This window comes from Haliotis rubra, unplaced genomic scaffold, assembly GCF_003918875.1.
Source record: "Haliotis rubra isolate DU_JTF1 unplaced genomic scaffold, ASM391887v1 Scf29, whole genome shotgun sequence".
Classification (NCBI taxonomy): Eukaryota; Metazoa; Mollusca; class Gastropoda; order Lepetellida; family Haliotidae; genus Haliotis; species Haliotis rubra.
The window spans coordinates 810,282-882,370 of NW_025766957.1; the positions used below are offsets into that span (position 1 = coordinate 810,282).

The window sequence follows — 72,089 nt, forward strand, 5'->3', positions numbered from 1 at the left end:
CTATTATCATGTGCTACTTTAGAATTTCCTGCTTTATGTATCGTTCCATAGCGTCCTTTAAATACAGTTCAAAGGGTGTTTCTTTTAACTGCGTATGTTGATAAACGGTAAAAAACACATTGACTAGCGAAATGCCAATCTGTTTTACACAGTGCTATGAAAACATTATGGCAAGTAGGAAAAAGTGGGGATGAATCGTTTCTATGCACGTGTACGTTCCTTGCGTGACATTTTGACATTTTGTTTGTGAATTACATGAAACTGGATACTCAAAAACCTCTCATGGTTATTTGTTCTCTATGCACGTGGTAATACGGATGTGCCGCTCGTCGCCATTTTCTGAACATCCAAGATGAAAGCCAAATCTTTCGTTTGCACTTCTCACTAAAATGTCAATTAAAAACAAATGTGGTCAGTTAGGCTATCGATATTACTGTATGTTTCTCATCTCCGCAGTTAACTTCAGGAAGGATAGATTGAGGGAGTGATGATGATGATGACGATGATGATGATGATGAGTGAGTTTAGTTTTACGCCGCTTGTAGCAATATTCCAGCAATATGGCAGCTGACTGTAAATAATCGAGTCTGGACCAGACAATCCAATGATCAACAGCATGAGCATCGATCTAGGCAACTGGGATACGATGACGTGTGTCAACCAAGTCAACGAGTCTGACCACCCTATCCCGGCGGGGGACACCATATGATGATGATGATGATAATGATAATGATAATTGCTTTTGGTTGAATATCTCAACATGGACAGCACGTTCCCCCATTTGAAATTTGAGCTGTCCAAAAGCGCCTTTGCTCCTCATAAACTCGTCTTTGCTATAACATCGTTATAGCAACATGTATTCCAGGCGTAAAAGCCGATGGATCCGGGGTGAGAGCTTTGAAATATAAACGAAACAAATACCTAACTGAAAAAAACAATAGCCACCGTTTCTTCTCTTCATCAAAATAGCCTCCGGCAAAATACATCACTGATTTTAAAAAAACCAAAACATTAGGGAGTGAAATTCGTTATTACTTTTCAGAAAATAATTTAGAAGTATGTATTTCTGAAAGCGAATATGAACGAAAACGTCTTATTCTGAACGTATAATCTTTGACCGGCGACACGAGAAACACGTAAAACATTACCCGTGGCCTTAAGCTAGGGCGTGTGGAACTACTTCGACTGCACGTCGTGTAATCTGCCCGACATGTGACATCGACGCTCGACTCAAGTCCCCGCTCAAATTGAAAACCGAAAACAAAAACACCGCTCGAATTCGTTACACTGAAATGACGCGAACCATCTGGTTCCAAATGGCGCTATATCAAACATGTCTGCAATAACATGCCCGCATTGGAAGTGGACAAATGCTCTTGGAGTTTTTTATGTGGCCTGTAAAATGTTTTTCCAGGTGGTATCGTTCTCGTGTGTTACAATTTCGATCCATTGATAAACTCGGGCTCCAAACGGAGATGGAAGGAAGGTCCTTCCTCTCCATGCTGGGAACATTAAGTAAAACAAAGTTATTTTTTCAGTCGTTGCTCTGAATTCTGTGTGATTTTCGCGAATTCAAAGAACACAATCGGCTATTATAGCGGTAACCACATGATTGTGTATCAGGATTCTTGTAAAGATCGAGCTTGTTGCTGTCAAAAGATATGTTTGGATTCTTTGTGGGTTTTATTAGGAGAATAGAATGTTATTTTCTCGGGTTTGAGCCCTTCGTGGTGTCGAGGTGCTATCACGTAATCACGTAAATTACAATTGGGAATTGGATTTCGTTGATTAAATGGACAGTTTAAATATAAATATTTTGGTCAGAATTCCCCATGTAAATAGGATGCGGCGGCCTACTGGTTTAAGCGTTGGCTTGTCGTCCGATTTCCGAAATGGATACAATGTGTAAAGACCATTTCTGGTGTCCCTTACTGTGATATTGCTGGAATATTGCTTAAAGTGTAGCTGTACACAAATCCACTGCATTCTCAGTTCTAGTCACCTAGTCTCATGCGATCAGGGCGCTGGGGAAGCTTAGTGGTTAAAGCGTTCGCTCGTCACGCCGAAGACCCTTGTTCAATTCCCCACATGGGTACAATGTGTGAAGCCCATTTCTGGTGTACCCCGCCGTGATATTGCTGAAATATTGCTAAAAGCGGCGTAAAACCCAACCCACTCACTCACTGTGGGTGATCTGTACCTGCATGCGCAGAACCACTGAACATATGAAAACAACATATCACAATTATGTGGCTATGCACATATATAAATTATAATTAAAATTTGAAAGCTAATTAAAACCTTTAAACTTTGTATGTTATATACAGTCCACATTCTGTGTCATATACAGTAAGATGCTGATAAACATCAAACAAGCTGAGATTTGTGAATAGCATACAAAATGCCGGCGAGGAAATGCATATATATCACAAAAGGTTATTTTAAAACGCGATATATTTAATAAACGGATGTGCATCCTGTTTTTGCTGTAATAAAAGACCAAAACTAAATACACCTCAAAGGAGAAGCATTTTCACATTCAACGAGGGGGAAGAGCGATTAAGTCCTTTCAGAAATTATTTAAAGGTCTTTCAACTGCAACGGTAACAAACTTTGTGTCTGTCTAAATGGCGTCAGTAATTTAATTATGACAACAAAAAACGTTAATAAATTGAAATAATAGCAGAGGAGGAGATGACGACGATGATGATGGTGATGATGATGTTGATGAAGATGATGATGATGAATGCGATGGCAGCGACGGTGATTGTAATATCAACAATTATTTTACTACTACTACTACTACTACTACTACTACTACTACTACTACTACTGGGCGGTGGGGTAGCCTGATGGTTAAAGCGTTCGCTCGTCACGCCGAAGACCCGGGTTCTATTCCCCACATGGGTACAATGTGTGAAGCTCATTTCTGGTGTCCCCCGCCGTGATATTGCTGGAATATTGCTAAAAGCGGCGTAAAACCAAACTCACTCACTCTCTACTACTACAAGAAGAAGAAGAAGAAGAAGAAGAAGAAAAAGAAGAGGAAGAAAACGAAAATGTGGGTTTAGTTGTAGGAAATCCATGCCATCCGCTCATGTAATACGTAAAGAGAAAACCACAAAATGATATAATGAGAAAACCACAAAAGTCAGATCCAATAGAACTGACTTTTTCTTTTAATTAAATCCGACAACAATGAATACAACCGACACATAATAATATCAGAAAAACTAACACAACTACATAACCCTGTCAATTCCCTACTTTTGTTAAAGCGTCTTGTATTTTCATTCCAAGAAGTAAACGTGTGCCACACATTTCTCAAAGTATATGTTTTTGCACATGGGCGACATGCGCCGGACATTTTTCTAATGTTTACCCAAACTTTTGATTTTCTCGTCGAATTTTAGCAGCTTCGGCCACATTTGCTGGTCGTGTGTGCCTAGCTCATTACCTCTTTATATTCTTGGGCGTCGGTTGATACACACACCAAACCTGTTTCCTAGCGAAAATATTGGTTCAGGTATTACACCATTCTGATGGTTCTCGGACATATGGCGTCCTACTGTGGGCTGGTCGACACGGGAAGGTGCGCGCGCAGGCAGGTGGCAGGATGCCTACTCCAAGATGCGGACTGTCTATGTGACATGTACATTTTATAACGTATTGTGAGGGTGTGATTTAATTCAGACAAATATGTCTTAAATATCGATTTTATTAACTTATTAACATTAACCAACTTTTGACAGACGTACTATTTTTGATAAGTTTCGTGGAAGAAGTTTCGGTAAATAAACTGAGACCCAAGTTTATATTCTCGTCATGAAGGTTTCTGTGTGAGTGACCCTTGTTTGGGTTATCTCCCATTTGACAGACACCCATTTGACAGACACCCAATTGACAGACACTGAACTAGAAGGTTAATTAGGGTTACACCTATGGGTATAATGGAACAGTCCACTGTCTAGTGAGTAGAGCAGGGTGAGCCTGAAACAGGTTTGTTATTGAGAAGTTTGATTGTAGGTAAATAGAAATTTGTTGTGTTTAAATGCTAAATGATTTCTCTTCTCAAAATTGTTTTTACTATTAATTACTATCGAATATAAAACAGGTTTGTCACTGAGAGGTTTGATTGTGTTTATTGATAGAAAGGTCCCCTCCCAATAATAGCATATGTACAACAGACGTTAACTGAGAAAACGTTTTGTTGGAGAGATATAGATATGTACATATTTGAAAACATTCTGATTTGCAGTAAATGAGACACCTGCATTGCCATGTAAGATACGATTAATACAAATCAGTGTTCTAATTTTAACAATAGTTTCTAAAGATTGTAACAGTTTATGTCTTTGAGTAGTGTACAATGGACATTCAAGGAAGTAATGAAAAACATTCTCACATCCATGGCCACATTGACATGATGTGTCATATTTTAAATATTTATTCTGAATAAATCGTAATTAAGTGCACTCGTCATATATCTTAATATTGTGTGCAAAACATACAACTTATTTATTCCATATGAATAATATTTAGGTTCACATTTGTCTTTATTTGATTTATATGATACAACAGTGTCGCGATTTCTAATAGCTAAGCTAATGTTTTCAATATGATGATGCCGACTCCCGTTAGACTAGAAGGTTAAACCGAAATGTTTATGAAAATAAACTGTTTTAATATTGCAACAATAAAAATTCAAGTTACTGTCTTTTCGTCCATCTTTCAAAATAAATAATATAGCTTCCTTCAGGTTGTGCCTGTGTTTTTATTTGGACTATTCCATTATAATGTGTAGGTAACAGGTAGTAGATAATCTGTTCACTGAACCGTAAATGTTGTTTGTTTAAGGTGTCTTCGAACTGGCTGTCTGCGTAATGGGAGGACACCCTTGTTTGTATTGACTAATTGAAGACACCAGAGGACTATGATAGATAACAACTTGTATTAAATCCAAGATGGCCGAAGTCGGTAAATAATCAAAGCTATATTAAATTTTGATGAAAGTGGGATATTTTAAGATTGAGAATGCAAACCAGTATTAAGATAAACCAGAAATTAAGTATAAAGTATTTGCCATGACAAGTGCCTTCCTGCATAAATATGGGTGAAAAGTGAGCAGACCCCATCCCCAGAACCACGCACCTTGGTGTGTTTTATGCAGGGGCGGATCTGTAAAATAAATCCCTGAAGAACAATAACCCCCACCCCCCACCCCACACACAAACAAAACAAAACAAAACAACAACACACACACACACACACACACACACACACACACACACACACACACAACACACACAACAACAACAACAACAACAACACACACACCACCCACACACACACACACACACACACACACACACACACACACACACACACACACACACACACACACACACGACCTACCTTCTCAAGAATCGTGGATCCGCCCCTGTTGTGGTGACCAATAACGCCCGTCTGTTCAGGTTAAACATAAATGTGGTCAGTTATCAGAAATGCCCAACGCAAGTTCTACTGGACTAGCTATAGGCACCCATATATTTCGCTGCGGTCGGTTACACGAATGCTACATGTGTCGACTGTATCTAACAAGCAGCGCTTAGAACCCTGCACTATGTTTTGTGTACTGTGCCTACTCTGTTTACTGTAGTTGGCTTTCCTATATCTACTGGGCATGTGGCTACAATGCCTACTGTTTTACTGTGCCTGTGTCTTCTATACTGTGTTTACTGTGTACCTACTATACCTATGTCTAATATGCCTACTGTGTAATGTTTACAACATTTAGTACTCTGCTGTTTGTGTCTAATATGCCCACTGTGCAAATGTCTCGTTTGGTTACTGGACCTGTGACTAGTGTGCCTACTGTTTAAATTGTGCATGTGTCTACTATGCCTATCGTGTTTAATGTTCCAATGTCTCTTTTGGTTACTGGACCTGTGACTAGTGTGCCTACTGTTTAAATTGTGCATGTGTCTACTATGCCTATCGTGTTTAATGTTCCAATGTCTCTTTTGGTTACTGGACCTGTGACTAGTGTGCCTACTGTTTAAATTGTGCATGTGTCTACTATGCCTATCGTGTTTAATGTTCCAATGTCTCTTTTGGTTACTGGACCTGTGACTAGTGTGCCTACTGTTTAAATTGTGCATGTGTCTACTATGCCTATCGTGTTTAATGTTCCAATGACTCTTTTGGTTATTGGACCTGTGACTAGTGTGCCTACTGTTTAAATTGTGCATGTGTCTACTATGCCTATCGTGTTTAATGTTCCGATGTCTCTTTCGGTTACTGGACCTGTGACTAGTGTGCCTACTGTTTAAATTGTGCATGTGTCTACTATGCCTATCGTGTTTAATGTTCCAATGTCTCTTTTGGTTACTGGACCTGAGACTAGTGTACCTACTGTTTAGATTGTGCATGTGTCTACTATGCCTAGCGTGTTTAATGTTCCAATGTCTCTTTTGGTTACTGGACCTGAGACTAATGTACCTACTGTTTAGATTGTGCATGTGTCTACTATGCCTAGCGTGTTTAATCAACCTGTAACTCTTTTGAATACTGTACCTGTGGCTACCGTGCCTACTATGTTTACTGTGCATGTGTCTACTGTCAGTGTGGCTACTGACAATTTTCTACATTGTCGAGCCTATGTCTGCTTACCCGTGTCTACTGTGAATATATCTACAACGCTTAGTACCCCACTGTTCGTGTCTACTATGCCTACTGTGTTTACTGGGGCGGTGGGGTAGCCTAGTGGTTAAAGCGTTGGCTCGTCACTCCGAAGACCCGGGTTCGAATCCCCACATGGGTAAAATGTGTGAAGCCCATTCTGGTGTCCCCCGCCGTGATGTTGCTGGAATATTGCTAAAAGCGGCGTAAAACCATACACAGTCAGTCAGTCAGTACTGTGTTTACTGCACATGTGCCTACTGTACCTATGTCTACTGTCTGTGTGACTATATTGCATAATCTTATCGCACCGACGCCTATTTTTCATGTTGTATATTACCTATTGTATCTACTTTCTACAGTGTATTTGTGTCTACCATGCTTACCGTGTACCTACCTACTAGACAGTGATCAATGCGTCAGGTGGGCCTCCTTCCATTATACCTACAGTGCTAAACTCAACGCTATCAATCATATGGTCAAAGCTCAAACTATGAAATATGTACTACATTAATTTCACTCTACCGACTTAATCCTCCATGCACTCATAGTCAATTAAGACACATAACGCGCTTCCACCAGATATGCAACAAATTAACTGGAAATGTATAATAGGTAAACGTGCTTACTGGAACTTGAAATGAAGTGTTTTCGAAAGATACAAAAAAATGAACTACAGACGATACAATGAAAGATCTTCAGTGTAAACTATTTCAAGGGTAACTGCACAGTAATAAATATCTTGAATCCATAATATACATAACCACACAAGTACACGCACGTTAGAATAATCAAACCCAACAATCTGGAGGACCGGAATTGGTCAAAGGGAAATAACTCTCCCAGCGTTTTGTGTTTTTTCCCCTTGGATTTGATAACATAGATTGACGTTTGTGCCTATAAGGATATTACTAGATTAAAAGCATAAGCATCATTCTGATACCAGTTTATTTTTTCCATCTTGGTTTATTCATCCATATAATTTTACTTGAGTCAGTTTTTATCTCGAGTTGGAATTAATGCAAAAAATACTTCGATGAATAACAAAATAGATAATTAAGGTTTTTATCAACTGGAAATTGTATATCATCTATCAAATATGTGTGCAAAATTGATTCAATGGAAAGTATTTATGCGAGTTGGGTTTCCTTATTGGGTATCGAACCTATGAAAACACTGTTGTAAACAATCTGTGATTGTAGAACTGGAGTTACTTCCCTTCGTCGATAGGGGGCCAGTGTATTTCCGGTTGTGTTCGCTGGGGACGTAGAAGGTAAAGAATAGTAATTAAACGACTACATACGTTCAAAGGGCGACGTGTGTATCATTAATCTCGTGTCATTTTGTAAAACACAATCCAGGCTGTTTCTCGGATGATATCTCATGATTCTTAACCCTAGTAATGGGACATTAGTTGATCGTGTCGTAAGACATGTTAATGTCACCAGTTTTCGTTCATTGTTACTTTTGGAAATGTGTATGAGTGTCCCAGCTTACTGTTTGCATGAGCCTCCAGTTTAGTATATTCTAGATACAGAATACGACTCCGTGTTATTGATAGTTTATCACTGCTACAAGACAGATTTGTACAGGTTGGGGATACCTACCGATCGGCCTATAATAGACCGAACGGGATATAATAGGCCGTTCTGCCTATTTTGCTATAGGCCGATCAGCCAATAATTATGATATTTATCAAATAAATTTGAAGTGGTGCTTTTCGGCATGATTATATTAACATCATTCAAGTTTTGATGTCCTAAGGTTTTCATTCAAACCCTTTTAAAGCATTTTCAACACATTATAAAGGAGTTTGGAAATTGCTAATTAAATATGTCTATAATATTTTTGAAAATTTTCACTGAAAATTAATGACATAGATATTCAGTTTTATTTTTCGAAAGGAAAATATATGCAAAATTGTGTTCTTAAATGAAACATCTTTTCCAGAACATGATATAAATTTCCATTTTGTCCAAAAACTTATTTTTTTCTAGCTGAGGAGGTCCATTAACTATTCATCTCTATGAGCATATAAAACCATTTTGTGCGGAAATTGATAGTTTGTGAAATAATAATAATGTTCAAATATAGCCCGATCGGCCTATATAGCAAAATAGGCAGAACGGCCTATAATATCCGTTCGGTCTATTATAGGCCAAACAGTAGGTTTCCCCAACCTGTTGTATTCTGTTTCTTCTGGAATCAGAGCTAAAAAAGTAAAATGTGTTAGTCTTACTATCTTTCACAACACAGTTCCTTTCGTGACATAAAAACTTGTTGTAAAAATCCAATAGTTTGCATCCATTAGACCATGGTTATAATCCTAATCACTCTGTCTGAGAATGTTTTTGTCCATTTCAGATTGTGAATCATGACCCGTCACGCAAGAAACTGTACAGCAGGAACTGTGTACACCTACCATGAGAGGAAGAAGGACACATCCTCATCTGGCTATGGGAGCAAGGAGGTGCGACTCGGGAAGGATTCTGTGAAGGTAATCTTTATTCATTAGATTTCATGATAATGTTACTGAGTAACAGTCATAGTTTTCAGCTAGTTTGTGATTCTCGTGATTCCGTTGAGATTGTAGTCAGTAGTTTTATACAAAAGTGTGCCGATCCGTGAAGGTACAGGTTAGAATATTGGCCTTCAGTAACCCATGCTTGTCGTAAGAGGCGACTAACGGGATTGGGTGGTCAGGCTCTCTGACTTGGTTGACACATGTAATCAGTTCCAAATTGCGCAAATCGATGCTCATGGTGTTGATCACTGGATTGTCTGGTCCAGACTCAATTATTTACAGACTGCCGCCATATAGCTGGAATATTGCTGAGTGTGGCATAAAACTAAACTCACTCACTCACTCAAAAGTGTGCCTCAAAATTTGTACTCATAAAGGAGACATATGGTTTGAATTTTAGGACATGGAAAGACTGCAACATTAGCATGATTAGTGCCTAAAGTATGGCTAAATATGAACCCTACTGTAGGAACAGGGATAGACTAAGGCTTAGTCTCTGAATATATATAATTTTGATAGTAACAAACAAGCCCATTTATATTGAAAAGGAGCCCTAGGGAGACCAGAGATTCAGAGGAACCTGAGGAAATCTAGACTTGCTTTATTTAGGGCTTTAGCACTGCAGAGAGGGCTTGGCAGTAGGGGAAATTAATGTGGTTCAGGGACTGTGAGACAGACTAGAACCGGGACATAGTTTCTGTTTTTGAAGGAGCATGCAATAGGTCCCAGAGCCACCCACAGATGATCATGCTTACATTGTCAGCTAGCAGATGAGTTCACACATCATTAAAATCATTACCATGTTGGCAAGGTGTGCAACCTTGTGTCAAGAAGTCTGTGGTTCAAATCCCAGCTAGATATTTCATTGATAATGTTGATATAATCATGTAATGTCAGGCAAATAAATATAAATGATTACTATCATTCTTTCTATTTGCGTTTCAGGAATTTGACTGCTGCTGTTTGACATTACAACCTTGTAAGAATCCAGTCATAACGTAAGTCATCAAATTGTTTGAATAGCATAAATTTGACACTGGATATTTACCCTTTAATGTTTTTTCATGTTGACCCAGCTAACAACATTTTATGCAGTCAGTCCTGACTGTCAGTATGGTAATTATGATCTGATCATTCCCATTCTAGAACTATGATAAGTTCCAATACAGCATGAACGCAAACCAAATTGTGTTAGTTATGCAGTCTGTTTTTGATCATGTTGATGAGACAGAAGGACATTACCCATTCCTACATCACCATATATTGTGATGGAGATAATCTCAAAAATAAAACTGCATGATCCTAGCACATAGTTTCATCAGTGTTGTGATGTTCCTGAAATGGTATGTACAGTGACAGTATGGTATGTACAGTGGTATGTATATGAAAAGGTTGTTGATTGCGTTTTTGCACAACAGCACAAGTTGAAATGGCAAGTTTAGTACTTGGAGTGAGTTTAGTTTTTTGACAATAATCCAGCAATATCACAACAAAGGACACCAGAAATGGCTCCACACATTGTATGTTATGTAACCATGAGGGGAATCGAGCCCAGGTCTTTGGCATGACGAGCGAACGCTTTAAGAACAAGCCTACCCCACCACCCCATTTCGACCTTGAACAGTGGAAGTGGTATTTCATTCCGTGTTTGGGGAGAGCAGTGCCATGGAGGTAATCATGGAATGAACTACCACTTCCAGGTCGAAAAGGGGTGATTACCTCCATGGTCATTGCTCTCCAAACAACCAACCTTCAGATGAGGAGTAAAGAATTGGGCTTCAGCAGCAACAGCAACTAACAGAATTGGTCAGGCTTGCTTACTTTCATGATGCATGTCATTGAATCCCATTTATGTAGATCTATGCTCATGATGTCAATCACTGGATTGCTGCTCCAGGCTGTTATTTACAGACTGTCGTTATACAGCTGGAACATTGCTTTGTGTGGGTTAAGGAACAAATAAAAACCATTGGTGAATAATAGCAAACCTAAACCCCTGTTTCATTTTCCGCAGGTCAGATGGGTACCTGTATGACAAGGAGGCCATCTTGGAATACATCATCCACCAAAAGAGAGAGATCGCTAGAAAACTGAAGGAATTTGAAAAACAGAAGACAAAGCTTGAGGTGAGTCCATGATGAGAAAACAGGAGAATGAGTAATTGATTCGCCTGCTGAGTCACTGTTCAGGATAATTATATTTCAGATATTTGCATCGAGATAAGTAGATACTTCTGTGTATAATGCAGGTCATTCCTGCATCATCCTTTGATTATCATCAAGACAAGACAAGATTTTTATTAGGTCAAAGACCAATACAATATAAATATATTGAATATTCGCCTGTGCACATGGCAAGGTACGTATATAGAGAGCAATCATATTGTTATTATCATTATTGCCCAAGAGTGAGGATATGTGTGAACGATTTACAAAAATTCAATTGAAACCAGTTCATCAGTTGAAACCAGATACTGGTAACCATGGTAACTAGATTTGTGTAAGCATGGTTGGTAGAGAAACTGTATAAGTAAATGATTTCCTTGGTTGTCTGGAGTTGTATTTATGTAGATTCATTTCAGTCATGAAAAGTAATAGGGATCCAAATTTGAAACCAAATAATAAACATCACTAAACTGTAATCACAATGCCTTGTAGTGAGTGAGTTTAGTTTTACGCCGCTTTTAGCAATATTCCAGCAATATCACGGCGGGGGATACCAGAAATGGGCTTCACACATTATACCTATGTGGGGAATCGAACCCTGGTCTTTGGCATGATGAGCAAATGCTTTATCCACTAGGCTACCCTACCCCTCCACTATGCCTTGTAGTATCAGCCATTGATGACCTCCAACTTTGTGTGCCTGTCCATTCGCTGACAGGGAAGGTTCCTTCGATTTTAAATATTTTTTGTCATGTTGTATCTGGGTTATGATGATGCATGAACTACCTCCGGGTCTCTGTTTGGTAGACGGAGAAGGCAGAGTTGTCCAAGGCTGCAGTGGAAGCAAAGAAGACGGCCTTCGTCCAGAGAGAGACCAACCCTGTTGCTGACAACATGGAACAGAAGAAGCTTGGTAGGGTTCATACACACATGATCATAATGATGCATCACAATACTACTTGAGTCATAGAATTTTCATTTAGAAATTCAATCTTGAATGGTGTATTGAATAAAGTGATGTCAAAGTTCTACAGGTCATGTTTGATTCAAAGATAAAACCTACCGGCTCGAAGCCTACAATGAGAAGCATACAACTTGTAATATTTTACTTGCTCATATTAATGCTTGTATGTGCATGAATTGTCTCCCTTGATTTTAGTGACAGTAAAAATAGAGAAACAATGACATTTGGAGCTAGTCAACATTGTATTTTACAGGGTTGTGCAATACTAGCAATTCATTCCAAAGACAATCAATTCTTCGTACTCATATGATATTATAAATAACGATTAAACTTTTCATAGACAAATGATTTAAAAGTCATCAAAATCGCTTTTCACTTTAGGGATTTTCCACAATTCACCAGTATGGTTTTGGTACACCCACTTCTGTTTGGACCCAGAAATCGGTTGTGACTGAAATTAATGAAGTTATTATTAGTCAAACCGGGTACTTGTGTAAATATATTTCTAACTGTCACAGGCTTAATATACACTATTCGGTTGTAAATTTCTGTGAATATTTTCCTTTTCATGTTCGTGTTGTTCTATCTGAGGAAAATAAAACATTGTCCTTCATATTTGTCTCATCTTAATGATTGCAGCAGTAGAAAAGGATGTTCCAAACAGTTTGTCTAACATGGAGACGGGGAAAGACAAGACACTTCCCAGCTTCTGGATTCCCAACCTCACCCCCAGCGCTCTCCCTACCCAGGTCAAGAAGCCAGTAAGTAGGGGTCACTCTGTCCGGTCCTCATCCCAACACTCTCCCAACCCAGATCAAGAACTGGTAAGGAGAGTCATTCTCCCCTATCCTCACCCCCAGTACTCTCCTAGGTCAAGAAGCCAGTACGTAGGTGGTCACTCTCCCCTGTACTTACCCCAAGGACTCGCCCAGGTCAAGAAGCCAGTACGTAGAGGTCACTCTTGTTTTCAACCCATCACTCATCCCAACCATCCTACAGCTTGTTCAGCTTGACCTGATCAAGTGAATACTAATACATTGCGTAACCGTGTCACAACTGGTTGGGTCTATTATTGTGAAGGGGTGCACTTTTGTTAGTTGATTGTCAACATGTCCACACAGCCGAGACAAGGGTCATCGTTTGATATCTCAGTGTCAAGAAATCGTCAGCAATGTCCTAACTTTCCACAAGAAGCTACAAATGGTTTAATGTTTCTGACTCAGGCTTTTAGGCAACATTTATAACATTCTCTGCTCCCCTATTTAATGAAGTTAACTCGACCTGCTGTTTGTGCCATTTGACCTCCCAGGTCATACATATGTAGAGTAGCTCAGGTCAAGCTGAACAAGCTGTAATAACAAAAACAACTGGGAAATAGGGGTCACTCATTCAGTCCCCACCTACACACCATGCTCAGCCCACTCAGGTCAAGAAACTGTAAACAGACAACCATCTCCCCCTATCCTCACCCCCATCAAATAGCCTGCGTTAAGGAACAAATTGTCCATCCCCACTTCCATGCTTATGCCACCCAGTCCATGTGGCCAGTGAGTAGGGCTACTCTAATCCCTGTCCTAACCTCCAAGACTCAGCCCACCCCAAGGCTGGAGAAATTTTCACTCTGGTAAAGTTCTCTTGTACATCAGATACAGTTTTGAGTGATACAGTCCATGACAACATGGTCCTCAAATACAGAACCTACTGATCAATGCTGGTTCAGATTTAAAACCGAAACCGATTCTCTAGAACTGTTGTTTGATGTTTCCAGGAGGAGAAGGTCCGGTGCCCGATGAGCAAGAAGCCCTTGAGATTGAAGGATCTGATTGATGTGACATTTACTCCAATCAAGGATGGGGATAACAAGACTGCTCTCATATCCAAACAGGTAAATGTCATAGCAAAGCAGATAAACAATGCTTTTAGCCTAACAGGTACATTGTGTTTCTAAGTCAGTCAGGTAAATCATGCTGTCTTAGTCAGACAGGTAAATCATGCTGTCTTAGTCAGACAGGTAAATCATGCTGTCTTAGTCAGACAGGTAAATCATGCTGTCTTAGTCAGACAGGTAAATCATGCTGTCTTAGTCAGTCAGGTAAATCAAGCTGTCTGAGCCAAACAGGTAAATCATGCTGTCTTAGTCAGTCAGGTAAATCATGCTGTCTTAGCCAGATAGGTAAATCATGCTGTCTGAGTCAGACAGGTAAATCTGTCTGAGCCAAACAGGTAAAATCATGCTGTCTTAGTCAGACAGGTAAATCATGCTGTCTTAGTCAGACAGGTAAATCATGCTGTCTTATAGGTAAATCATGATGTCTTAGTCAGACAGGTAAATCATGCTGTCTTAGTCAGACAGGTAAATCATGCTGTCTTAGCCATACAGGTAAATCATGCTGTCTTAGCCAAACAGGTAAATCATGCTGTCTGAGCCAAACAGGTAAATCATGCTGTCTTAGTCAGACATGCTGTCTGGTAAATCATGCTGTCTTAGCCAAACAGGTAAATCATGCTGTCTTAGCCAGTATAGGTAAATCATGCTGTCTGAGCCAAACAGGTAAATCATGCTGTCTTAGTCAGACAGGTAAATCATGCTGTCTTAGTCAGACAGGTAAATCATCAGGTCTTTGTCAAAAATCATGCTGTCTTAGTCAGGCAGGTAAATCATGCTGTTTTAGTCAGTCACGTAAATCATGCTGTCTGTCAGACAGGTAAATCCATTCAGTCAGGTAAATCATGCTGTCTTAGTCAGACAGGTAAATCATGCTGTCCTAACCATATAGGTAAATCATGCTGTCTTAGCCAAACAAGTAAATCATGCTGTCTTAGTCAGACAGGTAAATCGTGCTGTCTCAGTCAGGCAGGTAAATCATGCTGTTTTAGTCTTATCCAAATCATGCAGTCTTATCCAAAAGGTAAATCATTCTGTCTCAGCCAAACAGGTAAATCATGCTGTCTCAGCCAAAACGTAAATCATTCTGTCCGAGCCAAACAGGTAAATCATGCTGTCGGAGCCAAACAGGTAAATCATGCTGTCTTAGCCAAAAGGTAAATCATTCTGTCTGAGCCAAACAAATAAATCATGCTGTCTGAGCCAAACAGGTAAATCATGCTGTCTGAGCCAAACAGGTAAATCATGCTGTCTGAGCCAAACAAGTAAATCATCCTGTCTCAGCCAAACAGGTAAATCATGCTGTCTGAGCCAAACAGGTAAATCATGCTGTCTTAGCCAAAACGTAAATCATTCTCTCTGAGCCAAACAGGTAAATCATGCTGTCTGAGCCAAACAGGTAAGTCATGCTGTCTTAGCCAAAAGGTAAATCATTCTGTCTGAGCCAAACAGGTAAATCATGCTGTCTCAGCCAAACAGGTAAATCATCCTGTCTGAGCCAAACAGGTAAATCATACTGTCTGAGCCAAACAAGTAAATCATGCTGTCTCAGCCATACAGGTAAATCATGCTGTCTGAGCCAAACAGGTAAATCATGCTGTCTGAGGCAAACAGGTAAATCATGCTGTCTTAGTCAGACAGGTAAATCATGCTGTCTTAGTCAGACAGGTAAGACAGGTAAATCATGCTGTCTTAGTCAGGCAGGTAAATCATGCTGTCTTAGTCAGTCAGGTAAATCATGCTGTCTTAGCCAAACAAGTAAACCATTCAGTCTGAGCCAAACAGGTAAATCATGCTGTCTGAGCCAAACAGGTAAATCATCCTGTCTGAGCCAAACAGGTAAATCATCCTGTCTGAGCCAAGCAAGTAAATCATGCTGTCTGAGCCAAACAGGTAAATCATGCTGTCTCAGCCAAACAGGTAAATCATGCTGTCTCAGCCAAACAGGTAAATCATGCTGTCTTAGCCAAAAGGTAAATCATTCTGTCTGAGCCAAACAGGTAAATCATGCAGTCTTAGCCAAAAGGTAAATCATTCTGTCTCAGCCAAACAGGTAAATCATGCTGTCTCAGCCAAACAGGTAAATCATGCTGTCTTAGCCAAAAGGTAAATCATGCTGTCTGAGCCAAACAGGTAAATCATGCTGTCTGAGCCAAACAGGTAAATCATTATGTCTGAGCCAAACAGGTAAATCATTCTGTCTCAGCCATACAGGTAAATCATGGTCTCTTTGAGTTTCCTAGCTGAATGAAAGGGACATATGTAGACATACCGAAATGACAATTAATGCAGGTGATCATGCTTTTTTTTAAATTAAGACTTTTTCTGATTGAGAATGCATAAGATTTGTTCCATAGACATAATCAAGCTGTTTGGATGTGTTTGTGTATTTTCTGTTAAATCTTTGCTGTTGTTGTTTCTAGGCTCGGTATGTGTGTGCAGTCACAAATGACGTTCTTGGAAACTCAGTTCCGTGTGCTGTGTTAAGAACATCGTAAGTAAATTTTGTTTATCGTTGCTCATGATGTTGATCACTGGATTTTGTGGTCCAGACTCGATTATTTACAGACCGATGACATATGGAATATTGCTGAGTGCGGCGTAAAACAACAAGCAAACATATGAATCTTATAATACTCAGTCAATGGTTCATATATGACAAATCTTCCCTGAACCTGTGTATCACGTTCTTGCATTCCATGACTCTGTGCGATGTTGCAGGGGGAGCGTGGTGACAATGGAGTGTTTGGACAAGATCATCAAGAAGGACATGGTGGATCCAACCAATAGCAAGAAGCTGACGGAGAAGGATATCATCCCTCTACAGAGGGTAATACAGAATATATCACATACATGGGGATAAGAGTGGCTAGTGGGGTTATTGTGGTGACTGGGATGAGAGCGGCTAGAGGGTTAATCATGATTACCTGTGTTAGAATGTCTAGTGGGCTGATCATTGTGACTGGGATGAGAGTGGCTAGAGGGTTAATCATGATTACCTGTGTTAGAATGTCTAGTGGGGTGATCATGGTGACTGGGGTGAGAGTGGAGAGAGGGTTAATCATTATTACTTGTCGTGGAATATCTAATTGGTTAATCATGGTTACTTGTGGTAGAATATCTAGTGGGTTGATCATGGTAACTGGGGTGAGAGCGGCAAGAGGGTTAATCATGGTTGCTTGTAGTAGAATATCTAGTGGGAGATATCGTGGTGACTGGGGTGAGAGTGGCAAGAGGGTTAATCATGGTTGCTCGTGGTAGAATATCTAGTGGGGTGATCATGGTGACTGGGGTGAGAGCGGCAAGAGGGTTAATCATGGTTGCTTGTGGTAGAATATCTAGTGGGAGATATCGTGGTGACTGGGGTGAGAGTGGCAAGAGGGTTAATCATGGTTACTTGTGGTAGAATATCTAGTGGGGTGATCATGGTGACTGGGGTGAGAGCGGCAAGAGGGTTAATCATGGTTGCTTGTGGTAGAATATCTAGTGGGAGATATCGTGGTGACTGGGGTGAGAGTGGCAAGAGGGTTAATCATGTTCTAATTGGTTAATCATGGTTACTTGTGGTAGAATATCTAGTCGGGTGATCATGGTGACTGGGGTGAGAGCGGCAAGAGGGTTAATCATGGTTGCTTGTGGTAGAATATCTAGTGGGAGATATCGTGGTGACTGGGGTGAGAGTGGCAAGAGGGTTAATCATGGTTGCTTGTAGAATATCTAGTGGGGTGATCATTGTGACTGGGATGAGAGTAGAGAGAGGGTTAATCATGATTACCTGTGTTAGAATGTCTAGTGGGCTGATCATTGTGACTGGGATGAGAGTGGAGAGGGTAAATCATGATTACTTGTGTTAGAATGTCTAGTAGGCTGATCATTGTGACTGGGATGAGAGTGGCTAGAGGGTTAATCATGATTACCTGTGCTAGAATGTCTAGAGGGCTGATCATTGTGACTGGGATGAGAGTGGCTAGAGGGTTAATCATGATTACTTGTGTTAGAATGTCTAGTGGGCTGATCATTGTGACTGGGATGAGAGTAGAGAGAGGGTTAATCATGATTACCTGTGTTAGAATGTCTAGTGGGCTGATCATTGTGACTGGGATGAGAGTGGAGAGAGGGTAAATCTTGATTACTTGTGTTAGAATGTCTAGTGGGCTGATCATTGTGACTGGGATGAGAGTGGAGAGAGGGTTAATCATGATTACCTGTGTTGATTGTCTAGTGGGCAGATCATTGTGACTGGGATGACTGACTGACTGAGTTAGGTTTTACGCCGCTTTTAGCAATATTCCAGCAACATCACGGCGGGGGACACCAGAAGTGGGCTTCACACATTGTACCCATGTGGGGATTCGAACCCGGGTCTTCGGCGTGACGAGCCAACGCTTTAACCATTAGGCTACCCCACCGCCCCGACTTTGATGAGATTGGCTAGAGGGTTAATCATGATTACTTGTGTTAGAATGTCTAGTGGGCTGATCATTGTGACTGGGATGAGAGTGGCTAGAGGGTTAATCATGATTACTTGTGTTAGAATGTCTAGTGGGCTGATCATTGTGACTGGGATGAGAGTGGAGAGAGGGTTAATCATGATTACTTGTGTTAGAATGTCTAGTGGGGTGATCATTGTGCCTGGGATGAGAGTGGAGAGAGGGTTAATCATGATTACCTGTGTAAGAATGTCTAGTGGGCTGATCATTGTGACTGGGATGAGAGTGGAGAGAGGGTTAATCATGATAACCTGTGTTAGAATGTCTAGTGGTGTGATCATTGTGCCTGGGGTGAGAGTTGAGAGAGGGTTAATCATGATTACTTGTTGTGGAATATCTAGTGGGTTGATCATGGTGACTGGGGTGAGAGTGGCAAGAGGGTTAATCATGGTTACTTGTGGTAGAATATCTAGTGGGGTGATCATGGTGACTAGGGTGAGAGCGGCAAGAGGGCTAATCATGGTTACTTGTGGTAGAATATCTAGTGGGAGATATCGTGGTGACTGGGGTGAGAGTGGCAAGAGGGTTAATCATGGTTACTTGTGGTAGAATATCTAGTGGGAGATATCGTGGTGACTGGGGTGAGAGTGGCAAGAGGGTTAATCATGGTTACTTGTGGTAGAATATCTAGTGGGGTGATCATGGTGACTGGGGTGAGAGCGGCAAGAGGGTTAATCATGGTTGCTTGTGGTAGAATATCTAGTGGGAGATATCGTGGTGACTGGGGTGAGAGTGGCAAGAGGGTTAATCATGGTTACTTGTGGTAGAATATCTAGTGGGGTGATCATGGTGACTGGGGTGAGAGTGGCAAGAGGGTTAATCATGGTTACTTGTGGTAGAATATCTAGTGGGGTGATCGTGAGCGTGGTGACTGGGGTGAGAGTGGCAAGAGGGTTAATCATGGTTACTTGTTGTAGAATATCTAGTGGGGTGATCGTGATCATGGTGACTGGGGTGAGAGTGGCAAGAGGGTTAATCATGGTTACTTGTGGTAGAATATCTAGTGGGAGATATCGTGGTGACTGGGGTGAGAGTGGCAAGAGGGTTAATCATGGTTACTTGTAGTAGAATATCTAGTGGGGTGATCATGGTGACTAGGGTGAGAGTGACAAGAGGGTTAATCATGGTTACTTGTGGTAGAATATCTAGTGGGGTGATCATGGTGACTGGGGTGAGAGCGGCAAGAGGGTTAATCATGGTTACTTGTGGTAGAATATCTAGTGGGGTGATCATGGTAACTGGGGTGAGAGCGGCAAGAGGGTTAATCATGGTTACTTGTGGTAGAATATCTAGTGGGGTGATCATGGTGACTGGGGTGAGAGTGGAGAGAGGGTTAATCATGGTTACTTGTGGTAGAATATCTAGTGGGAGATATCGTGGTGACTGGGGTGAGAGTGGCAAGAGGGTTAATCATGGTTACTTGTAGTAGAATATCTAGTAGGGTGATCATGGTGACTGGGGTGAGAGTGGAGAGAGGGTTAATCATGGTTGCTTGTGGTAGAATATCTAGTGGGGTGATCATGGTGACTGGGGTGAGAGTGGAGAGGGGGTTAATCATTGTTGCTTGTGGTAGAATATCTAGTGGGGTGATCATGGTGACTGGGGTGAGAGTGGCAAGAGGGTTAATCATGGTTGCTTGTGGTAGAAAATCTAGTGGGGTGATCAGTGATCATGGTGACTGGGGTGAGAGAGTGGCAAGAGGGTTAATCATGGTTGCTTGTGGTAGAATATCTACTGGGGTGATCCGCTGATCATGGTGACTGGGGTGAGAGTGGCAAGAGGGTTAATCATGGTTACTTGTGGTAGAGAATATCTAGTGGGGTGATCATGGTGACTGTGGGTGAGAGTGGAGAGAGAGGGTTAATCATGGTTTGCTTCTGGTAGAATATCTAGTGGGGTGATCATGGTGACTGGGGTGAGAGTGACAAGAGGGTTAATCATGGTTACTTGTGGTAGAATATCTAGTGGGGTGATCATGGTGACTAGGGTGAGAGCGGCAAGAGGGCTAATCATGGTTACTTGTTGTAGAATATCTAGTGGGGTGATCATGGTGACTAGGGTGAGAGTGACAAGAGGGTTAATCATGGTTACTTGTGGTAGAATATCTAGTGGGGTGATCATGGTGACTGGGGTGAGAGTGGAGAGAGGGTTAATCATGGTTACTTGTGGTAGAATATCTAGTGGGGGTGATCATGGTGACTGGGGGGGTGAGAGTGGAGAGGGTTAATCATGGTTACTTGTGGTAGAATATCTAGTGGGGGGTGATCATGGTGACTGGGGTGAGTGGCAAGAGGGTTAATCATGGTTACTTGTGGTAGAATATCTAGTGGGGTGATCATGGTGACTGGGGTGAGAGCGGCAAGAGGGTTAATCATGGTTACTTGTGGTAGAATATCTAGCGGGGTGATCATGGTGACTGGGGTGAGAGCGGCAAGAGGGTTAATCATTATTACTTGTGGTAGAATATCTAGTGGGGTGATCATGGTGACTGGGGTGAGAGTGGAGAGAGGGTTAATCATTATTACTTGTCGTGGAATATCTAATTGGTTAATCATGGTTACTTGTAGTAGAATATCTAGTGGGTTGATCATGGTAACTGGGGTGAGAGCGGCAAGAGGGTTAATCATGGTTGCTTGTAGTAGAATATCTAGTGGGAGATATCATGGTGACTGGGGTGAGAGTGGCAAGACGGTGAATCATGGTTACTTGTGGTAGAATATCTAGTGGGAGATATCGTGGTGACTGGGGTGAGAGTGGCAAGAGGGTTAATCATGGTTACTTGTGGTACAATATCTAGTGGGGTGATCATGGTGACTGGGGTGAGAGCGGCAAGAGGGTTAATCATGGTTGCTTGTGGTAGAATATCTAGTGGGAGATATCGTGGTGACTGGGGTGAGAGTGGCAAGAGGGTTAATCATGGTTGCTTGTAGAATATCTAGTGGGGTGATCATTGTGACTGGGATGAGAGTAGAGAGAGGGTTAATCATGATTGCCTGTGTTAGAATGTCTAGTGGGCTGATCATTGTGACTGGGATGAGAGTGGCAAGAGGGTAAATCATGATTACTTGTGTTAGAATGTCTAGTAGGCTGATCATTGTGACTGGGATGAGAGTGGCTAGAGGGTTAATCATGATTACCTGTGCTAGAATGTCTAGAGGGCTGATCATTGTGACTGGGATGAGAGTGGCTAGAGGGTTAATCATGATAACTTGTGTTAGAATGTCTAGTGGGCTGATCATTGTGACTGGGATGAGAGTAGAGAGAGGGTTAATCATGATTACCTGTGTTAGAATGTCCTATGGGCTGATCATTGTGACTGGGATGAGAGTGGAGAGAGGGTTAATCATGATTACCTGTGTTGATTGTCTAGTGGGCAGATCATTGTGACTGGGATGACTGACTGACTGAGTTAGGTTTTACGCCGCTTTTAGCAATATTCCAGCAACATCACGGCGGGGGACACCAGAAGTGGGCTTCACACATTGTACCCATGTGGGGATTCGAACCCGGGTCTTCGGCGTGACGAGCCAACGCTTTAACCATTAGGCTACCCCACCGCCCCGACTTTGATGAGATTGGCTAGAGGGTTAATCATGATTACTTGTGTTAGAATGTCTAGTGGGCTGATCATTGTGACTGGGATGAGAGTGGCTAGAGGGTTAATCATGATTACCTGTGTTAGAATGTCTAGTGGGCTGATCATTGTGACTGGGATGAGAGTGGAGAGAGGGTTAATCATGATTACCTGTGTTAGAATGTCTAGTGGGGTGATCATTGTGCCTGGGATGAGAGTGGAGAGAGGGTTAATCATGATTACCTGTGTTAGAATGTCTAGTGGGCTGATCATTGTGACTGGGATGAGAGTGGAGAGAGGGTTAATCATGATAACCTGTGTTAGAATGTCTAGTGGGGTGATCATTGTGCCTGGGGTGAGAGTTGAGAGAGGGTTAATCATGATTACTTGTTGTGGAATATCTAGTGGGTTGATCATGGTGACTGGGGTGAGAGTGGCAAGAGGGTTAATCATGGTTACTTGTGGTAGAATATCTAGTGGGGTGATCATGGTGACTGGGGTGAGAGTGGCAAGAGGGTTAATCATGGTTACTTGTGGTAGAATATCTAGTGGGGTGATCATGGTGACTGGGGTGAGAGTGGCAAGAGGGTTAATCATGGTTACTTGTGGTAGAATATCTAGTGGGGTGATCATGGTGACTGGGGTGAGAGTGGCAAGAGGGTTAATCATGGTTACTTGTTGTAGAATATCTAGTGGGGTGATCATGGTGACTGGGGTGAGAGTGGCAAGAGGGTTAATCATGGTTACTTGTTGTAGAATATCTAGTGGGGTGATCATGGTGACTGGGGTGAGAGTGGCAAGAGGGTTAATCATGGTTACTTGTTGTGGAATATCTAATTGGTTAATCATGGTTACTTGTGGTAGAATATCTAGTGGGGTGATCATGGTGACTGGGGTGAGAGTGGAGAGAGGGTTAATCATGGTTGCTTCTGGTAGAATATCTAGTGGGGTGATCATGGTGACTGGGGTGAAAGTGACAAGAGGGTTAATCATGGTTACTTGTGGTAGAATATCTAGTGGGGTGATCATGGTGACTGGGGTGAGACCGGCAAGAAGGTTAATCATGGTTGCTTGTGGTAGAATATCTAGTGGGGTGATCATGGTGACTGGGGTGAGAGTGGCAAGATCGTTAATCATGGTTGCTTGTGGTAGAATATCTAGTGGGGTGATCGTGATCAGGGTGACTGGGGTGAGAGTGGTAAGAGGGCTAATCATGGTTACTTGTGGTAGAATATCTAGTGGGGTGATCATGGTGACTGGGGTGAGAGTTGAGAGAGGGTTAATCATGGTTGCTTGTGGTAGAATATCTAGTGGGGTGATCGTGATCATGGTGACTGGGGTGAGAGCGGCAAGAGGGTTAATCATGGTTGCTTGTGGTAGAATATCAAGTGGGGTGATCATGGTGACTGGGGTGAGAGTGGCAAGAGGGTTAATCATGGTTGCTTGTGGTAGAATATCTAGTGGGGTGATCGTGATCATGGTGACTGGGGTGAGAAGCGGCAAGAGGGCTAATCATGGTTACTTGTGGTAGAATATCTAGTGGGGTGATCATTGTGACTGGGGTGAGAGTTGCGAGAGGGTTAATCATGGTTGCTTGTGGTAGAATATCTAGTGGGGTGATCATGGTGACTGGGGTGAGAGTGGCAGAGGGGCTAATCATGGTTGCTTGTGGTAGAATATCTAGTGGGGGGTGATCATGGTGACTGGGGTGAGAGTGGCAAGAGGGCTAATCATGGTTGCTTGTGGTAGAATATCTAGTGGGGTGATCATGGTGACTGGGGTGAGAGTGGCAAGAGGGGGTTAATCATGGTTACTTGTGGTAGAATATCTAGTGGGGTGATCATGGTGACTGGGGTGAGAGTGGCAAGAGGGTTAATCATGGTTGCTTGTGGTAGAATATCTAGTGGGGTGATCATGGTGACTGGGGTGAGAGTGGAGAAAGGGTTAATCATGGTTGCTTGTGGTGGAATATCTAGTGGGGTGATCATGGTGACTGGGGTGAGAGTGGCAAGAGGGTTAATCATGGTTGCTTGTGGTAGAATATCTAGTGGGGGGTGATCATGGTGACTGGGGTGAGAGTGGCAAGAGGGTTAATCATGGTTGCTTGTGGTAGAATATCTAGTGGGGTGATCATGGTGACTGGGGTGAGAGTGGCAAGAGGGTTAATCATGGTTGCTTGTGGTAGAATATCTAGTGGGGTGATCATGGTGCCTGGGGTGAGAGTGGCAAGAGGGGCTAATCATGGTTGCTTGTTGTAGAATATCTAGTGGGGTGATCATGGTGACTGGGGTGAGAGTGGCAAGAGGGTTAATCATGGTTGCTTGTGGTAGAATATCTAGTGGGGTGATCGTGATCATGGTGACTAGGGTGAGAGTGGCAAGAGGGTTAATCATGGTTGCTTGTGGTAGAATATCTAGTGGGGTGATTGTGGTGACTGGGGTGAGAGTGGCAAGAGGGTTAATCATGGTTGCTTGTGGTAGAATATCTAGTGGGGTGATCATGGTGACTGGGGTGAGAGTGGCAAGAGGGTTAATCATGGTTGCTTGTGGTAGAATATCTAGTGGGGTGATCATGGTGACTGATCGTGGTGACTGGGGTGAGAGAGGGCAAGAGGGTTAAGCATGGTTGCTTGTGGTAGAATATCTAGTGGGGTGATTGTGGTGACTGGGGTGAGAGTGGCAAGAGGGTTAATCATGGTTGCTTGTGGTAGAATATCTAGTGGGGTGATCATGGTGACTGGGGTGAGAGTGGCAAGAGGGCTAATCATGGTTGCTTGTGGTAGAATATCTAGTGGGGTGATCATGGTGACTGGGGTGAGAGTGGCAAGAGGGTTAATCATGGTTGCTTGTGGTAGAATATCTAGTGGGGTGATCATGGTGACTGGGGTGAGAGTGGAGAAAGGGTTAATCATGGTTGCTTGTGGTGGAATATCTAGTGGGGGTGATCATGGTGACTGGGGTGAGAGTGGCAAGAGGGTTAATCATGGTTGCTTGTGGTAGAATATCTAGTGGGGTGATCATGGTGACTGGGGTGAGAGTGGCAAGAGGGTTAATCATGGTTGCTTGTGGTAGAATATCAAGTGGGGTGATCATGGTGCCTGGGGTGAGAGTGGCAAGAGGGCTAATCATGGTTGCTTGTTGTAGAATATCTAGTGGGGTGATCATGGTGACTGGGGTGAGAGTGGCAAGAGGGTTAAGCATGGTTGCTTGTGGTAGAATATCTAGTGGGGTGATCGTGATCATGGTGACTAGGGTGAGAGTGGCAAGAGGGTTAATCATGGTTGCTTGTGGTAGAATATCTAGTGGGGTGATTGTGGTGACTGGGGTGAGAGTGGCAAGAGGGTTAATCATGGTTGCTTGTGGTAGAATATCTAGTGGGGGTGATCATGGTGACTGGGGTGAGAGTGGCAAGAGGGTTAATCATGGTTGCTTGTGGTAGAATATCTAGTGGGGTGATCGTGATCGTGGTGACTGGGGTGAGAGTGGCAAGAGGGTTAAGCATGGTTGCTTGTGGTAGAATATCTAGTGGGGTGATTGTGGTGACTGGGGTGAGAGTGGCAAGAGGGTTAATCATGGTTGCTTGTGGTAGAATATCTAGTGGGGTGATCATGGTGACTGGGGTGAGAGTGGCAAGAGGGTTAATCATGGTTGCTTGTGGTAGAATATCTAGTGGGGTGATGGACGTGGACAAGTGATCATGGTGACTGGGGTGAGAGTGGCAAGAGGGTTAATCATGGTTGCTTGTGGTAGAATATCTAGTGGGGTGATCGTGATCATGGTGACTGGGGTGAGAGTGGCAAGAGGGTTAATCATGGTTGCTTGTGGTAGAATATCTAGTGGGGTGATTGTGGTGACTGGGGTGAGAGTGGCAAGAGGGTTAATCATGGTTGCTTGTGGTAGAATATCTAGTGGGGTGATCATGGTGACTGGGGTGAGAGTGGCAAGAGGGTTAATCATGGTTGCTTGTTGTAGAATATCTAGTGGGGTGATCATGGTGACTGGGGTGAGAGGGGCAAGAGGGTTAATCATGGTTTGCTTGTGGTAGAATATCTAGTGGGGTGATCGTTGATCATGGTGACTAGGGTGAGAGTGGCAAGAGGGTTAATCATGGTTGCTTGTGGTAGAATATCTAGTGGGGTGATTGTGGTGACTGGGGTGAGAGTGGCAAGAGGGTTAATCATGGTTGCTTGTGGTAGAATATCTAGTGGGGTGATCATGGTGACTGGGGTGAGAGTGGCAAGAGGGTTAATCATGGTTGCTTGTGGTAGAATATCTAGTGGGGGATCGTGATGTGGTGACTGGGGTGAGAGTGGCAAGAGGGTTAATCATGGTTGCTTGTGGTAGAATATCTAGTGGGGTGATTGTGGTGACTGGGGTGAGAGTGGCAAGAGGGTTAATCATGGTTGCTTGTGGTAGAATATCTAGTGGGGTGATCATGGTGACTGGGGTGAGAGTGGCAAGAGGGTTAATCATGGTTGCTTGTGGTAGAATATCTAGTGGGGTGATCATGGTGACTGGGGTGAGAGTGGCAAGAGGGTTAATCATGGTTGCTTGTGGTAGAATATCTAGTGGGGTGATCGTGATCATGGTGACTGGGGTGAGAGTGGCAAGAGGGTTAATCATGGTTGCTTGTGGTAGAATATCTAGTGGGGTGATCATGGTGTGGTGACTGGGGTGAGAGTGGCAAGAGGGTTAATCATGGTTGCTTGTGGTAGAATATCTAGTGGGGTGATCATGGTGACTGGGGTGAGAGTGGCAAGAGGGTTAATCATGGTTGCTTGTGGTAGAATATCTAGTGGGGTGATCATGGTGACTGGGGTGAGAGGGGCAAGAGGGTTAATCATGGTTGCTTGTGGTAGAATATCTAGTGGGGTGATCATGGTGACTGGGGTGAGAGTGGCAAGAGGGTTAATCATGGTTGCTTGTGGTAGAATATCTAGTGGGGTGATCGTGATCATGGTGACTGGGGTGAGAGTGGCAAGAGGGTTAATCATGGTTGCTTGTGGTAGAATATCTAGTGGGGTGATCGTGATCATGGTGACTGGGGTGAGAGTGGCAAGAGGGTTAATCATGGTTGCTTGTGGTAGAATATCTAGTGGGGTGATCATGGTGACTGGGGTGAGAGTGGCAAGAGGGTTAATCATGGTTGCTTGTGGTAGAATATCTAGTGGGGTGATCATGGTGACTGGGGTGAGAGTGGCAAGAGAGGGTTAATCATGGTTGCTTGTGGTAGAATATCTAGTGGGGTGATCATGGTGACTGGGGTGAGAGTGGCAAGAGGGTGAATTATGGTTGCTTGTGGTAGAATATCTAGTGGGGTGATCATGGTGACTGGGGTGAGAGTGGCAAGAGGGTTAATCATGGTTGCTTGTGGTGGAATATCTAGTGGGGTGATCGTGGTGACTGGGGTGAGAGTGGCAAGAGGGTTAATCATGGTTGCTTGTGGTAGAATATCTAGTGGGGTGATCATGGTTACTTGTGGTAGAATATCTAGTGGGGTGATCATGTAGACTGGGGTGAGAGTGGCAAGAGGGTTAATCATGGTTGCTTGTGGTAGAATATCTAGTGGGGTGATCATGGTGACTGGGGTGAGAGTGGCAAGAGGGTTAATCATGGTTGCTTGTGGTGGAATATCTAGTGGGGTGATCATGGTGACTGGGGTGAGAGTGGCAAGAGGGTTAATCATGGTTGCTTGTGGTGGAATATCTAGTGGGGTGATCATGGTGACTGGGGTGAGAGTGGCAAGAGGGTTAATCATGGTTGCTTGTGGTAGAATATCCAGTGGGGTGATTGTGGTGACTGGGGTGAGAGTGGCAAGAGGGTTAATCATGGTTGCTTGTGGTAGAATATCTAGTGGGGTGATTGTGGTGACTGGGGTGAGAGTGGCAAGAGGGTTAATCATGGTTGCTTGTGGTAGAATATCTAGTGGTTGATCGTGATCGTGGTGACTGGGGTGAGAGTGGCAAGAGGGTTAATCATGGTTACTTGTGGTAGAATATCTAGTGGGGTGATCATGGTGACTGGGGTGAGAGTGGCAAGAGGGTTAATCATGGTTGCTTGTGGTAGAATATCTAGTGGGGTGATCATTGTGACTGGAGTGAGAGTGGCAAGAGGGTTAATCATAATTACTTGTGGTGGAATATCTAGTGGGGTGATTGTGGTGACTGGGGTGAGAGTGGCAAGAGGGTTAATCATGGTTACTTGTGGTAGAATATCTAGTGGGGTGATTGTGGTGACTGGGGTGAGAGTGGCAAGAGGGTTAATCATGGTTGCTTGTGGTAGAATATCTAGTGGGGTGATCATGGTGACTGGGGTGAGAGTGGCAAGAGGGTTAATCATGGTTGCTTGTGGTAGAATATCTAGTGGGGTGATCATGGGTGACTGGGGTGAGAAGTGGCAAGAGGGTTAATCATGGTTGCTTGTGGTAGAATATCTAGTGGGGTGATCATGGTGACTGGGGTGAGAGTGGCAAGAGGGTTAATCATGGTTGCTTGTGGTGGAATATCTAGTGGGGTGATCATGGTGACTGGGGTGAGAGTGGCAGAGGGTTAATCATGGTTGCTTGTGGTAGAATATCTAGTGGGGTGATCATGGTTACTTGTGGTAGAATATCTAGTGGGGTGATCATGAGACTGGGGTGAGAGTGCAAGAGGGTTAATCATGGTTTGCTTGTGGTAGAATATCTAGTGGGGTGATCATGGTGACTGGGGTGAGAGGCGAGAGAGAGGGTTAATCATGGTTGCTTGTGGTGGAATATCTAGTGGGGTGATCATGGTGACTGGGGTGAGAGTGGCAAGAGGGTTAATCATGGTTGCTTGTGGTGGAATATCTAGTGGGGTGATCATGGTGACTGGGGTGAGAGTGGCAAGAGGGTTAATCATGGTTGCTTGTGGTAGAATATCTAGTGGGGTGATTGTGGTGACTGGGGTGAGAGTGGCAAGAGGGTTAATCATGGTTGCTTGTGGTAGAATATCTAGTGGGGTGATTGTGGTGACTGGGGTGAGAGTGGCAAGAGGGTTAATCATGGTTGCTTGTGGTAGAATATCTAGTGGTGATGGTGTGATAAGTGGTGACTGGGGTGAGAGAATGGCAAGAGGGTGTATCATGGTTGCTTGTGGTAGAATATCTAGTGGGGTGATCATGGTGACTGGGGTGAGAGTGGCAAGAGGGTTAATCATGGTTGCTTGTGGTAGAATATCTAGTGGGGTGATCATGGTGACTGGGGTGAGAGTGGCAAAAGGGGTTAATCATGGTTGCTTGTGGTGGAATATCTAGTGGGGTGATCATGGTGACTGGGGTGAGAGTGGCAAGAGGGTTAATCATGGTTGCTTGTGGTAGAATATCTAGTGGGGTGATCATGGTGACTGGGGTGAGAGTGGCAAGAGGGTTAATCATGGTTGCTTGTGGTAGAATATCTAGTGGGGTGATCATGGTGACTGGGGTGAGAGTGGCAAGAGGGTTAATCATGGTTGCTTGTGGTAGAATATCAAGTGGGGTGATCATGGTGACTGGGGTGAGAGTGGCAAGAGGGCTAATCATGGTTGCTTGTTGTAGAATATCTAGTCGGGGTGATCATGGTGACTGGGGTGAGAGTGGCAAGAGGGTTAAGCATGGTTGCTTGTGGTAGAATATCTAGTGGGGTGATCGTGATCATGGTGACTAGGGTGAGAGTGGCAAGAGGGTTAATCATGGTTGCTTGTGGTAGAATATCTAGTGGGGTGATTGTGGTGACTGGGGTGAGAGTGGCAAGAGGGTTAATCATGGTTGCTTGTGGTAGAATATCTAGTGGGGTGATCATGGTGACTGGGGTGAGAGTGGCAAGAGGGTTAATCATGGTTGCTTGTGGTAGAATATCTAGTGGGGTGATCGTGATCGTGGTGACTGGGGTGAGAGTGGCAAGAGGGTTAATCATGGTTGCTTGTGGTAGAATATCTAGTGGGGTGATTGTGGTGACTGGGGTGAGAGTGGCAAGAGGGTTAATCATGGTTACTTGTGGTAGAATATCTAGTGGGGTGATCATGGTGACTGGGGTGAGAAGTGGCAAGAGAGGGTTAATCATGGTTGCTTGTGGTAGAATATCTAGTGGGGTGATCGTGATCGTGGTGACTGGGGTGAGAGTGGCAAGAGGGTTAATCATGGTTGCTTGTGGTAGAATATCTAGTGGGGTGATCGTGATCATGGTGACTGGGGTGAGAGTGGCAAGAGGGTTAATCATGGTTGCTTGTGGTAGAATATCTAGTGGGGTGATTGTGGTGACTGGGGTGAGAGTGGCAAGAGGGTTAATCATGGTTGCTTGTGGTAGAATATCTAGTGGGGTGATCATGGTGACTGGGGTGAGAGTGGCAAGAGGGTTAATCATGGTTGCTTGTGGTAGAATATCTAGTGGGGTGATCATGGTGACTGGGGTGAGAGTGGCAAGAGGGTTAATCATGGTTGCTTGTGGTAGAATATCTAGTGGGGTGATCATGGTGACTGGGGTGAGAGTGGCAAGAGGGTTAATCATGGTTGCTTGTGGTGGAATATCTAGTGGGGTGATAAGTGGTGACTGGGGTGAGAGTGGCAAGAGGGTTAATCATGGTTGCTTGTTGTAGAATATCTAGTGGGGGTGATCATGGTTACTTGTGGTAGAATATCTGTGGGGGGTGATCATGTAGACTGGGGTGAGAGTGGCAAGAGGGTTAATCATGGTTGCTTGTGGTAGAATATCTAGTGGGGTGATCATGGTGACTGGGGTGAGAGCGGCAAGAGGGTTAATCATGGTTGCTTGTGGTGGAATATCTAGTTAGGGTGATCATGGTGACTGGGGTGAGAGTGGCAAGAGGGTTAATCATGGTTGCTTGTGGTGGAATATCTAGTGGGGTGATCATGGTGACTGGGGTGAGAAGTGGCAAGAGGGTTAATCATGGTTGCTTGTGGTAGAATATCTAGTGGGGTGATTGTGGTGACTGGGGTGAGAGTGGCAAGAGGGTTAATCATGGTTGCTTGTGGTAGAATATCTAGTGGGGTGATTGTGGTGACTGGGGTGAGAGTGGCAAAGAGGGTTAATCATGGTTGCTTGTGGTAGAGATATCTAGTGGTTGTCGTGATAAGTGGTGACTGGGAGGGTGAAAGAGTAGCAAGAAGGGTTAATCATGGTTACTTGTGGTAGAATATCTAGTGGGGTGATCGTGGTGACTGGGGTGAGAGTGGCAAGAGGGTTAATCATGGTTTGCTTGTGGTAGAATATCTAGTGGGGTGATCATTGTGACTGGAGTGAGAGTGGCAAGAGGGTTAATCATAATTTCTTGTGGTGGAATATCTAGTGGGGTGATTGTGGTGACTGGGGTGAGGTGAAGTGGCAAGAGGGTTAATCATGGTTACTTGTGGTAGAATATCTAGTGGGGTGATTGTGGTGACTGGGGTGAGAGTGGCAAGAGGGTTAATCATGGTTGCTTGTGGTAGAATATCTAGTGGGGTGATCATGGTGACTGGGGTGAGAGTGGCAAGAGGGTTAATCATGGTTGCTTGTGGTAGAATATCTAGTGGGGTGATCATGGTGACTGGGGTGAGAGTAGCAAGAAGAGGGTTAATTATGGTTGCTTGTGGTAGGAATATCTAGTGGGGTGATCATGGTGACTGGGGTGAGAAGTAGCAAGAGGGTTAATCATGGTTGCTTGTGGTGGAATATCTAGTGGGGTGATCAGTGGTGACTGGGGTGAGAGTGGCAAGAGGGTTAATCATGGTTGCTTGTGGTAGAATATCTAGTGGGGTGATCATGGTTACTTGTGGTAGAATATCTACTGGGGTGATCATGTAGACTGGGGTGAGAGTGGCAAGAGGGTTAATCATGGTTGCTTGTGGTAGAATATCTAGTGGGGTGATCATGGTGACTGGGGTGAGAGCGGCAAGAGGGTTAATCATGGTTGCTTGTGGTGGAATATCTAGTGGGGTGATCATGGTGACTGGGGTGAGAGAGTGGCAAGAGGGTTAATCATGGTTGCTTGTGGTGGAATATCTAGTGGGGTGATCATGGTGACTGGGGTGAGAGTGGCAAGAGGGTTAATCATGGTTACTTGTGGTAGAATATCTAGTGGGGTGATTGTGGTGACTGGGGTGAGAGTGGCAAGAGGGTTAATCATGGTTGCTTGTGGTAGGAATATCTAGTGGGGGTGATTGTGGTGACTGGGGTGAGAGTGGCAAGAGGGTTAATCATGGTTGCTTGTGGTAGAATATCTAGTGGTTGATATTGTGACTCGTGGTGACTGGGGTGAGAGTGGCAAGAGGGTTAATCATAGTTAATTTCTTGTGGTAGAATATCTAGTGGGGTGACTGGGCGGTGATCTGGAGTGAGAGGGCAAGAGGGTTAATCATGGGTACTTGCTTGGTAGAACATCTAGTGATAGAGGTGATCAGGTGACTGGGGTGAGCGTGGCAGAGGGCTTAATCGGCGGTTGTTTGTGGTAGGAATATCTAGTGGGGTGATTGGCGGTGACTGGGGTGAGAGTGGCAAGAGGGTTAACTCATGGTTGCTTGTGGTAGAATATCCAGTGGGGTGATTGATCGGTGACTGGGGGTGAAAGACTGCAAGAGGGTTAATCATGGTTGCTTGTGGCAGAATATCTATGGGGTGAGTGGTGGTGACTGGGGTCTAAAGGTGAAGAGGGTTAATCATGGCGGTTTGTGGCAGAATGATCTCGAAGGTGATCGTGATCATGGTGACTGGGGTGAGAGGAAGAGGGCTAATCATGGTTACCGTGTTGTAGAACATCCAGGCAGTGATCGGCGGCGACTGGGGTGAGAGTGGCAAGAGGGTTATCATGGCTGCTTAAGCCAGAACATCTAGCGCGATCATGGTGACCTGCAATAGAGGACAGGCTAACTGGCGGCTGATCGTGGATCACATTCGGTGCGATCATGGTGACTGAGAGTGGCAAGAGGGTTAACTGGGCGGCTGCTTCTGCGGTAGGTACTGCCCAGCGCATAATCGGCACCCAGGTGAGAGGGCAAGAGGGTTAACTACGCGGCTGTTCTGTGGTAGAACATCTAGGTAAAGTGGGATCGCGGTGATCAGTGAGAGTGAGAGAGGGTTAATCATGACTACTCTGTTATGGAAATGATCTAATGGGTTAATCGTGCGGCTACTGGTTGCAGAATGACGAAGCAGGCGATCGTGATCAAGGCAGACTGGGCGCGGAGAGGCAAACAGGTTAATCCGCGGTTACTTGCCGTAGAACATCCAGCAAGTACCATGACAAGTGAGAGCGGCAAGAGGCGGCTAACTGCGAAGCCGCCTGTGGTGGAACATCATCCAGTGCGACTGGCGGTGACTGTGCGAGAGCCGCAAGAGGGCTGGAATCCCCGCGAAGCCAGTGGTGAACATCCAGTGCGATCATGGTGACCGGGCTGAGAGGCAAAAAAGGGTTAATCATTATTACTTGCAGAATATCAAGAATACGAACGTGATTACCTGTTATGGAATAATCTAAATGGGTTAATCATGGCTACTGCTGTGGAAATACTCCGCAGTGGGCTGACTGCGGTGTGACTGTGCGAGCCGCAAGCAGGGCTGAATCTGGCGCAATACGTGAAATATCTGAAATAGCGGACTGGGCGGCAGACGAAAGGAGAGCCGCGTAGTGGTTAACTGGCAGCTGCTTGTGGTGGAACATCTAGTAAGTGATCGCACAGGTGACTGGGGCAGAGCGGCAAAGCGGCTAATCATGATTACTTGTTGTGTGGAAATGATTCAATTGCTAATCATGGCTGCCTGTTGCAGAATATCTAGTGGGGTGACTGCAGGGTGACTGCAGGGGGTGAGGGCAAGAGGCTTAATCATGGTTGCTTGTGGTAGAACATCTATGGGGTGATCGATCGCGGGAGGACTGGGGTGAGCAAGAGGGCGCTTACGGTTGTTGTGGTAAGAATATCTAGTGGGTGGTCGCGGATCATGGTGACCGGGGCGGAGAGTGGCAAGAGGTTAACTGCGGTTGCTTGTGGTGAACATCTAGTGGGTGATTGTGGCGGACTGGGGTGAGAGAGTGGCAAGAGGGTTAATCATGGCTGCTTGTGGTAGAACATCTAGTGGGCAAGGATTGTAGACCGGGGCAGAGGGCAAGAGGGTTAATCATGGCTGCTTGTGGTGGCAGAACATCTAGTGGGTGATCATGGTGGGACTGGGGTGAGAGTGGCAAGAGGGTTAATCATGGCTGCTTGTGGTAAGAACATCCAGTGGGTGATCATGGTGACTGGGGTGAGCAAGAGGTTAATATATTGCTTGTGGTAGAACAACATCTAGTAAGTGATCATGGTGACTGTAGAGTGGCAAGAGGTTAACTCATGGATGCTTCAGGTGGAACATTCAGTGGGTGGATCGGAATCAAGAGAGGGCAAGAGGGTTAATCATGGCCGCCGTGGTAGAACATCCAGTGGGCAGATCATGGTTACTTCAGGTAGAACATTCAGTGGGTGGATCAAGTGCAGGACCGGGGTGAGATTGGCAAGAGGGCTAATCATGGTTGCTTGTGCAGAACATCCAGTGGGTGATCATGGCGACTGGGGTGAGAGGGCAAGAGGGTTAACCATGGTTGCTTGTGGTGGAACATCTAGTGGGGTGATTGTGGTGACTGGGGTGAGAGTGGCAAGAGGGTTAATCCATGGTTGCCAGGTGGTGAACATCCAGTGGGTGATCAAGTGGTGGACTGGCTAGTGTGAGAGTGGCAAAAGAGAGAGTTTAATCATGGTTGCTTGTGGTAGAATCATCTAGTGGGGAAGTGATCGCGGATCGTGGTGACCGGGGTGAGAGTGGCAAGAGGGTTAATCATGGCTGCTTGTGGTAGAACATCCAGTGGGGCGGATCGCGGATCATGGTGACTGGGGTGAGAGCGGCAAGAGTGGTTAACTCATGGCTGCTTATGGTAGAACATCTAGTGGGTGGGATTGTGGTGACCGGGGGTGAGAGGCAAGAGGGTTAACCGCTATTGCTTGTGGCAGAACATCAGCAAGTGACCGCGGTGACCGCAAGAGAACCATGGCCAGAATATCCAGTGGGGTGATCATGGCGGACTGGGGCGAGAGGGCAAGAGGTTAATTATGGCTGCTTGTGGTAGAACATTCAGTAAGGATCAAGGGCGATCAAAGAGAGGGCAAGAGGGTTAACTGCGACGCTTGTGGTGGAATATCTAGTGGGTGATCGTGGTGACTGGGGTGATATGGCAAGAGGGTTAATCACGGTTGCTGTTGTAGAACATCTAGTGGGGTGACTGCGGTTACCGTGGCAGAATATCCAGTGGGGTGACTGGAAAGATCAAAGAGAGGGCGAGGCTAATCATGGCTGTTTGTGGTAACACCAGTGGGGCGGATCAAGCGGCGACCGGGGGTGGAGAGCGCAAGAGGGTTAATCATGGCTGCTTGTGGTGGAACATCTAGTGGGGTGACTCGCGGTGACCGGGGTGGAGGCAGAGGGAAGTTAACCCATGGTTGCTTGCGGTGAACATCCAGTGGGGTGACTGCGACCGGGGTGAGAGGGTTAATCATGGTTACTTGTGGCAGAATATCCAGTGGGGCGGATTTCGGCGATCAGTGAGAGGGCAAGAGGGTTAACTACGGTCAAGTTTGTGCAGAACATCCAGTGCGGATTGCAGGACTGGGGTGAGAGGCAAGATGGGTTAACTCGCTGGCTGGTTGTGGTAGAACATCCAGTGGTTGGATCAAAATCGTAAAGACTGGGTGAGAGTGGCAAGAGGGTTAATCATGGTTACTTGGTAGAATATCTAGTGGGAAGTGGATCGTGGTGACTGGGGTGAGAGTGGCAAGAGGGTTAACTCATGGTTGCCAGGTAGAATATCTAGTGGGTGATCATTGTGACCGGAGTACGCAAGAGGGTTAATCATAATTACTTGTAGGAATATCTATAGCGATTGTGGTGACTGGGGTGAGAGTGGCAAGAGGGCTAATCATGGCCATTTGTGGTAGAACATCTTAGTGGGTGATTGTGGTGACTGGGGTGAGAGCGGCAAGAGGGTTAATCATGGTTGCTTGTGGTAGAATATCTAGTGGGGATCGCGTGATCATGGGTGACTGGGGTGGAGAGTGGCAAGAGGGTTAACTATAGGTTGCTTGTGGTAGAATATCTAGTGGGGTGATCATGGTGACTGGGGTGAGAGTGTAAGAGGGTTAATCATGGCTGCTTGTGGTGGAATATCTAGTGGGGCGGATCGTGGTGACTGGGTGAGAGTGGCAAGAGGGTTAATCATGGCTGCTTGTGCAGAATATCTAGTGGGGTGGATCATGGTTACTTGTGGTAGAACATCTAGTAGGGTGATCATGGCTGTAGACAGGGGTGAGAATGGCTAGAAGGGTTAATCATGGTTGCTTGTGGTAGAATATCTAGTGGGTGCGATCATGGTGACTGGGGTGAGAGCAGCAAGAGGGTTGAAAATCATGGTTGCTTGGCAGAATATCCAGTGGGGCAGATCAGTGGTGACCAAAGGGAGGAAGAGGCAGTTAACTCATGGTTGCTTGTGGTGGTGAATATCTAGTGGGGTGATCATGGTGACTGGGGTGAGAGTGGCAAGAGGGTTAATCATGGCTGCTTGTGGTAGAATATCTAGTGGGGTGACTGTGGTGGACTGCGAGAGTGGCAAGAGGGTTAATCATGGTTGCTTGTGGTAGAATATCTAGTGGGTGATTGTGGTGACTGGGGTGAGAGTGGCAAGAGGGCTAATCATGGTTGCTTGTGGTAGAACATCGAGTGGCTGATCGGATTGTGGGTGACTGGGTGAGAGGGCAGAGGGTTAACTATGGCTACTTGTGGTAGAATATCCAGTGTAAGTGATTGGGTGACCGCGAGATGGCAAGAGGTTTAATCATGGTTGCTTGTGGTAGAATATCTAGTGGTGCGGATCGCGGATGACTGGAGGTGAGAGTGGCAAGAGGGTTAATCATGGTTACTCTGTGGTGAACATTCAGGTGGGGTGATCGTGGTGACTGGGGTGAGAGTGGCAAGAGGGTTAATCATGGTTGCTTGTGGCGGTAGAATATCTTAGTGTAAGGACTGGATCAGACTGAGGTGAGAGCAGAGGGTTAATCATCAATTACGCTTTTTGCGGTGAACATCTATCCAGTGATCATGGTGACTGGGGTGTGAGTGGCAAGAGGGCTAATCATGGTTAACTTGTGGTAGAAGATCTAGTGGGATGATTGTGGTAAGACTGGGGAGAAAGTGGCAAGAGGGGTTAATTGCTGGTTGCTTGGTGGTAGAATATCTAGTGGGTGATCATGGTGACCGTGAGAGTGGCAAGAGGGTTAATCATGGCTGCTTGTGGTAAGAACATCTAGTGGGGTGATCATGGTGACGATGGTGAGAGTGGCAAGAGGGTTAGAATCATGGTTTACTTGTGGTAGAATATCTAGTGGGGTGATTGTATGGTAGACCGGGGGTGAGTGGCAAGAGGGTTAATCATGGCTGCTTGTGGTGGAATATCTAGTGGGGTGATCATGGTGACTGGGTGAGAGTGGCAAGAGGGTTAATCATGGCTGCTTGTGGTAGAATATCTAGTGGGGTGATCATGGTGACTGGGGTGAGAGTGGCAAGAGGGTTAATCATGGTTGCTTGTGGTAGAATATCTAGTGGGGTGATCGTGGTGAGACTGGGGTGAGAGTGGCAAGAGGGTTAATCATGGTTGCTTGTGGTAGAATATCTAGTGGGGTGATCGTGGTGACTGGGGTGAGAGTGGCAAGAGGGTTAATCATGGTTGCTTGTGGTAGAATATCTAGTGGGGGTGATCAGGATCTTGTGGTGACTGGGGGTGAGATGCATGTGACTGGCAAGAGGGTTAATCATGGTTACTTGTGGTAGAATATCTAGTGGGGTGATCATGGCAGACTGGGGTGAGAGTGGCAAGAGGGTTAATGATGGTTGCTTGTGGTGGAATATCTAGTGGGGTGATCATGGTGACTGGGGTGAGGTAGGCAAGAGGGCTAATCATGGTTGCTTGTGGAATATCTAGTGGGTTGATCATGGTGACTGGGGTGAGAGTGGCAAGAGGGTTAATCATGGTTGCTTGTGGTGGAATATCTAGTGGGGTGATTGTGGTGACTGGGGTGAGAGTGGCAAGAGGGTTAATCATGGTTGCTTGTGGTAGAATATCTAGTGGGGTGATTGTGGTGACTGGGGTGAGAGTGGCAAGAGGGTTAATCATGGTTGCTTGTGGTAGAATATCTAGTGGTTGATCGTGATCGTGGTGACTGGGGTGAGAGTGGCAAGAGGGTTAATCATGGTTACTTGTGGTAGAATATCTAGTGGGGTGATCATTGTGACTGGGGTGAGAGTGGCAAGAGGGTTAATCATGGTTACTTGTGGTGGAATATCTAGTGGGGTGATCATTGTGACTGGGGAGAGTGGCAAGAGGGTTAATCATGGTTACTTGTGGTGGAATATCTAGTGGGGTGATTGTGGTGACTGGGGTGAGAGTGGCAAGAGGGTTAATCATGGTTACTTGTGGTAGAATATCTAGTGGGGTGATTGTGGTGACTGGGGTGAGAGTGGCAAGAGGGTTAATCATGGTTGCTTGTGGTAGAATATCTAGTGGGGTGATCGTGGTGACCGGGGTGAGAGTTGCTTGCGGGGTAATGATAGTTTAAGGGTGCAAATGCATAGTTTGGTTATCATAGTGGCTCTGAGTTGCCTGTTGGGTAATCATGGCTACTTGGTTGAGAAAGTACAGTGGAGTAATTAATCATAGTTAATGTGCCATAATCTGTCATCGCTGATTTCCCCATGATTGTGATTGTTAATTTGAAAATACCTGTAGGTACACATTATCTCCAAGGAATATGTTTTCAAACGTTATTGAGAACATTTGATTTAATAGGCTTCCAAATGGAATAAAAGAATTTGGTTAAAATTATTTGTTAATAAATTCCCTTAAGTGTAGTCACTTGTTTGTTCCAGGGATCGTCTGGTTTTTCGGGGCTGGCATCAACTTGAAGGCGAAGAGAGATGGTGCTGCTCTCCAGGCCTGATGTGGAATCTCTTCTGTGTAGCATTTCATGTTGAATGTCTTTTATTTTGTAAATATTGTACATGTTGGTATCAAATATGTGTATTGTATGTCTACAGTGTTCTGAATAAACAATGGATATTGTGTGTGAAGGATTCTTTTTGAACTGATAAACAAAGACATGGAATCAGCAGCTGTTTGTTGAGTGAGTGAGTTTAATTTACGCCACACTCAGCAATATTCCAGCTATATGGCGGTGGTCTGTAAATAATCGAGTCTGGACTAGACAATCCAGTGATCAACAGCATGAGCATCGATCTACACAACTGGGATACAATGACATGTGTCAACCCAGTCAGAGAGCTTTACCACCCATCCGTTAATCACCTCTTAGGACAAGCATGGGTTGCTGAAGACAAATTCTAATCTTCACGGCTCAGAAACATTGGACCTTTCAAGATTTTGTTATTTAGTTGACAGCATCTAGCATGTAGTCTGAAGTTTTAAGATTGTTTTTGTTTAATCGTTTTAATAATAATAAAACAACCTGGAGAATTCCTTCATCTTATGAACAAAGTGGATAGTGTTCAGTAGGTTGACCACTATACACTTGACCACTGGTAGGTGAGACCTCATATGATATAACTGTTTCTCGGGTAGACCCCTAACTTGACCACTGGTAGGTGAGACCTCATAGATATAACTGTTTCTCGGGTAGACCCCTAACTTGACCACTTGTAGGTGAGACCTCATATGATATAACTGTTTCTCGGGTAGACCCCTAACTTGACCACTGGTAGGTGAGACCTCATATGATATAACTGTTTCTCTGGTAGACCCCTAACTTGACCACTGGTAGGTGAGACCTCATAGATATAACTGTTTCTCGGGTAGACCCCTAACTTGACCACTGGTAGGTGAGACCTCATATGATATAACTGTTTCTCGGGTAGACCCCTAACTTGACCACTGGTAGGTGAGACCTCATATGATATAACTGTTTCTCGGTAGACCCCTAACTTGACCGCTGGTAGGTGAGACCTCATATGATATAACTGTTTCTCGGGTAGACCCCTAACTTGACCACTGGTAGGTGAGACCTCATATGATATAACTGTTTCTCGGGTAGACCCCTAACTTGACCACTGGTAGGTGAGACCTCATATGATATAACTGTTTCTCGGGTAGACCCCTAACTTGACCACTGGTAGGTGAGACCTCATATGATATAACTGTTTCTCGGGTAGACCCCTAACTTGACCACTGGTAGGTGAGACCTCATATGATATAACTGTTTCTCGGGTAGACCCCTAACTTGACCACTGGTAGGTGAGACCTCATATGATATAACTGTTTCTCGGGTAGACCCTAACTTGAACTTGACTGTTTCTGGTAGGTGAGACCGAGGTGAGACTCATAGATATAACTGTTTCTCGGGTAGACCCCTAACTTGACCACTGGTAGGTGAGACCTCATATGATATAACTGTTTCTCGGGTAGACCCCTAACTTGACCACTGGTAGGTGAGACCTCATATGATATAACTGTTTCTCGGGTAGACCCCTAACTTGACCACTGGTAGGTGAGACCTCATATGATATAACTGTTTCTCGGGTAGACCCCTAACTTGACCACTGGTAGGTGAGACCTCATATGATATAACTGTTTCTCGGGTAGACCCCTAACTTGACCACTGGTAGGTGAGACCTCATATGATATAACTGTTTCTCGGGTAGACCCCTTGACTAACTTGACCACTGGTAGGTGAGACCTCATATGATATAACTGTTTCTCGGTAGACCCCTAACTTGACCACTGGTAGGTGAGACCTCATATGATATAACTGTTTCTCGGGTAGACCCCTAACTTGACCACTGGTAGGTGAGACCTCATATGATATAACTGTTTCTCAGGTAGACCCCTAACTTGACCACTGGTAGGTGAGACCTCATATGATATAACTGTTTCTCGGGTAGACCCTAACTTGACCACTGGTAGGTGAGACCTCATATGATATAACTGTTTCTCGGTAGACCCCTAACTTGACCACTGGTAGGTGAGACCCTCTCATAGATATAACTGTTTCTCGGGTAGACCCCTAACTTGACCACTGGTAGGTGAGACCTCATATGATATAACTGTTTCTCGGGTAGACCCCTAACTTGACCACTGGTAGGTGAGACCTCATATGATATAACTGTTTCTCGGGTAGACCCCTAACTTGACCACTGGTAGGTGAGACCTCATATGATATAACTGTTTCTCGGGTAGACCCCTAACTTGACCGCTGGTAGGTGAGACCTCATATGATATAACTGTTTCTCGGTAGACCCCTAACTTGACCACTGGTAGGTGAGACCTCATATGATATAACTGTTTCTCGGGTAGACCCCTAACTTGACCACTGGTAGGTGAGACCTCATATGATATAACTGTTTCTCGGGTAGACCCCTAACTTGACCACTGGTAGGTGAGACCTCATATGATATAACTGTTTCTCGGGTAGACCCTATAACTTGACCACTGGTAGGTGAGACCTCATATGATATAACTGTTTCTCGGGTAGACCCCCTAACTTGACCAACTGGTAGGTGACCGCTGGTAGAGACCTCATAGATATAACTGTTTCTCGGGTAGACCCCTAACTTGACCACTGGTAGGTGAGACCTCATAGATATAACTGTTTCTCGGGTAGACCCCTAACTTGACCACTGGTAGGTGAGACCTCATATGATATAACTGTTTCTCGGGTAGACCCCTAACTTGACCACTGGTAGGTGAGACCTCATAGATATAACTGTTTCTCGGGTAGACCCCTAACTTGACCACTGGTAGGTGAGACCTCATATGATATAACTGTTTCTCGGGTAGACCCCTAACTTGACCACTGGTAGGTGAGACCTCATATGATATAACTGTTTCTCGGGTAGACCCCTAGACCCTTAACTTGACCACTGGTAGGTGAGACCTCATATGATATAACTGTTTCTCGGGTAGACCCCTAACTTGACCACTGGTAGGTGAGACCTCATATGATATAACTGTTTCTCGGGTAGACCCCTAACTTGACCACTGGTAGGTGAGACCTCATATGATATAACTGTTTCTCGGGTAGACCCCTAACTTGACCACTGGTAGGTGAGACCTCATATGATATAACTGTTTCTCGGGTAGACCCCTAACTTGACCACTGGTAGGTGAGACCTCATATGATATAACTGTTTCTCGGGTAGACCCCTAACTTGACCACTGGTAGGTGAGACCTCATATGATATAACTGTTTCTCGGGTAGACCCCTAACTTGACCACTGGTAGGTGAGACCTCATATGATATAACTGTTTCTCGGGTAGACCCCTAACTTGACCACTGGTAGGTGAGACCTCATATGATATAACTGTTTCTCGGTAGACCCCTAACTTGACCACTGGTAGGTGAGACCTCATAGATATAACTGTTTCTCGGGTAGACCCCTAACTTGACCACTGGTAGGTGAGACCTCATATGATATAACTGTTTCTCGGGTAGACCCCTAACTTGACCACTGGTAGGTGAGACCTCATAGATATAACTGTTTCTCGGGTAGACCCTAACTTGACCACTGGTAGGTGAGACCTCATAGATATAACTGTTTCTCGGGTAGACCCCTAACTTGACCACTGGTAGGTGAGACCTCATATGATATAACTGTTTCTCGGGTAGACCCCTAACTTGACCACTGGTAGGTGAGACCTCATATGATATAACTGTTTCTCGGGTAGACCCCTAACTTGACCACTGGTAGGTGAGACCTCATATGATATAACTGTTTCTCGGTAGACCCCTAACTTGACCACTGGTAGGTGAGACCTCATATGATATAACTGTTTCTCGGGTAGACCCCTAACTTGACCGCTGGTAGGTGAGACCTCATATGATATAACTGTTTCTCGGGTAGACCCCTAACTTGACCACTGGTAGGTGAGACCTCATATGATATAACTGTTTCTCAGGTAGACCCCTAACTTGACCACTGGTAGGTGAGACCTCATATGATATAACTGTTTCTCGGGTAGACCCCTAACTTGACCACTGGTAGGTGAGACCTCATATGATATAACTGTTTCTCAGGTAGACCCCTAACTTGACCACTGGTAGGTGAGACCTCATATGATATAACTGTTTCTCGGGTAGACCCCTAACTTGACCACTGGTAGGTGAGACCTCATATGATATAACTGTTTCTCGGGTAGACCCCTAACTTGACCACTGGTAGGTGAGACCTCATAGATATAACTGTTTCTCGGGTAGACCCCTAACTTGACCACTGGTAGGTGAGACCTCATAGATATAACTGTTTCTCGGGTAGACCCCTAACTTGACCACTGGTAGGTGAGACCTCATAGATATAACTGTTTCTCGGGTAGACCCCTAACTTGACCACTGGTAGGTGAGACCTCATATGATATAACTGTTTCTCTCGGTAGACCCCTAACTTGACCACTGGTAGGTGAGACCTCATATGATATAACTGTTTCTCAGGTAGACCCCTGTTTCTAACTTGACCACTGGTAGGTGAGACCTCATATGATATAACTGTTTCTCGGGTAGACCCCTAACTTGACCACTGGTAGGTGAGACCTCATATGATATAACTGTTTCTCGGGTAGACCCTAACTTGACCACTGGTAGGTGAGACCTCATATGATATAACTGTTTCTCGGGTAGACCCTAACTTGACCGCTGGTAGGTGAGACCTCATATGATATAACTGTTTCTCGGGTAGACCCCTAACTTGACCACTGGTAGGTGAGACCTCATATGATATAACTGTTTCTCGGGTAGACCCTAACTTGACCACTGGTAGGTGAGACCTCATATGATATAACTGTTTCTCGGGTAGACCCCTAACTTGACCACTGGTAGGTGAGACCTCATATGATATAACTGTTTCTCGGGTAGACCCCTAACTTGACCACTGGTAGGTGAGACCTCATATGATATAACTGTTTCTCGGGTAGACCCCTAACTTGACCACTGGTAGGTGAGACCTCATATGATATAACTGTTTCTCGGGTAGACCCCTAACTTGACCACTGGTAGGTGAGACCTCATATGATATAACTGTTTCTCGGGTAGACCCTAACTTGACCACTGGTAGGTGAGACCTCATATGATATAACTGTTTCTCGGGTAGACCCTAACTTGACCACTGGTAGGTGAGACCTCATATGATATAACTGTTTCTCGGGTAGACCCCTAACTTGACCACTGGTAGGTGAGACCTCATATGATATAACTGTTTCTCGGGTAGACCCCTAACTTGACCACTGGTAGGTGAGACCTCATATGATATAACTGTTTCTCGGGTAGACCCCTAACTTGACCACTGGTAGGTGAGACCTCATATGATATAACTGTTTCTCGGGTAGACCCTAACTTGACCACTGGTAGGTGAGACCTCATATGATATAACTGTTTCTCGGGTAGACCCTAACTTGACCACTGGTAGGTGAGACCTCATATGATATAACCTCATATGATATAACTGTTTCTCGGGTAGACCCCTAACTTGACCACTGGTAGGTGAGACCTCATATGATATAACTGTTTCTCGGGTAGACCCCTAACTTGACCACTGGTAGGTGAGACCTCATATGATATAACTGTTTCTCGGGTAGACCCCTAACTTGACCACTGGTAGGTGAGACCTCATATGATATAACTGTTTCTCGGGTAGACCCCTAACTTGACCACTGGTAGGTGAGACCTCATATGATATAACTGTTTCTCGGGTAGACCCCTAACTTGACCACTGGTAGGTGAGACCTCATATGATATAACTGTTTCTCGGGTAGACCCCTAACTTGACCACTGGTAGGTGAGACCTCATATGATATAACTGTTTCTCGGGTAGACCCTAACTTGACCACTGGTAGGTGAGACCTCATAGATATAACTGTTTCTCGGGTAGACCCCTAACTTGACCACTGGTAGGTGAGACCTCATCATATGATATAACTGTTTCTCGGGTAGACCCTAACTTGACCACTGGTAGGTGAGACCTCATATGATATAACTGTTTCTCGGGTAGACCCCTAACTTGACCACTGGTAGGTGAGACCTCATATGATATAACTGTTTCTCGGGTAGACCCCTAACTTGACCACTGGTAGGTGAGACCTCATATGATATAACTGTTTCTCGGGTAGACCCCTAACTTGACCACTGGTAGGTGAGACCTCATATGATATAACTGTTTCTCGGGTAGACCCTAACTTGACCACTGGTAGGTGAGACCTCATAGATATAACTGTTTCTCGGGTAGACCCCTAACTTGACCACTGGTAGGTGAGACCTCATAGATATAACTGTTTCTCGGGTAGACCCCTAACTTGACCACTGGTAGGTGAGACCTCATATGATATAACTGTTTCTCGGGTAGACCCCTAACTTGACCACTGGTAGGTGAGACCTCATAGATATAACTGTTTCTCGGGTAGACCCCTAACTTGACCACTGGTAGGTGAGACCTCATATGATATAACTGTTTCTCGGGTAGACCCCTAACTTGACCACTGGTAGGTGAGACCCCATATGATATAACTGTTTCTCGGGTAGACCCTAACTTGACCACTGGTAGGTGAGACCTCATATGATATAACTGTTTCTCGGGTAGACCCCTAACTTGACCACTGGTAGGTGAGACCCCATGATATAACTGTTTCTCGGGTAGACCCCTAACTTGACCACTGGTAGGTGAGACCTCATATGATATAACTGTTTCTCGGGTAGACCCCTAACTTGACCACTGGTAGGTGAGACCTCATATGATATAACTGTTTCTCGGGTAGACCCCTAACTTGACCACTGGTAGGTGAGACCTCATATGATATAACTGTTTCTCGGGTAGACCCCTAACTTGACCACTGGTAGGTGAGACCTCATATGATATAACTGTTTCTCGGGTAGACCCCTAACTTGACCGCTGGTAGGTGAGACCTCATATGATATAACTGTTTCTCGGGTAGACCCCTAACTTGACCGCTGGTAGGTGAGACCTCATATGATATAACTGTTTCTCGGGTAGACCCCTAACTTGACCACTGGTAGGTGAGACCTCATATGATATAACTGTTTCTCGGGTAGACCCCTAACTTGACCACTGGTAGGTGAGACCTCATATGATATAACTGTTTCTCGGGTAGACCCTAACTTGACCACTGGTAGGTGAGACCTCATATGATATAACTGTTTCTCGGGTAGACCCCTAACTTGACCACTGGTAGGTGAGACCTCATATGATATAACTGTTTCTCGGGTAGACCCCTAACTTGACCACTGGTAGGTGAGACCTCATATGATATAACTGTTTCTCGGGTAGACCCCTAACTTGACCACTGGTAGGTGAGACCTCATATGATATAACTGTTTCTCGGGTAGACCCCTAACTTGACCACTGGTAGGTGAGACCTCATATGATATAACTGTTTCTCGGGTAGACCCCTAACTTGACCACTGGTAGGTGAGACCTCATATGATATAACTGTTTCTCGGGTAGACCCCTAACTTGACCACTGGTAGGTGAGACCTCATATGATATAACTGTTTCTCGGGTAGACCCCTAACTTGACCGCTGGTAGGTGAGACCTCATATGATATAACTGTTTCTCGGGTAGACCCCTAACTTGACCACTGGTAGGTGAGACCTCATATGATATAACTGTTTCTCGGGTAGACCCCTAACTTGACCACTGGTAGGTGAGACCTCATATGATATAACTGTTTCTCGGGTAGACCCTAACTTGACCACTGGTAGGTGAGACCTCATATGATATAACTGTTTCTCGGGTAGACCCCTAACTTGACCACTGGTAGGTGAGACCTCATATGATATAACTGTTTCTCGGGTAGACCCCTAACTTGACCACTGGTAGGTGAGACCTCATATGATATAACTGTTTCTCAGGTAGACCCCTAACTTGACCACTGGTAGGTGAGACCTCATATGATATAACTGTTTCTCGGGTAGACCCTAACTTGACCACTGGTAGGTGAGACCTCATATGATATAACTGTTTCTCGGGTAGACCCCTAACTTGACCACTGGTAGGTGAGACCTCATATGATATAACTGTTTCTCGGGTAGACCCCTAACTTGACCACTGGTAGGTGAGACCTCATATGATATAACTGTTTCTCGGGTAGACCCCTAACTTGACCGCTGGTAGGTGAGACCTCATATGATATAACTGTTTCTCGGGTAGACCCCTAACTTGACCACTGGTAGGTGAGACCTCATATGATATAACTGTTTCTCGGGTAGACCCCTAACTTGACCACTGGTAGGTGAGACCTCATATGATATAACTGTTTCTCAGGTAGACCCCTAACTTGACCACTGGTAGGTGAGACCTCATAGATATAACTGTTTCTCAGGTAGACCCCTAACTTGACCACTGGTAGGTGAGACCTCATATGATATAACTGTTTCTCGGGTAGACCCCTAACTTGACCACTGGTAGGTGAGACCTCATATGATATAACTGTTTCTCAGGTAGACCCCTAACTTGACCACTGGTAGGTGAGACCTCATATGATATAACTGTTTCTCGGGTAGACCCTAACTTGACCACTGGTAGGTGAGACCTCATATGATATAACTGTTTCTCAGGTAGACCCCTAACTTGACCACTGGTAGGTGAGACCTCATATGATATAACTGTTTCTCAGGTAGACCCTAACTTGACCACTGGTAGGTGAGACCTCATAGATATAACTGTTTCTCGGGTAGACCCCTAACTTGACCACTGGTAGGTGAGACCTCATATGATATAACTGTTTCTCGGGTAGACCCTAACTTGACCACTGGTAGGTGAGACCTCATAGATATAACTGTTTCTCGGGTAGACCCCTAACTTGACCACTGGTAGGTGAGACCTCATATGATATAACTGTTTCTCGGGTAGACCCCTAACTTGACCACTGGTAGGTGAGACCTCATATGATATAACTGTTTCTCGGTAGACCCTAACTTGACCACTGGTAGGTGAGACCTCATAGATATAACTGTTTCTCGGGTAGACCCCTAACTTGACCACTGGTAGGTGAGACCTCATATGATATAACTGTTTCTCGGGTAGACCCTAACTTGACCACTGGTAGGTGAGACCCCATATGATATAACTGTTTCTCGGGTAGACCCTAACTTGACCGCTGGTAGGTGAGACCTCATATGATATAACTGTTTCTCGGGTAGACCCCTAACTTGACCGCTGGTAGGTGAGACCTCATAGATATAACTGTTTCTCGGTAGACCCCTAACTTGACCACTGGTAGGTGAGACCTCATATGATATAACTGTTTCTCAGGTAGACCCCTAACTTGACCACTGGTAGGTGAGACCTCATATGATATAACTGTTTCTCAGGTAGACCCTAACTTGACCACTGGTAGGTGAGACCTCATATGATATAACTGTTTCTCGGGTAGACCCTAACTTGACCGCTGGTAGGTGAGACCTCATATGATATAACTGTTTCTCAGGTAGACCCTAACTTGACCACTGGTAGGTGAGACCTCATATGATATAACTGTTTCTCGGGTAGACCCCTAACTTGACCACTGGTAGGTGAGACCTCATATGATATAACTGTTTCTCGGGTAGACCCCTAACTTGACCACTGGTAGGTGAGACCTCATATGATATAACTGTTTCTCGGGTAGACCCCTAACTTGACCACTGGTAGGTGAGACCTCATATGATATAACTGTTTCTCGGGTAGACCCCTAACTTGACCACTGGTAGGTGAGACCTCATATGATATAACTGTTTCTCGGGTAGACCCCTAACTTGACCACTGGTAGGTGAGACCTCATATGATATAACTGTTTCTCGGGTAGACCCCTAACTTGACCACTGGTAGGTGAGACCTCATATGATATAACTGTTTCTCGGGTAGACCCCTAACTTGACCACTGGTAGGTGAGACCTCATGATATAACTGTTTCTCGGGTAGACCCCTAACTTGACCGCTGGTAGGTGAGACCTCATATGATATAACTGTTTCTCGGGTAGACCCCTAACTTGACCGCTGGTAGGTGAGACCTCATATGATATAACTGTTTCTCGGGTAGACCCCTAACTTGACCACTGGTAGGTGAGACCCCATATGATATAACTGTTTCTCGGGTAGACCCTAACTTGACCACTGGTAGGTGAGACCTCATATGATATAACTGTTTCTCGGGTAGACCCCTAACTTGACCACTGGTAGGTGAGACCTCATATGATATAACTGTTTCTCGGGTAGACCCCTAACTTGACCGCTGGTAGGTGAGACCTCATAGATATAACTGTTTCTCGGGTAGACCCCTAACTTGACCACTGGTAGGTGAGACCTCATAGATATAACTGTTTCTCGGGTAGACCCCTAACTTGACCACTGGTAGGTGAGACCTCATATGATATAACTGTTTCTCGGGTAGACCCCTAACTTGACCACTGGTAGGTGAGACCTCATATGATATAACTGTTTCTCGGGTAGACCCCTAACTTGACCGCTGGTAGGTGAGACCTCATATGATATAACTGTTTCTCAGGTAGACCCCTAACTTGACCGCTGGTAGGTGAGACCTCATATGATATAACTGTTTCTCAGGTAGACCCTAACTTGACCACTGGTAGGTGAGACCTCATATGATATAACTGTTTCTCAGGTAGACCCCTAACTTGACCGCTGGTAGGTGAGACCTCATATGATATAACTGTTTCTCAGGTAGACCCCTAACTTGACCACTGGTAGGTGAGACCTCATATGATATAACTGTTTCTCAGGTAGACCCCTAACTTGACCACTGGTAGGTGAGACCTCATATGATATAACTGTTTCTCGGGTAGACCCTAACTTGACCACTGGTAGGTGAGGTGACCTCATATGATATAACTGTTTCTCAGGGTAGACCCTAACTTGACCGCTGGTAGGTGAGACCTCATATGATATAACTGTTTCTCGGGTAGACCCCTAACTTGACCACTGGTAGGTGAGACCTCATATGATATAACTGTTTCTCGGGTAGACCCCTAACTTGACCACTGGTAGGTGAGACCTCATATGATATAACTGTTTCTCGGGTAGACCCCTAACTTGACCACTGGTAGGTGAGACCTCATATGATATAACTGTTTCTCGGGTAGACCCTAACTTGACCACTGGTAGGTGAGACCTCATATGATATAACTGTTTCTCGGGTAGACCCCTAACTTGACCACTGGTAGGTGAGACCTCATAGATATAACTGTTTCTCGGGTAGACCCCTAACTTGACCGCTGGTAGGTGAGACCTCATATGATATAACTGTTTCTCGGGTAGACCCTTAACTTGACCGCTGGTAGGTGAGACCTCATAGATATAACTGTTTCTCGGGTAGACCCCTAACTTGACCACTGGTAGGTGAGACCTCATAGATATAACTGTTTCTCGGGTAGACCCCTAACTTGACCACTGGTAGGTGAGACCTCATATGATATAACTGTTTCTCGGGTAGACCCCTAACTTGACCACTGGTAGGTGAGACCTCATAGATATAACTGTTTCTCGGGTAGACCCCTAACTTGACCACTGGTAGGTGAGACCTCATATGATATAACTGTTTCTCGGGTAGACCCCTAACTTGACCACTGGTAGGTGAGACCCCATATGATATAACTGTTTCTCGGGGAGACCCTTAACTTGACCGCTGGTAGGTGAGACCTCATATGATATAACTGTTTCTCTCAGGTAGACCCTAACTTGACCGCTGGTAGGTGAGACCTCATAGATATAACTGTTTCTCAGGTAGACCCCTAACTTGACCACTGGTAGGTGAGACCCCATATGATATAACTGTTTCTCAGGTAGACCCCTAACTTGACCACTGGTAGGTGAGACCTCATATGATATAACTGTTTCTCAGGTAGACCCCTAACTTGACCACTGGTAGGTGAGACCTCATATGATATAACTGTTTCTCGGGTAGACCCCTAACTTGACCGCTGGTAGGTGAGACCTCATATGATATAACTGTTTCTCGGGTAGACCCCTTTGACCGCTAACTTGCCCGCTGGTAGGTGAGACCTCATATGATATAACTGTTTCTCAGGTAGACCCCTAACTTGACCGCTGGTAGGTGAGACCTCATATGATATAACTGTTTCTCGGGTAGACCCCTAACTTGACCACTGGTAGGTGAGACCTCATATGATATAACTGTTTCTCGGGTAGACCCTAACTTGACCGCTGGTAGGTGAGACCTCATATGATATAACTGTTTCTCAGGTAGACCCCTAACTTGACCACTGGTAGGTGAGACCTCATATGATATAACTGTTTCTCGGGTAGACCCTAACTTGACCGCTGGTAGGTGAGACCTCATATGATATAACTGTTTCTCGGGTAGACCCCTAACTTGACCACTGGTAGGTGAGACCTCATATGATATAACTGTTTCTCGGGTAGACCCCTAACTTGACCACTGGTAGGTGAGACCTCATATGATATAACTGTTTCTCGGGTAGACCCTAACTTGACCGCTGGTAGGTGAGACCTCATATGATATAACTGTTTCTCGGGTAGACCCCTAACTTGACCGCTGGTAGGTGAGACCTCATATGATATAACTGTTTCTCGGGTAGACCCCTAACTTGACCACTGGTAGGTGAGACCCCATATGATATAACTGTTTCTCGGGTAGACCCCTAACTTGACCACTGGTAGGTGAGACCTCATATGATATAACTGTTTCTCGGGTAGACCCCTAACTTGACCACTGGTAGGTGAGACCTCATAGATATAACTGTTTCTCGGGTAGACCCCTAACTTGACCACTGGTAGGTGAGACCTCATAGATATAACTGTTTCTCGGGTAGACCCCTAACTTGACCGCTGGTAGGTGAGACCTCATATGATATAACTGTTTCTCGGGTAGACCCCTTACTTGACCACTGGTAGGTGAGGCCTCATAGATATAACTGTTTCTCGGGTAGACCCCTAACTTGACCACTGGTAGGTGAGACCTCATATGATATAACTGTTTCTCGGGTAGACCCTTAACTTGACCGCTGGTAGGTGAGACCTCATAGATATAACTGTTTCTCGGGTAGACCCCTAACTTGACCACTGGTAGGTGAGACCTCATAGATATAACTGTTTCTCTGGTAGACCCCTAACTTGACCACTGGTAGGTGAGACCTCATAGATATAACTGTTTCTCGGGTAGACCCCTAACTTGACCACTGGTAGGTGAGACCTCATATGATATAACTGTTTCTCGGGTAGACCCCTAACTTGACCACTGGTAGGTGAGACCCCATATGATATAACTGTTTCTCGGGGAGACCCCTAACTTGACCGCTGGTAGGTGAGACCTCATATGATATAACTGTTTCTCGGGTAGACCATTAACTTGACCGCTGGTAGGTGAGACCTCATAGATATAACTGTTTCTCGGGTAGACCCCTAACTTGACCACTGGTAGGTAAGACCCCATATGATATAACTGTTTCTCGGGTAGACCCCTAACTTGACCACTGGTAGGTGAGACCTCATATGATATAACTGTTTCTCGGGTAGACCCCTAACTTGACCACTGGTAGGTGAGACCTCATATGATATAACTGTTTCTCGGGTAGACCCCTAACTTGACCGCTGGTAGGTGAGACCTCATATGATATAACTGTTTCTCGGGTAGACCGCTAACTTGCCCACTGGTAGGTGAGACCTCATATGATATAACTGTTTCTCGGGTAGACCCCTAACTTGACCGCTGGTAGGTGAGACCTCATATGATATAACTGTTTCTCGGGTAAACCGCTAACTTGCCCGCTGGTAGGTGAGACCTCATATGATATAACTGTTTCTCGGGTAGACCCCTAACTTGACCGCTGGTAGGTGAGACCTCATATGATATAACTGTTTCTCGGGTAGACCCCTAACTTGACCACTGGTAGGTGAGACCTCATATGATATAACTGTTTCTCAGGGAGACCCCTAACTTGACCGCTGGTAGGTGAGACCTCATATGATATAACTGTTTCTCGGGTAGACCCTAACTTGACCGCTGGTAGGTGAGACCTCATGTGATATAACTGTTTCTCGGGTAGACCCTAACTTGACCACTGGTAGGTGAGACCTCATATGATATAACTGTTTCTCGGGTAGACCCCTAACTTGACCACTGGTAGGTGAGACCTCATATGATATAACTGTTTCTCGGTAGACCCCTAACTTGACCGCTGGTAGGTGAGACCTCATATGATATAACTGTTTCTCGGGTAGACCCTAACTTGACCGCTGGTAGGTGAGACCCCATGATATAACTGTTTCTCGGGTAGACCCCTAACTTGACCACTGGTAGGTGAGACCCCATGATATAACTGTTTCTCGGGTAGACCCCTAACTTGACCGCTGGTAGGTGAGACCTCATGATATAACTGTTTCTCGGGTAGACCCCTAACTTGACCGCTGGTAGGTGAGACCTCATAGATATAACTGTTTCTCCGGTAGACCCCTAACTTGACCTCTGGTAGGTGAGACCTCATAGATATAACTGTTTCTCGGGTAGACCCCTAACTTGACCTCTGGTAGGTGAGACCTCATAGATATAACTGTTTCTCGGGTAGACCCCTAACTTGACCACTGGTAGGTGAGACCTCATAGATATAACTGTTTCTCGGGTAGACCCCTAACTTGACCACTGGTACGTGAGACCTCAAATGATATAACTGTTTCTCGGGTAGACCCCTAACTTGACCACTGGTAGGTGAGACCTCATAGATATAACTGTTTCTCGGGTAGACCCCTAACTTGACCACTGGTAGGTGAGACCTCATATGATATAACTGTTTCTCAGGTAGACCCCTAACTTGACCACTGGTAGGTGAGACCTCATATGATATAACTGTTTCTCGGGTAGACCCTTAACTTGACCGCTGGTAGGTGAGACCTCATATGATATAACTGTTTCTCGGGTAGACCCCTAACTTGACCGCTGGTAGGTGAGACCTCATAGATATAACTGTTTCTCGGGTAGACCCCTAACTTGACCACTGGTAGGTGAGACCCCATATGATATAACTGTTTCTCGGGTAGACCCCTAACTTGACCACTGGTAGGTGAGACCTCATATGATATAACTGTTTCTCGGGTAGGGTAGACCCTAACTTGACCACTGGTAGGTGAGACCTCATATGATATAACTGTTTCTCGGGTAGACCCCTAACTTGACCTCTGGTAGGTGAGACCTCATAGATATAACTGTTTCTCGGGTAGACCCCTAACTTGACCGCTGGTAGGTGAGGCCTCATAGATATAACTGTTTCTCGGGTAGACCCCTAACTTGACCGCTGGTAGGTGAGACCTCATATGATATAACTGTTTCTCAGGTAGACCCCTAACTTGACCGCTGGTAGGTGAGACCTCATATGATATAACTGTTTCTCGGGTAGACCCCTAACTTGACCTCTGGTAGGTGAGACCTCATGATATAACTGTTTCTCAGGTAGACCCCTAACTTGACCGCTGGTAGGTGAGACCTCATATGATATAACTGTTTCTCGGGTAGACCCCTAACTTGACCTCTGGTAGGTGAGATCTCATATGATATAACTGTTTCTCGGGTAGACCCCTAACTTGACCACTGGTAGGTGAGACCTCATATGATATAACTGTTTCTCGGGTAGACCCCTAACTTGACCACTGGTAGGTGAGACCTCATATGATATAACTGTTTCTCGGGTAGACCCCTAACTTGACCGCTGGTAGGTGAGACCTCATATGATATAACTGTTTCTCGGGTAGACCCCTAACTTGACCACTGGTAGGTGAGTCCTCATAGTTATAACTGTTTCTCGGGTAGACCCCTAACTTGACCACTGGTAGGTGAGACCCCATGATATAACTGTTTCTCGGGTAGACCCCTAACTTGACCGCTGGTAGGTGAGACCTCATATGATATAACTGTTTCTCGGGTAGACCCCTAACTTGACCTCTGGTAGGTGAGATCTCATATGATATAACTGTTTCTCGGGTAGACCCCTAACTTGACCTCTGGTAGGTGAGACCTCATGATATAACTGTTTCTCGGGTAGACCCCTAACTTGACCGCTGGTAGGTGAGATCTCATATGATATAACTGTTTCTCGGGTAGACCCCTAACTTGACCTCTGGTAGGTGAGATCTCATATGATATAACTGTTTCTCGGGTAGACCCCTAACTTGACCTCTGGTAGGTGAGACCTCATGATATAACTGTTTCTCGGGTAGACCCCTAACTTGACCACTGCAAGGCTACACCTTGAACAGTTCCATAAAAACCGAAAAGGATTAGATTAGTACTTGACAGCAAGTGTAAACTCAGCAATGGTGGAGACAATGTTAATTCATCAGTGATTTTACAGGCGTTTCAATAGGAGTTTACAGACGCTTCCTTTATGAAAGATCCAGCTCAGATTTGAGTGCATACTTAGGTGAGAGTGACTATAAGTTGATCGTTTTGCCGAAACTGTCGCCATAAGTGCCAAATGGTTTTTCTGTTGAGGTTGAATCGACGATCAGCATCAGGCTGAGAGGTACCAGGCTGAAGCATACCTCCAGCTAATCAGATGTCAATTTCCAGAGGCGTAGCATGTCAAACTTGTTGCACTTAACCCATGAAGATCCGGGTTAGAACTGATCGTCAGTAACCCATGCTTGGCGTAGGAGGCGACTAACGGGATCGGGAGGTCAGGCACGCTGACTTGGTTGACATATGTCATCGTATCCCAATTTTGTAGATCGATGCTCATGATGTTGATCAGTGGATTGTCTGGTTCAGACTCGATTATTTACAGACCGCCGCCATATAGCTGGAGTATTGCTGAGTGCGGGGTTAAACAACAAACCAACTACTGCTGCACTTCTTAAGACTGCATTGTTGTCTGGTTGTCTGGCTTTGCTGGACATTGCTGGCCATTAATCTCGAATATATCATGCTTCTTGCAAATTTTGTACAGTTCGAACATTTTGACACACAATCTCTTTCCCTGGTTCAAATAAAAAAGTCATTCACAAGATTATCCAAAATATCTATGGCACAATAAATTTTGCCTCTGAGTAAGTCGTTCATAACGTCTATAACAGATTGTTGTAATTCCAATTCTAACTATTATGCTCTCAAGGCTGATTTAAAAACAAGATCGTATTCAATGAACCAAGCAACGAAAACAGGCTATCGATACATAGGCTATGTATCGATAGCCTGTGGCAACGAAGCATGAGGGTAGATACCCATTTAAATGATTTCCTAAATCAAAGTAGATGAAATAAATTTGAGCTAAAACTCCATAAATGCAAGAAATAACCAAGCTCCTTGTTTTACTACCCTGTCCACCAAGTCTGTCCACCCATTCCACCAAGATTGACCAACCAATCCACTAAGGCTGACCACCCAATCCCTGCGTCTGACCACCCAGTGCACCAGGCTACCGTGTCCGACCACTCAATCCACCATGTGTGACCACCCAATCCACCAAGCCATCGAGTCCGACCACTTTATCCACCAAGTCTGACCACCCAATCCCCAAAACCATCGGGTCTGACCACCCAATCCACCAAGTCACCGAGTCTGGCTACACAGTCAACGGGTTGCTTTCTTTTGCCAAACAGTTTTCATGACAGCGATATGTAGCGAGTGATTATGGTTTTGCTCCGCTTTTAGATTTATTTCAGCAATATGACGGCCCGGGACTCCAGAAATAGAGACGAACATATTGTACCCATGTGGTGGCGATATGATGTAAATTCACCAGTCAAACAAGTGATGGTTGGCAGGAGCAACACGTCCCGTCGTCATTGTACGCTGAAATAAATCCAGTCAAGTCGCCCAGTCTGATTACCTAAATGAATGATTACTGAATGAGAAAGGTTTTACGCTACTATTTATAGTAACATGCCAGCAATATCAGGAGAGGGGTTCACACATTGTACCCATGTCGGGAATCGATCCAGGGTCGTCGGCGGGACGAGAGAACGCATTGACCACTAGGCTACCCCACCTCCTCGTGTGACAAATATCAGCCATCTGGGCCTCCTTTCACAAAGCACTAAGGTGATCGTAAGTCACTAAGGTAACCTTAGTACAATTTTAAAGAATGGTAGTTATGGTTAACCTTAGTAAAGGTTGCTTCGTGAAAGGCGCCCCTGGTCCCCGTCATTCTCCGGAATCAGCGCAAGGAGATACGTCAGGAATATTAGAATATGACCTTCTCTAGGATCGACCATTTTATGGACACTAAGAACGAATAGGCAGGGTATCGAATCCGGACCTTGCGCCTGACACGATCACATATCGTATCAATGTCTGAACACACGTACACAGATCCGGATGTCAGTCTAAAGTTACATTTACATCATAAAACATGGTTGCACTCAACAGCAGGTATTGTCCCGATACCGGAGACCCGAGTGTGTGACCCGGATGTGTGACGCGCGATGTCATTGGTTTCTCGAGGACCGTGGTTGTCACCAATGACGGGCTAATCACCTGTCATATGTATTTGGGGCTTCGGGTTTTTGATTACAATAACCGTATGTCAGTTTAACACAAAAAATCTGTTTCGTCATGTATTCAGATAAGATTGTATCTTACATGGCGTTTTCAGATGGAAATAACAGAACGTGTCACTTTGCATGGCGTATTGTATCAAAGGGAAAGGTTGCCCATCCTTGTGACAACGATGCATGCGACACGGAATAATTGGCAGATATAGATTGGTTGGTTGGTTGTTTATTAACCTGGCACTCAGCAATATTCCAGCTATATGAAACCCGCGCGCGAAGGTCCTGGTTAGAATGTGCCTTCAGTAACCCATGCTTGTCGTAAGAGACGACTAACGGGATCGGGTGGTCAGGCTCGCGGACTTTGTTGACACATGTCATCGGTTCCCAAATGCGCTGATCGATGCTCATCCTGTTGATCACTGGATTGTTTGGTCCAGACTCGATTATTTACAGACCGCCGCCATATAGCTGGAATATTGGTGAGTGCGGCGTAAAACTAAACTCACTCACTCACTCACTCCAGCTATATGACGGGTGTCTGTGTATAAATGACGGCGACCGCTATTTCCGAGAATGTGAAGGTTCTCTTCATAATGTTTTGGTTGGAAAAATAAAGCAAAGTTTAATATTAGGAATGACTGTCCCGGTGTTGTTGCAGAAGCACCTATGCTACAAGCTGACAGTTTGCAGGTAACCCTGGGTGACATACTGCAGAAGATAACAACAAGGCTTGGTAGGTTTGGTTGTTGTTTAACGCCACACCCAGCAATATTCCTCTGGCAGGGTAGCCTAGTGGTTAAAGCGGTCGCTCGTCACGCCAAAGGCCTGGGTCGATACCCCGCATGGGTACAATGTGTGAAGCCCGTTTCTGGGCTGGAATATTGCTAAATACGGCGTAAAACCAAACTCACTCACTCACTATTTGGTTGGTTGGTTGGTGTTTAACGCCGCACTCAGCAATATTCCAGCTATATGGCGGCGGTCTGCATATAGTCGAGTCTGGACTAGATAGTCCAGTGATTAACAGCATGAGCATCCATCTACACAATTAGGGTACGATGACATGTGTCAACCACATCAGCGAGCCTGACCACTCGATCCCGTTAGGTGCCTCTCACGATAAGCATGGGTTGCTGAAGATCAGTTCTAAACCGGATCTTCACGGGTAATTCTAGGTGGGCCTCTGAACAATGTTAGCGCTGCACCTTTGATTGTGATAAGATCGCCTTGTGAATGATACGAGTCGCTCTGTGGGTTCCTTGTGTTCCCTTCACACATGAGGGCTGAATGTGGAAAGTGGTATAGTTCAGTCACGCGACCTCATGTCAATCAATTTTTAGCTACAGTGAGTGAGTGAGTTTAGTTTTACGCCGCACCTAGCAATATTCCAGCTATATGGCGGCGGTCTGTAAATAATCGAGTCTGGACCAGACAGTCCACTGATCAACAGCATGAGCATCGATCTACGCAATGGGGAACCGATGACATGTGTCAACCAAGTCAGCGAGCCTGACCACCCGATCCCGTTAGTCGCCTCTTACGACAAGCATGGGTTACTGGAGATCAATATTCTAACCAGGACCTTCACGGGTATTAAGCTACAGACTTTGAGTCGAATTAAGTATGATTTTGTATATTTTACAGAGGGTCTACACTCCACGTGTTGAGTCCTGTCTAAGTCGAGACATTGATATCAGTGTCTTGTGCTAAACTATGACCGTGTAATTTGGGTAATTAGTTTGCGTGATGCCGAAAATATTTTATGCTTCGGGTAAATCAAGGTGAGGGAGAGGTGGTTGTCTTTCGTGTCACAACTTGGACCGCAGAGTTGTCTCCCTTTGTTGCAGGACAGCGGTCTGTATCATTTATTTGGTTGGTGGGGCGGTGGGGTAACCCAGTGGTTAAAGCGTTCGCTCGTCACGCCGAAGACCCGGGTTCGATTCCCACATGGGTACAATGTGTGAAGCCCATTTCTGGTGTCCCCCGCCGTGATATTGCTGGAGTATTGCTAAAGCGGCGTAAAACCCACTCACTCACTATTTGGTTGATTGGTTTGTTGTTTAACGCCGCACTCAGCAATATTCCATTATATGGTAGCTGTCCATAAACAATCGAGTCTGGACCAGACAATCCAGTGATCAAAAGCGTGAGCATCGATCTACGCAATTGGTATGCGATGGCATGTGAGTGAGTGAGTGAGTATGGTTTTGCTCCGCCTTTAGCAATATTCCAGCTATATCACGGCGGTGGACATCAGAAATGGGCTCCTTCAGACATTGTACTCATGTGGGGAATCGAACCCGCGACTTCAGCGTGACGAGCGAACGCTTTAACCATTAGGCTATCCCACCGCCCCCGAAGACATGTGTCAACCAAGTCAGTGAGCCTGACCACCCGATCCCGTTAGTCGCCCCTAACAACAAGCATGGGTTGCTGAAGACCAATTCTAACGGGTTACTGGTCTGTATGAAAGTGGACTAGACTAACAACTAGTCTCTGAAATGAACATATTTTACTGAAAAATGTTCATAGTAAAAATATAAATTATAATGAAAAGGAGCCCTGAGACTTTGAGGAAATCTAGACTTGCCACATTTTCTAGACTTGTGTGGGCTTTCTTGGATATATTTGCTTCAGGTCTGTACGACAGACTAGAAAGTGGACGTGCACGTGGTTTTAGGTAGCATTCAAAAGTTACATGCACAAAGTCGGCCGACAATAGGAATATCATCTATACTACCCATCAAAAATTTAGACTCACTTAAAGCTCTCACTATATGTAATGTATATATGTATGGTTACATCAAAGATGAATTCTCCACTAACTTGGGGAAACCAACTGCAAACCTTACGCAGATGATTTGCATGAGGATCATGCATCAAATTGCTGACAAGCATGTGCAAATATTGCGTTTTGTGTAACTGCGTTTTGTGTAAATTTTTCATCACTTTTTGAACTCATGACAATAATCTTTCAACGTTACGAATTTGTTTGACAATACATCAGTTCATGTGTAAACAGTACCTTTAAACAATGTGGAATATTTTGAAAAATTTAGTTTAGAACAGTTGCCTGAAGTAAGTGGCTATATTTACACTAGTGAGTCTAAACTTTTGATGGGTAGTATATAATGGACAAAACTGATGCATGAAAACAAACCGTCTGAAGTCCCTTCTATTTCTTAAAAAACAACAGCAATATTTCATTTTGTTTCGTGCGTTTCACCAGTCAACGGGTTCTAGAGACATTTGTGTGTTTTACAACCGAGAACGCCCAAAATTGGAATCATTTACTGTTTCTGTGTTTGGAATCAAACCCGGGTCTTCGGTGCCAAGAGCGAACACTTTAACCACTAAGCTGTCTTGAATAATAGTGGTGTTAGTGCTAATGCGTGCACGCCGACTGAGATGCAACGCCGCAGTTCTAATATGGACTGTATGTATACTGACTCTGAGCCAACCTGTTTAATTCCCATACTGTCGAACACCAGGCAGGGTAACACCAAGTACCATTTATTAACGTCTTCTTGTATGACGCGTCTAGTGGATGCAAATCCAGACTTTCTTGTCTCGGGCAGGCGCTCCGTCTCCGTGGTGTAGTGGTTAGAGCACACTTCATTTTCACCCGTTTTCACGGCTCATATCATAAACTTTTAGGACAAAAGAGGGGTGGTGGGGGGTACGCACCCTTGCACACACGCACGCACACACACAACACATACACACTCTGGATCCACCTATGTTACGTACAACGTTAAACCCCATTTCACCTCACCTGTACACTACACCACAGAGTCACACACCTTGTTAAATTCGAATATTAATTAAAAACGAACCAGGATTAAGTCTATTCTTGGTTCAAAGGAAAAGTACATGCCCACCTGCTTCGTTTTGGGCTTTCCTCCCACATGTAACAAGGACGGCCGAGGCACGACAAGGATACTGTTATATATAGGTGGCTTAGAACTAAAATACCACCAATGTCCCGGTTTTTTAGGTAAATATGTACCCAGTAAATAAATAAATCAGCAAACATTTTGAGCGGTCAGACTGTTACGACTTGGTGACCTGGTGAGTGAGTTTAGTTTTACGCGGCACTCAGCAATATTCCAGCTATATTGCGGCGGTCTGTAAATAATCGAGTCTGACCGGACAATCCAGTGATCAACAGTATAAGCATCGATCTGCGTAATTGGTGGTGACTTGGTACATTGGGAGGTTAGACTCGGTGACTTGGTGCATTGGGTGGTCAGAATTGGTGACTTGGTAGATTAAATGGTCTGAATTTGTGGATTGGTGGCTTGGGTGGTGAGAATTGGTGACTTGGTGGATTGGGTGGTCAGAATTGGTGACCTGATACATTGGGTGTCAGAATTGGTGGATTGGGTTGTCAGAATTGGTGACTTGGTGGATTGGGTCGTCAGAATTGGTGGATTGGGTGGTCAGACTCCGTGACTTGGTAGATTGGATGGTCAGACACAGTGACTCGGTGGATTGGGTGGTCAGACTTAGTAACTAGGTGGTTAGATGGATTGGTATTTTAAAAAGCATTTTTGTTACAGCATGAGATATTACCTAGATATCGGATGGCAATCCGTAGTGATGCAGATCACAGTTGTACATCTCGGTGAAATGAGCATAGTGCAAAAACTTTCGTAACAATATCAGGATCAACCTGGGTCTCGAACCGCGATCCTCGATTTCTATCTGGCCAAAGGGACGCAACTCTGCAAAACGCACTGCAGCATCTTAGACGACTAAGGCCACCGTGCCCATAATATGTGCAACAAAGCTGTTTTATATCTGTCTTACTGCTAAACATTCCTCAATATGGAACGAAATCTAAGTACGAATAATCCCCAGGAGCCTTGGTCTTAAGAGCAGACAAAAACAGGGACTGGGTTGACAGAATAAAAAAACATAGCTGTTTTTGTCATCGTATCCGGTTCTCAGGTCTTTCTTTCTGGTTTTCCTGTCTAACTTCGTTCACATGTTCCCGTGTCCACGTGTGTATATCTGCGGTTAGATCCGGGTTAGAATTTGTAACCCGTGCGCACGAGGCGACTAACGGGATCGCTGACTTGGTTCACACATGTCATTGTATCCCAATCGCGTAGATTGATGTTCATGATGTTGGTCACTGGATTATCTGGTCCAGAGTCGATTATTTATAGAACGCTGTCATATAGCTGGAATATTGCTGAGTGGGGCGTTAAACAAGAAAGAAAGAACGTGTATACTTACACCATAAGCATTTTGTACCAAAAATACACGGGTTCGATTCCACACACGGGTACAATGTGTGAAGTCCATTCAGGTGTCCCCCGCCGTGATATTGCTCACTAACCCACCCACTTACCTGTCACTGTATCCCAATTGCGTAGATTGATGCTCATGCACACAAGTGCAGACTAGAACTGCATGTACAGTATATGTTGCCACGTAAACGTTTATGCCAACAACAGATGATGATGATGAGGAGGAGGATAAGGATGAGGATGATGATAATGATGATGAAGATAAGGATGAAGATGATGATGATTATGATGATGACGATGATAATGAGATGAGGATTATGATGATAATGATGATGATGATGATGATGATGACGATGATGAGGAGATGATGAGGAGGATGATGATGATGATGATGATGATGATGAGGATTATGATGATGATGAGGATGAGGATGAGGATGAGGATGATGAGGATGAAGAGGATGAGGATGAAGAGGATGAGGAGGATGAGGATGATGATGAGGAGGATGAGGATGATGAGGAGGAGGATGGCGATGATGATGATGATGATGATGATGATGAGGAGGAGGAGGATGGATGATGATGATGATGATGATAATGATGATGACGATGATGAGGAGATGATGATGATGATGATGATGATGACGATGATGAGGAGATGAGGATGATGATGATGAGGAGGAGGGAGGAGGGTGACGATGATGAGGAGATGATGAGGAGGAGGAGGAGGAGGAGGAGAGGAGGAGGAGGAGGACGATGATGAGGAGATGAGGATGATGATGATGATGATGACACAATTTTTATACCCGTTGCCAGACAACAAACTGGCAATGGTCCTGAGACAACAAACTGGCAATGGTCCTGTATTCTTAAGTTGACGCTATTGCCTATACACAGACAGGTATGAAGTTTTATCGGGGACCGTGAAGGTCCGGGTTAGAATATTGGCCTTCAGTAACCCATGCTTGTCGTAAGAGGCGACAAACGGGTTCGGGTGGTCAGGCTCGCTGACTTGGTTGACAAATGTCATCGGTTCCCATTTGCGCTGATCGATGCTCATGCTGTTGATCACTGGATTGTCTGGTCCAGACTCGATTGTGTACGGACTGCTGCCATATAGCTGGAATATTGCTGAGTGTGGCGTTAAACACCAACCAAACAACCAAATAGTGAGTGAGTGAGTTTGGTTTTACGCCGTATTTAGCAATATTCCAGCCCAGAAACGGGTTTCACACATTGTACCCATGCGGGGTATGACCCGGGCCTTCGGCGTGACGAGCGACCGCTTTAACCACTAGGCTACCCTGCCAGAGCTGGGTGGACAATTTTCTCTTTGGGTTTCAAGGAGCCGAAAGTCTGTTTCAGAATGAATCAAACGCGTGGGTACGTGCTCAAAAGTTTAAGGTAACTCATCTCATAAACCTTCGATTAGAAAATATATTTTCACGTTGAAAGTAAACAGACTGAGGAACAGCGATGCCTTTCACTATTTACATACTATCTTTACACATGACAGTTAATTTCGCTTTGAACATAAAACAAATTTACATATGTACACGGACGTATAGTTATACATTGTAAAATAATGTACTCGAGTAAAATTCACATGGGCATGTATACGACTGTATTATTAATTTATTTACATGTCGTGGTGACATACACTGCTGAACAGAAGAAAGTGTTCACTCATGTTGATGGTAGCTAAACATGAAACAAATAGAAAGCGGTTGTTCATGGTAGGATATCTACATGTAACTGGTGTTAGTGTAGTGAGTGAGTATAGTTTTACGCCGCTTTCAGCAATATTCCAGCAATATCTCAGTGGAGGACACCAGAAATGGGCTTCACGCATTGTACCCATGTGGGGAATCGAACCCGGGTCTTCGGCGTGACGAACGAACGCTTTAACCACTAGGCTACCCCACCGCCACCTGTAAGTGTAGTAACGTTTTGATAACGTTTACAAGTATTTGGTCAAAACTAACTTTCAAATGCATATATTTTTAATCCTCGAAGTTCAGCTTGAATATCGCTGAGTAACGTTTTGATGACGTAAGTGATATTAATCTAATTTCAAGTGCATACTTCCTTTTGGATTCTTGGTAATCGATATTCGAGGGCGAGGACCCTAGCTCGATTCTCTACATGGCTACAATGTGTAAAGCTATTTCTAATATTGCTAAAAACGGCCTCACTCACTCACCAATCCACCCACTCACTCACCCAGACACTCACTCACTCACTGAATTGTTTGTGTACAGTTGGTAGAAGGGTTAATGCGCAACCCATACATATTTATTCAGCTTGGTATTCAGGGAGCTGGGTTGTGGCGAGAACCATTTTTTCCTCACCCTTCTGCGCAAAGCTATTTCAACTTGTCAACTTTGCCATTCCGAGGTCACGTGCACTGAAGCCGAACACTTACTTCTTTGTTACTTGCTACTTGTGAACACGATATTGGTATCAAATATCTCCACTGAGAACACACCCAGCTAATTGGACCACATATCTCGAATACACACGGCGCTCCATGCATATAGACGCACGCACCCAGCCACCCACACGTGCAGACACACCACCGTGGCTTAATATCTGTCGAGGGGCGGTGGGGTAGCCGAGTGGTTAAAGCGTTCGCTCGTCACGCCGAAGACCCGGGTTCGATTCCCCACATGGGTACAATGTGTGAAGCCCATTTCTGGTGTCCCCCGCCGTGATATAGCTGAAATATTGTTAAAAGCGGCGTAAAACTGAACTCACTCACTAATATCTGTCGACCAGGGATACACTGCTCACAACCCTAAAAACGTAATCAGGGGCGAATGAAGATTCGCCCCCCAAAGATCATTTTTAGTCTATATATATATTTAGTCTATATATGGTTTCACGCCGCTTCTAGCAATATCCCAGCAATATCACGGCGGGGAACACCAGAAATGGGCTTCACACTTCACGGTGCCCGTGTGGCCCCCTTGTCTATTACGAAACAACCACATTCAGGTGTGAAGAAGGTGTGAACGTGGGGGACCCGGCGTGTCGAGCGGACGCTTTAACCATCAGGCTACCCCCACCCCATCCCCCGCCCCATATATGCGGCAGAAAGGTTTTTGAACAGACGGAGGCATAAATAATTTGAAAGATGTCCTTACGACAGTTAAAAAGTTTGGCTGCCGTAAATACTCATTGTTGCAAGATTTAAAAAAAACGTTTTATACTAAGGCTCATATTTCAAATTAAAGAGAAATATTTGGTTTTGCAGCTGTAGCCTAAATAAGATAACTCGTCTCTATACAATATCCTGGATCTTTTTCATGGGTCACACAATATGAATAGACAGTCGTTACATGAACCGTTGGCTCGGGTTTCAAACAACTGCTGAGAACACCTTGGGCTAACACGTCAGTTGCAGTGTATTTGTCCATCATTTGAGATGTTTCAGTTAGGTGTAAAGTCTGTCTCTTGGATGTAACGAAAACGCCAGGATTGCTTTCTTAGGTACGTGTACATATCGCTTCTATATTGTACTTCCCAACTTCTAAAATGCCACTCAAAGAAGTGTGGCAAGTATTGCATGTATGTGGATGTGCGGCAAGTAGTATATGTATGTGGAGGTGTGGCAAGTAGTATATGTATGTGGAGGTGTGGCAAGTAGTATATGTATGTGGTGGTGTGGCAGATAGTATATGTATGTGGTGGTGTGGCAAGTAGTATATGTCTGTGGAGGTGTGGCAAGTACTATATGTATGTGGTGGTGTGGCAAGTAGTTTGTGTCTGTGGTGGTGTGTGGTAGATGTAGTATATGTATGTGGTGGTGTGGCAAAGATGTGGTGGTGTGTAGTATATGTATGTGGTGGTGTAGCAAAGTGTATATATGTATGTGGTGGTGTGGCAAGTAGGCTGTGTATGTGGTGGTGCGGCATGTTGTATATGTATGTGGTGGTGTGGAGAGAAGTATATGTATGTGGTGGTGTGGCAGGTAGGATGTGTATGTGTTGGTGGGGCAAGTAGGATGTGTATGTGGTGGTGTGGCAAGTAAGATGTATGTGGTGGTGTGGCAAGTAGGGTATATGTATGTGGTGGTGTGGCAAGTGAGTATATGTATGTGTGTATATGTATGTGGTGGTGTGGCAAGTAGGTTGTGTATGTGGTGGTGTGGCAAGTAGTATATGTATGTGGTGGTGTGGCAAGTAGTATATGTATGTGGAGGTGTGGCAAGTAGGATGTGTATGTGGTGGTGTGGCAAGTAGTTGTGTATATGTGGTGGTGGTGTGGCAAGTAGTGTATATGTATGTGGTGGTGTGTATAAGTACAGTTTGTGTATGTGGTGGTGTGGCAAAGTAGTATATGTATGTGGTGGTGTGTGGCAAGTAGTGTATGTATGTGGTGGTGTAGCAAGTAGTATATGTGGTATGTGGTGGTGTGGCAAGTAAGATGTATGTATGTGGTGGTGTATGGCAAAGTAGGATATGTATGTGTGGTGTGGCAGTGTGGTGGTGTGGCAAGTAGGTTGTGTATGTGGTGGTGTAGCAAGTAGGATAGTTGTGTATGTGGTGAGTGGTGTAGCAAGTAGTATATGTATGTGGTGGTGTGGCAAGTAGTATATGTATGTGGTGGTGTGGCAAGTAGGATGTGTATGTGGAGCTGTGGCAAGTAGTATATGTATGTGGTGGTGTGGCAAGTAGGTTGTGTATGTGGAGCTGTGGCAAGTAGTATATGTATGTGGTGGTGTGAGCAAGTAGTGTATGTATGTGGAGGTGTGGCAAGTAGGATGTGTATGTGGAGGTGTGGCAAGACGGTTGTGTATGTGGAGCTGTGGCAAGTAGTATATGTATGTGGTGGTGTGGCAAGTAGTGTATGTATGTGGTGGTGTGGCAGGTAGGATGTGTATGTGGTGGTTTGGCAAGTAGTATTTGTATGTGGTGGTGTGGCAAGTAGTATATGTATGTGGTAGTGTGGCAATTAGGATGTGTATGTAATGTGTGGTATATGTAGTAGTGTGGCAAGTGGTGTAGGATGTGTATGTGTATGTGGTGTGCAAGAAAGAATATGTATGTGGTGGTGTGGAGAGTAGTATATGTATGTTGAGGTGTGGCAAAGAGAATATGTATGTGGTGGTGTGGAGAGTAGTATATGTATGTTGTGGTATGGAGAGTAGTATATGTATGTGGTGGTGTGGCAAGTAGTATATGTATATGTATGTGGTGGTGTGTAAAGTAGTAGTATGTATATGTATGGTGGTGTGCAAGTAGTATATGTATGTGGTGGTGTGGCAAGTAGTATATATGTATGTGGTGGTGGTGTAGTAAAGTAAGTAGGTATGTATGTGGTGGTGTGGCATGTTGTATATGTATGTGGTGGTGTGGAGAGTAGTATATGTATGTGTTGGTGTGGCAGGTAGGATGTGTATGTGGTGGTGTGGCAAGTAGGATGTGTATGTTGTGGTGTGGCAAAGAGAATATGTATGTGGTGGTGTGGAGAGTAGTATATGTATGTGGTGGTGTGGAGAGTAGTATATGTATGTGGTGGTGTGACAGGTAGGATGTGTGTGTGGTGGTGTGGCAAGTAGTATATGTATGTGGTGGTGTGGCAAGTAGGATGTGTATGTTGTGGTGTGGCAAAGAGAATATGTATGTGGTGGTGTGGAGAATAGTATATGTATGTTGTGGTATGGAGAGTAGTATATGTATGTGGAGGTGTTGCAAGTACTATATGTATGTGGTGGTGAGGGAAATAGTATATGTATGTGGTGGTGTGGCAAGTAGTATATGTATGTGGTGGTGTGGCAAGTAGTATATATATGTATGTGGTGTATGTGACAAAGAAGGATGTGTATGTGGTGGTGCAGCAAGAAGGATATGTATGTGGTGGTGTGGCAAGTAGTAGTATATGTGTATGTGGTGGTGTGGCAAGAAGGATGTGTATGTAGTGGTGGTGCGACAAAGAAGGATGTGTATGTGTTGAGTGTAGCAAAAGTAAGATATGTATGTGTTGGTGCAGAAGCAAGAAGGATGTGTATGTGTTGGTGTGCTAAAAGAAGGATGTGTATGTGTTGGTGCGGCAAGAAGGATGTGTATGTGGTTGGTGTGGCAAGAAGGATGTGTATGTGGTGGTGTGGCAAGAAGTATATGTATGTGGTGGTCTGAGCAAGTAGTATATGTATGTGTTGGTGGTGTGTAGCAAGAAGGAGTATGTATGTATGTGGTGTGTGGCAAGAAGGATGTGTATGTGTTGGTGTGGCAAGAAGGATGTGTATGTGTGTTGTGTGTAAGTAGCTAAGTAGGCTGTGTATGTGGAGGTGTGGCAAGTAGTATATGTATGTGTTGGTGTGGCAAGAAGGATGTGTATGTGGTGGTGTGGCAAGAAGGATATGTATGTGGTGGTGTGGCAAGAAGGATGTGTATGTGGTGGTGTGGCAAGAAGGATGTGTATGTGGTGGTGTGGCAAGTAGTATATGTATGTGTGTGGTGTGGCAAGTAGTATATGTATGTGGTGGTGTGGCAAGTAGTATATGTATGTGGTGGTGTGGCAAGTAGTATATGTATGTGTTGGTGTGGCAAGAAGGATGTGTATGTGGTGGTGTGGCAAGTAGTGTATGTATGTGTTGGTGTGGCAAGAAGTATGTGTATGTGGTGGTGTGGCAAGAAGGATGTGTGTGTGTGGTGGTGTGGCAAGAAGTATATGTATGTGGTGGTGCGGCAAGAAGGATGTGTATGTGGTGGTGTGGCAAGTAGTATATGTATGTGTTGGTGCGGCAAGAAGGATGTGTATGTGGTGGTGTGGCAAGAAGGATGTGTATGTGGTGGTGTGACAAGTAGTATATGTATGTGTTAGTGCGGCAAGAAGGATGTGTATGTGTTGAGTGCGGCAAGAAGGATGTGTATGTGTGTGTGTTGAGTGCAACAAGAAGGATGTGTATGTGTTGGCGGCAAAAGTAGGATGTGTATGTGTATGTGGATGTGTATGTGGTGGTGTGGCAAGTAGTATATGTATGTGGTGGTGTGGCAAGAAGGATGTGTATGTGGTGGTGCGGCAAGTAGTATATGTATGTGTTGGTGCGGCAAGAAGGATGTGTATGTGTTGGTGCGGCAAGAAGGATGTGTATGTGGTGGTGTGGCAAGAAGGATGTGTATGTGGTGGTGTGGCAAGAAGGATGTGTATGTGGTGGTGTGGTCTATGTGGTGGTGTGGCAAGAAGGATGTGTATGTGGTGGTGTGGCAAGAAGGATGTGTATGTGTATGTGTGTGCGGCAAGAAGAAGGATGTATGTGGTGGTGTGTATGTGGTGGTGTGGCAAGAAGGATGTGTATGTGGTGGTGTGGCAAGAAGGATGTGTATGTGTGTGGTGTGGCAAGAAGGATGTGTATGTGGTGGTGTGGCAAGAAGGATGTGTATGTGTTGGTGTGGCAAGAAGGATGTGTATGTGGTGGTGTGGCAAGAAGGATGTGTATGTGTTGGTGCGGCAAGAAGGATGTGTAAGAAGGATGTGTATGTGTTGGTGCAGCAAGAAGGATGTGTATGTGGTGGTGTCACATGGAGTATGTTTACTCCATACCAGGGTGATGTTGTACAAAGAGATCTGAGCACAAAGAAAGTCGGACATCCCATACCTTAACAACGACTTACAACAGTCTTAGCGTTAAGGTTGCTTTGTACAAGATCAGATCATGATCTGCCATGATCAGATCAGGATGTTGTCCTAAGATTACACCTAAAATTAAAACATAGATCCTTCACTGCCAGAGAAGGAACAGGATTGGAATATACATAACCAATGTAAAACTACACTGCTCTTCCTGCTTTGAATGCAAAACAACTCAGTCATTGTTCCTTTTTTACAAACTTAATTTCTGAAACCACAATGCATGCAGAATATCAATTCATGCCTGATTTTGAATAGTTCTTTTCAGAATGAATGGTTGAGAAAATTCACTTCCTGGTTAGATTTGGACTGTTTGACTAGCTACCATGACGGTGATTGGTGATAAGGTGTCCACAGTTGTGACAGTTTACCCATTATGATGATTAGGTGTCCATGATTGTGACAGTTTATCCATAATGGTGATTGGGTATCCACAGCTGTGACAGTTTATCCATAATGGTGATTGGGTGTCCACAATTGTGATAGTGTGTTAACATTGGTGATATTGTGTCAACAATCTAAGCGTCAGGGACATCAGAAATGGGCTTCACATACTGTACAATTCGGGGAATCCAACTGGTTGACCTTTGGTTCTCGTGTGAAAAGCATATCAAGGTAATGGATGCAAGATTTTATTTTGAACGCTTTCCAAAACAAAAACAGGAACACATCGATAAACAGAATCACATTTAATTATCTTTACCCTATAGGCAGCGCAGTGCGTGCATATATATACAAGAGATGTATGGCTAGAACAAGGCTAGTATGAGGCTAGAACAAGGCTAGTACGAGGCTAGTACAAGGCTAGTGGCTACAGCAGATACTGATGGGTAGAAATAGGGGAATTCTAAACGGAACAAATACATCTGTAGCAGCAAGCCCATATAACAATTCTTATCCGAGTTACTGTTATTATTATAAAGCACAGTAGTAATCACTACAATGGAACACTGCAATATGTTCCACTTCGTTTAACCATCAGTATACAACAAAAATATATAATGCTACACATCTCTGAACAGAGCAATTGCAAAATAGCATACTTAATCTATGTATGACATACCTATAGGTCAACAAAGGCAACAATGGCACCCAGTGATGGAAAACAAATCACAAGAAGGTTAATAATTAAGATTTTCTTTGAGAGACATTTGAAAAGTTGTAAAAATGAAGGAAAACCAAGTTCTGTGGATAGTCAAATTCTTAATTGCAATGAAGTTGAGTTGACAATGTGTCTATTTTAAACTTTTTTACTTTAACAAATACAGTTGGGTGCTGAGGCATCACTTAGAACACTCCGTATTTTTCTATGTTTCAGACAGTTTCCTTCAAGAGCGTTAACTCTCTTTCTCAAAAACACAAAGCAATTTTAACACAGGAGAAA

At 44.6% G+C, this 72,089-nt stretch overlaps 1 protein-coding gene across 1 annotated transcript; it reads left to right on the forward strand.

The window, feature by feature from the left end:
• Nucleotides 1-7,898: 7,898 nt before the first annotated feature.
• LOC124281778 (nitric oxide synthase-interacting protein-like) lies at nucleotides 7,899-39,407 on the forward strand. The gene is made up of 10 exons (XM_046717749.1): nucleotides 7,899-7,954; nucleotides 9,046-9,178; nucleotides 10,151-10,203; nucleotides 11,220-11,331; nucleotides 12,178-12,283; nucleotides 12,974-13,095; nucleotides 14,103-14,219; nucleotides 16,643-16,713; nucleotides 16,941-17,049; nucleotides 39,213-39,407. The coding sequence occupies exons 2-10, from the start codon at nucleotides 9,056-9,058 to the stop codon at nucleotides 39,246-39,248; spliced, it is 849 nt and encodes a 282-aa protein (XP_046573705.1). The 5' UTR covers nucleotides 7,899-7,954; nucleotides 9,046-9,055; the 3' UTR covers nucleotides 39,249-39,407.
• Nucleotides 39,408-72,089: the final 32,682 nt, after the last annotated feature.

Coding starts and splice junctions, on each gene's coding strand:
- LOC124281778 (XM_046717749.1), top strand. CDS start 9,056: ATGACCCGTCACGCAAGAAACTGTACAGCAGGAACTGTGTACACCTAC. Junction 11,332..12,177: donor AACAGAAGACAAAGCTTGAG/GTGAGTCCATGA, acceptor TCTGTTTGGTAG/ACGGAGAAGGCAGAGTTGTC. Junction 13,096..14,102: donor CTACCCAGGTCAAGAAGCCA/GTAAGTAGGGGT, acceptor TGATGTTTCCAG/GAGGAGAAGGTCCGGTGCCC.